Source organism: Euphorbia lathyris, chromosome 1 (genome assembly GCF_963576675.1).
Source record: "Euphorbia lathyris chromosome 1, ddEupLath1.1, whole genome shotgun sequence".
NCBI classification, from domain to species: domain Eukaryota; kingdom Viridiplantae; phylum Streptophyta; class Magnoliopsida; order Malpighiales; family Euphorbiaceae; genus Euphorbia; species Euphorbia lathyris.
Window position 1 is genome coordinate 46,738,480 of NC_088910.1, and position 72,089 is coordinate 46,810,568.

The window sequence follows — 72,089 nt, forward strand, 5'->3', positions numbered from 1 at the left end:
ATGCGGTTCCCCCAGAGGCCGTGTTTTCTCTGGAAATCTACGACAAACAGGCGCAGGCGAAGGCCATGGAGTTCTATGGTCGCTTTAAGAAGAAGACTGTAGGCTAGAATAGGCTCTCTTTTTTGTGCTGAAAAATGTAATCATATGTTCGTACTTTTGGATCTATTTTGTGATCTTATGGATGGTTTGCCTCTGTTTTATAATTATGACCTGCTTTTGATGTGATTGTTACTTTTTGTGAGCCGTCTTTCACATCGCATCATTTTGAACTAAAAATAGGAGCCATTTTGCTCACATTCGGATTGTGACGTGTTGTGGTTTGCTCGATCTTCCCTGTTTTATTCTGCTTGTGATGCCTCTTCGAGATGTTGTCGATTCCGCCAAAGTGCTCGAAGTGCAGAAGGCCATCTCGACAATGCCGCATCCTTATGTGTATCATACACTGAAGTTAGATCATGCCGGAGATAGGAAAGCTCGATATGCTTCACCCGTGTGGATGAATCGAGGTCTATCTTCCAAAAACCGAAATGTGGAGAGTGAGAACTTCGCGCCTTATACTGGGTCGGCGACCGATTCTTATGATGTAGTTGTTAGTGCATTGTCCACTACTAAGAAAAAGGTATAGTCGCAGGAGGGGATCGGTTATCTTAATTCGGATGAGATGGTCGCACCTGTTTTGAACCCGCACCCTTCATGGATTAGGAGGCTGCTTGCCGATGAGCTGGATCGAGTCATGAACCTACCTGCCGAGGCTGAGTATCACCGTGTGGGCCGCCATACCTCACCGACGCGTCCTTACGGGCCAACGTTTGTTGATCCGCTGAAACCTTGTAGCATGGTCTTCCTTGAATTTTCTAGCCAGGGCTACCTGGGACCTATTCCGGCAAATCCGAATCACAGGGTGACTCACGTGGGTAAAGCTTGTTTGTACCATAGGCAAAATGGGCATAATACTGATGAGTGCTCCGACTGGCGAACAGTGCAACAAGCTCTGATGGATGATGAAGCCATCCCTAATCCTGATCGTGCCATTGTTTGGCCTGAGTAGATGTTTGTTATTGTCTGTTTGAGTTAGCTTGCCTTGTTTATGATCAACTCCTTTTATGTTTGAAATCCTGCTCGATTGTACTGCCTTAGTGTAATATGTGTTTGCTTGTGTTCCCCTGAGGGTGTTTATACTCCAACTGGTATGTTAGTTTGATCATGCGAATATCTCGTCGGGTAACTCATATTATGATAATCGAGCTTACAATTACTAGGGGTTCTCGAGATGCTCGAGGGGCCCTCTGAGTTGAAGTGGCGATGACGTGGGGTCACTGACTCTATCTGTTAGTCGATCTTAAGCGAGTATCTCAGTGTGTACCCTATCTTGCAACAATTGGTAACAATATGAGGTTGTGAGTTTGTGATTCGTCGGAGGCGTTCCAGATGCTCGAGAGGCCTTTGAATGAAAATAAATAATATGGAGTTTTATTTTAGATGAGCCGAGGACCTCATTGGGTGGCTCGCAAGGTGACAACCGGTAACAACATGGGGTTGTTAGTTTATGATTGTCAGAGGCGTTCGAGATGCTCGAGGGGCCTTTGGAATGAAAATAAATAACATGGCGTTATTTTATATCAGACGAGGACCTCATCGGGTAGCTCGCAATGTGACAACCGGTAACAACATGGGGTTGTTAGTTTGCGATTGTTAGAGGCGTTCGAGATGCTCAAGGGGCCTTTGGAATGAAAATAAATAACATGGTGTTATTTTATATCAGGCGAGGACCTCATCGGGTAGCTCGCAATGTGACAACCGGTAACAACATGGGGTTGTTAGTTTGTGATTGTTAGAGGTGTTCGAGATGCTCGAGGGGCCTTTGGAATGAAAATAAATAACATGGTGTTATTTTATATCAGGCGATGACCTCATCAGGTAGCTCGCAATGTGATAACCGGTAACAACATGGGGTTATTAGTTTGCGATTGTTAGAGGCGTTCGAGATGCTCGAGGGGCCTTTGGAATGAAAATAAATAACATGGTGTGATTGAATTTATTTTTCTCTGATTAACTGCGGGTAGGTTACACAAGCTACTGGTAATATTTCCTTAATGTTTGAATATTTCAGCTATTGTCGAACACAAGGCTTTCTAAGGAGGCGATTTTGTAAGCCCCGTTATGCAGGACCGTGTGAACTCTGTAAGGTCCTTCCCATGACTGCCCCAGCTTTCCTTTAGCGAGTGGGGATTGCGCGACGGCGGCGTCTTGGAGTACTAGGTCTCCGACCTGGAAAGTGCGAGGTCGCATCCGCCTGTTGTGATACCGCGCCAAGTTTTGTTTATGAGCTGTGATGTGAAGCAAAGCATTGAGGCGTTCTTCCTCTAGTCTCTCGCTGGCCTCAGCGAGTTCCTCGCTATTGCTTGCTTCCTCGAAACTAATGTGGCATGGCGAGCGGAGGGTTACCTCGGAGGGTGCCATAGCTTCTGCCCCATAGGTTAGGAAAAAAGGAGTTCATCCTGTTCCGGAATGCGGGGTAGTTCGGTATGACCATAACACAGATGGGATATGGTCTGGCCAAGACTGTCCTTTGTCAAATAGGCGGACTTTTATTCCTCGTAGGATTGTCCGGTTATTGACTTTAGTCAAGCCGTTTCTTTGAGGGTGAGCAACGGACATATAGCGCCCTTTAATGCCCCAGGCGGAGCAGAAATCACGGAACTGAGCACAGTCAAATTGTCGCCTGTTATCCGTAATAAAAGAATGAGGGACTCCTAAACGGTGTATTATTGTCTGTTTGAGGAAACATATGATGTTATCGGCAGTTATTTTGGCGATGGCTTCGGCCTTTATCCACTTTGTGAAGTGATCGACCGCGACTACTATGAAACGTTTCTGCGCCATTGCTATCGGAAAAGGGCCAAGTACATCGATTCCCCACACGGCGAAAGGCCATGGTGTGATGATGCCTTTGAAGGGTGCCTCTGGGGCATGATAGGTGTTCGCATGCACCTGGCAGGCCTGGTAGTTGCGTACTATTCTGACCACGTCGGAATCCATATTCTGCTAGTAGAGTCCTTGAAGCCGGGCCTTTTTAGCAATGGATCGAGCTCCTTGATGCGAGCTGCAGATCCCCTGATGTGTTTCTTTCAAACAGTAACCATGGCTGGCAGGACGCTTTTCGGTACAGGATGCCGTCATGCATTGCGTACCGCCAGGATCGTCGTAACACAAGGGACGCTCGAGTCTTATCCTCCGGGAGGGCTCCATCCTGCAAGAAGTTGATGATGTCGCTTCGCCAGCCTGCCGCTGTTGCATCAGCCAGGTCAATCTGTAGGGAGCAATTCGCATTAATTGCTGGGGAGGCCGATACTTCTACGAGGGTATTGAGGTCGCTAGATTTCTCTCATGCGGCAAGGGCGGAGATGCCATCTGCCTCCTCATTTTCTTCTCGCGGGATCAGGATCAGAGCGAAAGTAACCCCTTTGCTCGTAAGGTCTCGGAGGAGGGTCTTTGCCAGCTCTAGGTATAGGCACATAGTTGGATCCTTGGCCCTGTAGGGGCCATTGACATAGCACACGACTAGCTTAGAGTCCGAGTAAACCGTTAGGTGTCCTGTTACTAAAGTTTTGGCCAAACGAAGAGCCGCAATCAATGCTTTGTATTCTGCCTGATTGTTCGTTGTCGGGAAGTCGAGGCGGATGGCGTATCGCATGTGGAGGTTGTGGGATCCTTAGATTGCTATGTCGACTCCTGTCCGTCCTGGCCCACATGAACCGTCCACACTCATGGACCATTGGTCAACGACATCGCCCTTGTCGCTCTCAGGGAGGCTGGTGGTCATTGTACCCGTAAATTCGATGAGGAAATCTGAGAGTGCTTGCGCCTTGATTGCAGTGCGAGCCTCAAAGCGTATGTCGAATTGGGAGAGACAGATGGACCAGTTAGTTATACGTCCGAAAACTTTAGGCTTTTGGACTGCCTTCTTTAGCGGGTAATTTGTTTTAACGATCACCGTGTGAGCTTGGAAGTATTGCCGCAGGCACTCTGATGCCAGGGTGATTACGAACAAAGCTTTTTCGATCTCCGAATACCGGATTTCCGCTCCCTTGAGTACCCGGCTTAGAAAATAGATGGGGTAAATCTCGCTACCTTCCGTCTGAGTGAGAGCCATCGCCACTGCCTCCTCGGCGATGGTGAAGTAGAGGTGAATGTCTCTGCCCGCTTTTCGAGCTAATAACAAGGGTGGGGTGACAAGGAAGGTTTTTATTGCGTCAAAAGCCGCCTGGCAATCTGTCGACCATTTGAAGGAGTGTTCCTTCTTGATTGCTTTGTAGAAACGGAGGCAACGCTGCGCTGAGTAGGAGATGAAGCGTCCTAGGGCGATGATTCGTCCGTTAAGCCTTTGCACACCCCGCAGGTTACGGGGTGCCTCCATCGCCAAAATTTCCTCAACCTTTGCTAGATTAGGCTCAATGCCTTTTTCTGAGACGACACAACCAAGGAATTTGCCCGATCGGATGCCAAAGAAGCACTTTTCAGGGTTGATCTTGAGATTGTAATTGCGAAAGATCCCAAACACATCTGCTAGGTCGTGCGGGTGATCACGCTCTTCGACGCTAAGGACGACCATGTCGTCGATGTAGACCTGTACCGTCTTGCCAATGAGGTGGGAGAACATTTTGTCGACCAGTCTACGGTAGGTTGCGCCCGCGTTCTTTAGGCCGAAGGGCATCACATTGTAGCAAGCAATATCTACCCTCGTGGGTGATAAAAGATGTTTTCTCCGCATCCGCAGGGTCTAGTGGTATCTGTTGAAAGCCTGCGATGGCATCGAACTGAGACAGGATCTTGCGACCTGCCGTCTGATCGATGAGTTGATCTATATTAGGCAGCGGATAACAATCTTTCGGGCATGCTTTATTGACATCGGTAAAGTCTACACACATGTGATACTTTCCATTGGCTTTCTTTACAAGTACAACATTAGAAAGCCGGTCCGGATAGTGAACCTCGCGAATGAACTTTACATTTTAAAGTTTTTGAATTTCGGCCTTTACGGCGACCTGCTTGTCCTGCGCCTGAACGCGCTTCCTTTGCTTTACCGGTTCAATTGAGGGGTCAAGATCCAGCTTGTGAGTTGCCTGCTCGGGTGAGTCGCCTGCCACTGTAGTTTCTTGGCCAGCATCCGGTCTCCGAGAATTGTAATCTCCTCGTCCTGGTGGGGCAGGGTGAGGCAGAGATCGGAAACGTTGATCGTAGCCTTCAGGGCTGCTAGCAAAGGCCTCCCAATGATCGCATTGTAAGCGAGCGGGATATCCACCACTACCCACTCGGCCAGGCATTCCACCTCGCCCCCACCACAGGCCAACATTATTGGAAGAGTAATGACCCCTTTAACAGGGACTTCAATTTCGGACAACCCTACCAGTGGGAAAGTCCTCGCGCGGAGCGAGGTGCTGACATTCTTCATCACTCGCAGTGCCGTCCAGGTGATGAGGTTCACCGAGCTTCCCGTGTCGACCAGCACTCGGTGCACATTGAAGTTGGCGATGCTTATAGTGACGACGAGAGCCTCGGAATAACTGGTTCGAAGTGGGGGTTACAGCGTCAAAATCTGATCTGATGCTTTCCTCTTGTGGGACACCTCTGGGGGATCGCAGTGCATAGGTGCCCCCTCCCGAATGACGTGGATCTCCCCCTGAAACATTGCCCTCTTGGGGTCCTCTGCTCGCCCGGCATCTCGCTGCTTAGGGCTCTGCTCTCTCTGCCTGGGGAGCGTTGGTGGTGCCCCCAGCTTGGTGATCCTGTCAATCTCTTTCTGTAGCTGATGGCAGTTCTCCGTCGAGTGACCCGAGGACTTGTGATACTTGCAGTACTCCTTCTCTACTCGGGTCTTGCCTTTGTCGGCCGGCGATGTCTGGTGTGTGTACTTCCTTGCTGTATGCTGCGAGGCGTAATGAACCTCTTTTCCTCGGGACCGGTCGCCTCGCCTCTCCGGGTTGCCGCTTCAACCCTCGGGGAGAAAGGGAAAGGTGCCTCCTCCTTGCGGCTCCGGCCCACCTCGCGGGCATCTCCTGGTACCTTGCACTTGTCCTCCTTCTGAGAGTCTCCTCTGGCCTTATCCTTCTCCGACTCCTCGTAACCGGCCGGGCGATCACAGTCGTTGTAACGCACGAAAGTCTGCGCCATGGTCATCAGCTCTTCGAATGACCGCGACATTTTCCTGAAACATTTCTGTTTAAGAGGCTCGCAAGAGGTGCCCTTCGCGAGAGCGTCATGAGCCACTTCTAGGTTTAGCCCTTTGACTTGAGAGGCCATGTGGTGGAACCTAGAGAGAAAAATTCGTAATGGCTCAGTGGTTCGCTGCTTGAGGCTGTTGAGGTCCGAACTGATTTTTCTCACCTTTGCGGCTACTGCGAACCTTGAGAGAAAGAGATCCTTTAGCAAGTCGAATGAGTCGATAGATTCGGGGGCCAGCCCCTGATACCACTCTTGCACGCTTGCCGATAGTGTGGTGGGAAAGACTTTGCACATGATGTCTTCATCTTTAGAATAGAGGTTGATGGTGCTCATGAAAGAGGCTACGTGGTCGTTGGGGTCTTCGGTCCCCGAGTATTGTGACAGGCGAGGAGCCTTCCAGTTTTGTGGGAACCTCGTTTCGATGACTCGCTGCACCAATGGAGTCTTGCTAGACATGATGCTTCCCCCCATTACTCCTCCGAGCGCCCTCTTGTCCAGAAAGCACTGGATCTTCAGCTCCAATAGGTCCTCACTGCTTACAGCTGCCTGCATCTCGGACGATGCGCCCCTCCCCGCTGGTGTCGCGCTCGTGTCCTCGGGTCGTCTCCCGATAGGTGCTCTTGGGACCGCGGATCTCCCCGCGGTCATGTCTTCTCGTTGCAGCTCTGCGGCCTCCTTGAGGTACTGCCAGATTTTGGCGTTCTCCTCCTGCAAGCTTCTCTGTTGCTCCATGATTTTTACCTGAGCCGCCGTATGAACGGCCTGAGTGGTCTGGAAACCACGTATCGCGCTGAGGAGCTGTGAGGTATTGTAAGCCTCCTCTTCCTCCGGATCCACCTCCTCCATCAACAGGGCCAGGTTCCTTGGGGAGATCGGGATGACCGACGCAGAACGTACTTCATTAGTCATGGAGCTAGTCGTTCCAGCGTGCGGTATTCCGGCCAGGGTGGATTCAGTTGGTGTTTGCATCCTACTGAAATGTTAAGGTCACCCGTAGTCCACGTTCACCGCACCAAATAATTAGGGAATGAACTACAGTGAACCGGGCAGCTTCTGAGATCCTCGTAGCCTTCGGATATTGTCCCTGCGCGTGGAGTGGTCTCTGTGGACACTCCGACGATCAAGAAAGTTAGATGTTCGATATGCTTTACTAAAGGAAATAATCGAAGAGTTTAGAGGGTACCCGATCGAGTAGTGAGAGTGAGAATGTGTACATACCTTCCCTATGTTGGGGGTATTTATAGTGAGTTGTGGTGGTCTTATGGGCCTAATGGGCCTTGTGATAATATCCCGAATCACATAATATAATGTATCCCAAGCAATCCACATATTTTCACGCACTCAAGTTAAAGTAAAAAGAAATTGATAAATAAGAAAGAAATACATAATATTCAACCATCTTCGACTAGTTAGCCTAATTTGCGATTGTAATGGTAACGTTAGGTAGAACTGACAATTATCGTATTTGATTTGTGTTCGTGTCGTGTCATTTTTGGGTTCGTGTTAAAAAGAATAAACCCAAATCCAACCCAAAAACTTCTGTGACATTATCGTGTTAACCTGTTTGGGGTAGTATCTATTTTGTGTCGAGTTTTCAAGTTACATTTAATTTTGTTATATATATATATATATATATATATTATGTTAACACTAATCACCGAAAAGTATGCTAATATAATGCTAGAGGGTCATGTAATATGTTTATACAATTTAGGGGGTTCGAATCATATTTGCAAGTAATAATTATAATTTTATTATCTTTATTAATAAAGTGACATATAAAACCACGAAAGAATATAATAGTAATTTTAAATATTCGTGTCGTTTTCGAGTTAGCATATCAACTATAACCCAATCCAGAAAATTGCGAGTCTGTTTTATATCAACCTAAAAATGATAGGTTACCTACTAACTTAAACTCAAACACTAAAATTACTAGTCAATTTCGTATCGTGTATACATTATTGGTCGATACCCAACGGAAACATTCTAGTCTTCAATTATTGTAACGGTAACTCATCAATCACTAGTACAAGGCTGCATTATCCATTCACTCACTAATAAATCATTTCTAGAGCAACCACATAAGCAGAAGTCAGGCTTTTGTGGTAGTTAGTTCCAAATAGCAGTTGTCTGAAATATTCGAAGGAGAATGATTCACAAATACAGATATGGTACAGGTACAGGTACCTGGTCTGCAAGCAAGTAGATTTCGCCAAGGTTTTCATTCTAATCTATGTTGCATATATACTTCTCTTTTAGTAGTGTTTCTACATTTTACATTTCCGTTTAAATGCTACCCTTTAGAAATAATATTGGGTGTCTGATTCTGTTTTGGTATTCGTATCCCTTTCCACAAAGAGACTGACTGAAGTTAGATACATAAGCACATGCAAACCAATGATGGTAAACAGTATTTTTCAGCCTTTGTCTATCTGCACTCTTCTCTTTTTTAAGCATATGATTCTTATGGGCTTTCTCATAACCCCCCAATGCTTGTGGGTTCCTAAACTTCCTCAGGCAAAGCTGACTTTACTACCTTTTTTTAGCTCCAATGAGTGACTTCAACTTTTTCTCTTTTTCAGCAGACACCATTACAGATGAAGCTTTCTCCAGTCACTTTTCTATTCATTTTTCTGCCTCAGATTACTTTCAAGTTTGATTAACTTCTGAAGATCCCTTCAGCCTTTTCATACCCTCACTATAAGGGATCAAGGGTTCACCTTAAAGCTAAATAATCTCAGAAATCTTCCCTCCATGTGGACTGCCTGAAATAGAGGTTCATACCCTCACCCTTAAATTGGCCTTCAAAGCAGGACCACCAGAAAAGGGAACAGGGTAGCTTTAGAAAAACTAGTCAGTCAGGTTCCCTCAAATACAACAGAACAACTTTTAAACCTTACCAACGTAAAATTGTTAGTAATTAGATGAGTCACTACAAGGTGGAAAATGGGTCATCTGTACCCAGGTCCAATAATTTAGAATCTAGAGTTTATAATTTAAAATTAAGAGTTTGTAATAATTCAGCTTATCAATAACAACAGTAATAATGATGATGATAACAATCCAATCTATGAACAGGACATACAGTCAGAGACGGGACGGGACGGGAGGCATGGGGTGCTGCAACACCCTTGGCCACCAGGAACCACTGCTCTCAAAGGTGGTTTATAACCCCTGCCTCTGGTGAGGGCACTGGTGGGGTTGCAAATTGCACCACCATCACGAAAGGAGAAATGCCCAGTCCTAATGGGCTGGGCATTTCATTTTTATTTGACCCTCCCAATGCCAAAACGACCTGGTCAGGTTAAAAAATTTAAAGCAGCTCAGCCCAACAAAATGTGCAGTCTCATCCTTGTTAGGCTGGCTCTGCCACTGCATACAGTGATTGTATGGAAGATAATCTTCTGTCCCCTATTCCCTGTCTCCATTCCTGTTCTTCTCACAAAAAAAAAAAAGTCCTCATGTTCGTGTGTGGATTCTCATAACCCGCACAATATTATTTTGAATAAATGAGAACTTTTTCTGTGAGAGAAATATGGATGGAGTCAGGGAATTGGCAACAAAATATTATCTTCCTGATGGTATCACTTTGAGCAATTTTGAAGCATAACTTAAAGGATAACAATCATAAAGGTATCAGGTAAACCAAAAAGTCAAAAAGAAGTAGAGATGCTAGTTAAGCAACACTAGGTGGATAGTGGTGTTGAGAATATCCATTGCATGCAATAGGGAAAGCGAAAGGTTCAGGCATAATCTATTATATAATCTAAAATACACTATTTTATTCCCCACAGATATATATTTAGAGCTAATTATAGTCTTAAGCTACTAGTGTTAATATATTCATTGACAATAGCTTTTGTGCTTGATAATTGCACAAGAAGCTTTAATGCTTTTAAAATGACTGAGAGTTGAAGCTATTGGACTCTTTTGTTATCTCCTAACTACTTCCACCAATAACAGCTTCTAAAAAGACTATTACTTTTCTCTTTACTAATTCAGTACACGTAACTTTTTTCCTTTAAGGGGAAAATTTTAAGGGCAAAAAGGAGAAACTAATGGCTGAATACTAACCGTTCCAACAAATTGTATCCACATTGTGTGCCGAGCAAAGGCTCCAAAATCTTCTAGATAAAGAAATATAATGCTTTCTACTTTTCAGGAGTGGAATAGGACCACAAAAGGCTGGTATAAAGAATATGTCAATTTATATCATCAGTTGTCTTCACACAGAAGTTATTGCAGTAATTTAGTATAGGACAGGAATCATCATTGCTTTCTTTTCTATGCTGGTTGAGCCCTTTCTTGGTGCAATTACGACAAAGCTTACCATGTGTATATAGAAGACAATTAAGATCAAATTTAAGATCATTTGGAATTCGTTGGTTGAGATGAAGGTAAGTCTTATTCCTGTCGGCTACTTCAGGTACCCAGCCTATGGCCTTTGCAATCTCAAACACCTGAACCATATGTTTCATTACATGTGAATAGATTTGAATTCATCTGAAAAATATTGTGGCATACAAAATTGCATATATATGAGAAATAGAATGCTCACATGTGTGTCCACTGGGAAATCATCTTTCTGAAGATTGAACATCAGAACACAAGATACCTGCCAATTATTTTAGACTGTAAGACAACACTAAAGATGCCAGTTTCAATATTTTGAATAGAACCTTGAGCATCATACTTTTTTGTATCCTATGAGAAAAGAGGTTGTAAAATTCTGCAGGACGAACTTAGCCAATATAGCATTGAAATGAAAGCAAGATGAAATATTCCTGTGGCAAGTAATCAAGTGCTCTATTTCAACAGCTACTTCGTATCGGTATTATATGGCAGACCTCTAATTATAAGTATACAATAAGCAATCACAGAGGCACTTGAACAAAAGATTCTAAAACCATCATATCTTCAAGCAACTCTAACGTTTTGTTTGGATGGGGTGCCTAGAGGGTTATTAAAGGAAGAGAAGGGAAAGTATTCAACCCTCCTTATCCCTTTGGAGTGGTAAGATTTAGAACAAAATTAACCTTTCATCAAACGTTATTAACCCTATCCATACAAAACCATCTTCCCAAACATAGGTTTACCATTAACTCTTACTTTATTAACACTTTCAAACCTCTCTTCCAAACCAAGTGTAAAGCACCTCTTGTTATACTTGATTTACAATTTAGGACATAGCTAAGATCATATATTTATAGGATCAAGAGCAATTGGATCCACCTAGGCAAAAAGCATGAACAATAGTTGCTTATATTAACATCTGTGCTCTGTTCATTAGTAATCATCCATGTTGATGTGTCACTTTTTCAGCAGCTCAAATCTCTGACCATGTCATGCAAATTAAAGTTCAGGAATTACTAGTTCTTTTTTTGATTGACTACTCTCATTGTTTTCTGTTTCAAAGTCCGCTAACTTTCAATTATCAAGTCAGATGGCTGACATTCATATCTCTAACTTCCTGTATAAATATCCACCGCTGCTTAACATTTCGACACAATTTCTAATACATCAATGCACCCGTTAGCACTTCCTTCATTGTCTTCAATATATCAAAATATTTTTGGCCCTTTTCTTCCATATGCTTAAGTTCAAAAAGGGTTAAGAAAGACTTGTATACTAAAAGTATGTGTATCTTCAAAAAAAAAAAAATTAATATGCTTGCAACTAAGGGTGATCAATTAGTAATTACACTCAGGTATGGTTATACAAAGGGCCAAAATATTTGTTATTCAATATCAACAAAATAAGCTCAACTCAGAAAATATCAGCAAAAGTGAGGATTGAAGTTCAGTTCTGTTTGGCAGTTTTAAGACACAACATTCCTAGGAAAAATTGCATTTGATCACAAAGTTCAGCTGATTAATTCCACTTTGCATGTCCAAGCAACAAATCGTCAGCTCAGATTTGATAAATGGGACCATAAAATGTCGGGCTAGGAACATGAACCTTAGAGGTGGTAAGTAATCAATAAGAGCAGAAATGCATTAAAAAAAGAAAAAAAAAACTAAATCACTTAAATTATGTGTGAACAATACTCTCCTTCGAATGACTATTCAACCACACAGATTATGAACTCCAAAGATCGCAGATTGGATCTTGAAGAAACAATCACAAAAACACACCACAGAATTTACCCTGGTTCGGCTTAAATGCCTACTCCAGCTACTTCACTAATCAATGGAAATTACAACAAAATTCTCACGAAGAGTAATCGACACACGAGTTCTTCTCTCTGTTCTCTCAAACGTTTGATCCAAAGATTCAAATCGTTTCCTCACCAAGAATCTCTCGTGTTTCCCAATCCCTCGTTCTAGTAGCTTGTTTCCCCAAATCAGTATATCTCTCTTGTGTACATAAACACAATGATTTCGTTGGCCCTAACTAATCCCAACCCAGAGCCTTTATAATACAGGCTTACAAGATCGTGAAATACCCAACTAACCCTTACTCAAGTGTATTGACTCACAGAGACCATGTTGACTTGTTGACCCACTGTCCACGTCAGCTCGTGATAGAAAACAACTACTAACATTATGGAAGTAATAAATCTGGAAATTGATGTTAGTAAACTAAAGAGGAATTAACTAGTTGCGATATTTTCACAAGACATGCATTTGACTTGCATAAAAGACACAAAAAGGAGAATATCTACTGAAGGGGAAAAAAATGGTGAGTTTGATGATTGATAAGGACTTCATATATTCCTATTAGACATAGTCTGTCTCAAGTACAGTTATCCTTCTCATTCTTTAAAAGATCAGCAACAAAAACACAAGCTGAAATTAGCGGGTTGACGAATAAAGAAGTTACCGTTTTGGGTCCAATTCCCTTGAAATGAGAGAGCTCAGCTTTAATTTCATCAACAGATAGATCTCGAAGGTATTCCAAGCATAGTTTGCCTCTCTTCTCAAGCAAGCTTCCCAACATGTTCTTAATACAGCGAGCCTTTGTGGGAGCCAAACCTCCACACCTTATAGCATTCTCTAAGCATTTCGATTCAGCTGCTAGTACCTTACAGAATTAACACAGCAAAACATCATCTCAACAATGACACCCGTCAAGTTAAAAGGCGAAGAGCATACCATGAAGAAAGGCAGGCAAATTGTTCAAATATTAATTTTCATTTAGGACAGAACCGAAATCGATCAATACAAGAAGTTGTGCAGGAAGTGAAACCGCAACCTTCACTTGTTTAATCTCAAAATCAATAATGCCCTGTAAATTGAATAATAATCAAAAGAAAAAAAGAACTCACATCTTCCCATTTGGGGAAAGCAGATTTGAGATTATCAAAAGCCTTATCGGAATTAAGTTGAGTAGTATTCTGCGAAAGCACTGTTTTTACCAGACCATCCAAAACGCTCTCCTCTTTAACATCTGATATGTCTGGTTTGAGGTCATTGTCATCGTCCGTCTTTCGATACTTGGCAAACTCTTGAGGGAAGCCGTGAAAGGACAAAAGAGAGTCTCGAATGGCCCGGCATTCCTCGGGGTTGGGTCGAGAGTGAGTTGGGTATGGCTCTTCCTTTTTGCCACTGCTGAATTTAGCTGATTTTGCTTCAATTCGTTCAGGTTTAAGCTGGATCTGCTGCTTTCTTTTGCGGGTTTTCTGCATTTTGTATCGTTTGGACGCTTGGTTGTTAACCGGTTTTCACTCAGCGGTTTACTTTTGTAATCTGATTGTTGAGTTTTTGTGATTTCCCAAAAAATGCAACGCGCGTTTTCTCTTTTTTTTCCTAAAAGACCCAAATTTTGCTCCATTACAATTTTTAGATGCATACTTTTCTCTCAATTGAATTGAAGTGTCTCAAATTATATCAAAGGGTGAGGAAATCTGGAATTTCCAATACCTTACTAGAAAAGATTGTTGTATTATACTTAAGAAAATCATTTCTAGGATCCTCCTTCTCGGGTGGCTGGGATTTTCGGGTTAAACACTCAAAATACCTACAGGAAATAATTTCTTAAATGAGTTGTTTTTAATTATATAATTAAAAATAGTCTCATTACATCCGTAAACCCGTCGTAGCACCATTACGATGGTAGAGCCATTTCACCTTAATGGTACAAACGAGAATCTTATCTTTTATGTCATTACGGATACTGTTTTTAATTACAGAGTAAAAACCATCCTTTCCATAGAAATTATTTTTTCAACCATTAACAGATTGGAAATAATTGTCTTATAAATTATTTTATATAGAATTCACGTTATTAAAATTATTTTATATAGAATTCAATGGTCCAATTACAATCGAAATAATCTGAACATTAAAAAAAACCATATCAATTGTCATCCTTGTGAGAGAAATAAAAAAATAATAGACTTTGAGTAAAGACAATGATAAAAACATTTAATAGATGATAAAACTCATAACAAATTGAGATTATTAAATATACATATGGTTGAAAAGGTGCTATCATTAGATGGAGTGAAATTTTTTATAATTGCCATGACATGGAATAAAATAAAATAAAATAATAGTGGAAATTCTTTAATTGGTTAATTCTTAAATAAAATAAAAATTGTCCCTTTGTCTAAAATCTACCAACTCAAGTGATGAAATATGAAGATCTTGAACATTTCCATACACATCCAACTACTGTACTATCTAACCAAAATTACACGCACGTGAAAAAGCAAACACCAATTTATCAAAACTCTAATTTCTCATCAGACCAAACATTAATCTCTAATTACTCCATATGTTCACCTTTTATGTACACAAACCTTAAATAACCTCTTTAGTCTTTACATTCTTCTCCAAATTTTCTTTCTATTTCTCAAAATTAATAAAAATAAAACGAAAAACCACATGAAATTCCTATCTATAATATACACCTTCTTCAACTAAAAACCCCATCACCTCATAAAAATGACTAATTAGTAAATAATTACATTCTTAATCCTTTCTTTACACTCAAAAATTTGACGATTTTGGGCATTGCCGATTTCTTCCCCCGCCACCACCCACTGTGTATCGGCTCCGGTTCATTCCGCCCGATTCCAGAATGCCTTCCCAAGCTTCCTCTTCGTCGCCTCTCCCTCTCATCATCTGCAATATCTTCTTTGCTTTCTCTCTTCCTCTTTGGCTTCCCCTCTCTTCTACCTCCATCAATACCTCCACTGCTTTCGCCTCTTTTGCTAGACCTTTGAATCTCAAGCTTCCATGGCTCAATGTGAACAATGCTGCCACACAATTCTCCCTTGTAGTCTCTGATTTGTCCTCCCTGAGCATTCCTACCAATATCGACACAGCGTTTCCGTCCAGCATTGCGGATCTCCCTTCGTTGCAAGCAGCTAAATTGCATAGTATTAACAACATCCGACTCGCCATTTCACCTGATTTCACCATGCCCAGTAGTGCAGGGACGGCGCCCAATTTTACCAGCTTCACTCGATTGCTTTGAACAAGACTTAAATGGTATAAAGCTAATGATGAGTCGCGCCGAGTTAGCTCACTTTCGGACCTCAGTCCGTGCATTAATGGCTGTAACGCCCCTAAAACCCCAATCGCCATCTTGTTCTCGTCTTCTAAAGCTAAACTGAAGAGTGACCCTGCTGCGTGTTCCTGTGACTCACTTGATCCTGCTTTCAATACATCGATTAACAGAGGAACGAAACCTGATCGGACGATTTTAACTTTGTTATCTTTCTCCAAAGAGAGATTGACCAGTGAAGCAAGGGCATTTGTTTGCACGATGCAGTATCTTGAAGGAATCAAGGTACGGAGAGCAGCGAGTAATCGGGGAGTGCAGAGAGGAATTCTCAATTCCTCTCTGGCTCTTGTGAGTTTCCTCAACAAAATCACACCTCCTTCTTGTTCATATACATCGAGACTTTTGAGCTTGATCACAATCTCTTGTTCTTCGGAAACTGAAGAAATAGGACCGGAATTACTGGAATTACCGGAATTGGAATCCTGCGTTAGGGTTAGGGTTTCGGCTTCCAGAATTTCCAATGACGAGTTTGAGGACGAAGTGTAACACGCTGGCCGAGTCGCGAGAGGAAGAGGAGTGAACGGGCTCCCTGGTTCGTTGCTAACAATCACGGATTCCTCGGATGAGCTCGAGTAGAAATGGTGAGCTCGGTGAGTCAACTCGGTGGCGGCGTGAGAGTATAGAATTGGAGGATTCTCCGCCACACCTTTCAGCAGCTCTCTCTCCGAGACCCTAATATCCGGTTTCAAACTCCCCGAGTCAACCATCTTAGCACGGACAATTTTCTCGACGGAGCTGTAATCCAGCGGAGTAGGGCGTTCAGCGCCAGAAGTATCACACCAGGTGAGAATCGTGGATTTGATAGCTAAATTGGGGATTATATTGGTGAAATCCGGAACAGAATCGTCATCTTCAAGTGGGGGAGTAAAACCCAAGTCGCGGCATACCTGAGCAGAAACGCGGTCAAAAGTCTGGCCGGAGGAGACAACAATAGGGTCGGACATCAAAGATCCAGAAATTGGGCAGAGAAATTCCTTAGGAGGACGAGTTGGTTTAGGATTGGAGTTAGAGCGATTATGGAAGGAAATTTTCCATCTGTGCTTTCCATTTCCACCCATAGTTGGTAGAAAAAGAGAATCCGAAGAGAAGAGTAGGCGTGGTGTATAGAATTGAATTGATGAAGAGATAAAAAGGGAAGAAGAAAGAGGGATTTATGTGGAGAGGAAGAGGTGGAATTGGAGAGGTAGTTGCTTTGCTTCTTCTTTTCTGTTTAGGTTGTAAAGATGGACTGGTTTAAGCAGATTATTTACAGCGAAACCACTGCCCCTCTTTTTTCGTAAAAGTGGAAATGGTCATAGGATTATTTTCTTTTCTTTTTCTTTCCCTTTTATTTATATATATAATTATTTTCTACTGTTTATGTTTTGGGGGAAAAGATTAAAAATGAAAATAATAATAATACATTACAGACCCTGAACTTGATGAGAAACACAGATTGACCTGTAAATTTTAAGAGTGTCTCCTTAACTACCCGAACTTATTTAATATCTTTTATGTCCACACATGAAAAAACAAGGAGCGATATGAAAGTTAAAACATATATCATTTTAACCAGTTAGAGGATCTATATGTCATTTAACCAAATTTAGAGGTTAATAAGTTATTGTAAACAAATTCATGAAATTAACAGGATAATCTTAAAATTCAAGATGCCAGTTTTCTAACAAAATTTAGGGACTTGTGATAATGATTTTAGAAATTAAAAAAATTCAATAACATTATTAAATTCAATTGATGATATAACACATGAATTTTTATTCCAATAAAAAAAACTTTAGCTTAGGCCCGTTTGTTTTACCTACTGTTGCTGTTTGCTGTTTGCTTTTGGAAAAAGCTGCTTTTCCAAAAAGCAGGGATTCTCTGCTTTTGTAAAAGGCTGCTTTTTCAGATGTGAAAGACAAACAGGAGGTCACTAACCAAACACCTAATGCTGCTTTTCAGATTTAAAAGGCAAACAAGAGGTCACTAACCAAACACCTAAAACTCTGCCTTTTGAAATGAAAAGGCAAACATGAGCATGAAAAGGAGCAACCAAACGGACCCTTAGTGGTATTGTATGATGCACTTTCATTTACACCTTCACATTTACAAAATATGTGGGTTTATAAAGAGGGAAATTCAAGAACCGATATTAATTCTCCTTTTAAAAAGAAAAAACAAAAGGAATTTGGTCTAATTAATTTTTTTCTCGTATAATTTTATTAGAAAAAAAAACAAATATTGCATAACAATAAGAACAAATTATAATTAAAATAAAACTTATTATGTGCTCTTAATTTGAAGTGATTCGATTATCTACGGAAGTCACAAAATGAAATATCTAATTAAAGAAATATGATTAGGTAAAAATACTTTTAAACTCTAACAATATTATTAAAAAATTCTTTTTATAATATGAAAATATAAGATTTTATTTTTCTCAAATTTTTCTTGTTCTAGAAAATTTCAATGTCATCGATATTGTGTGAAACTATAAGATTTTTTTTTCTTGACTTTTCCATTGTGTTTTTTTGCAGAATTGACTTGTGAATATTCAACCCTAAATGCTGTTTAATAATTTTAGTATTCCTAAAGCAAAACTACTGTTGGAAAATGAATGATGAAATGGTATAATTAATGAAGAAGCACGCCAAATAGGCATGCGGTAATATTTGGTTAAGTAATTGTTAGAATTCATGTTAGAGGTGGTAAAATGATTTTGGTTGAGGGTGTAGTAAGTAATGGAGTGAATGTGATAATTGGCAGAGGGCCATATGGTATAGGGTAAGAAATAAAAATGAAACCAAATAGAGATTTATGGGGCCATCCCTATCAAAAAGATATTTACACTTTTCAGATATTAGATTCTCTTTTCCTTTATGAACTCCTCCTAACATTTAGATTATATAGTATTAATTTATTAATAAATTTATTTGATAATTATGAGAATTCAGAATAAGCAGCTCAGAGCTCAATTACGTTTCTTCATACTTTGCAAAATAAAAACACTCCATGTTAATATTACGATTCATCACCGCGTTTTCTACCTAAAACAAAATGAATTATAAATTACAAATTATAAAAACTGTTAGAAAATTACACATTTTATCTCAATTTAATTATAATAAATCGACATTTTTTTAAGCGAACGCATTCTTTTTATTGGTAAATAAGGGCACGGGAAAAAGATTCACTGGAAGTCTTGCGAGAAACTATGTGAACCAAAGCCACAAGGAGGTATGGGATTTAAACAATTTCATAGATCCAATATTGCTCTATTAACGAAACAGGCTTGGCGTATGCTGGTTCAACCATCCTCCTTGGTGGCTAAAGTCTTTAAAGCACGCTACTTTCCACAAACGTCCATCCTAGAAGCTGAAGCGAAAGCAAATCTGAGCTACATATGGCACAGCGTCCTAGCAAACCTTCCTTTACTGAAATCACAAATCCGTTTTCTAATTGGGTCTGTAGAGGAGGTGAACATTTGGACTGCTCCCTGGCTGCTCGATGAATTTAACCCCTATGTAGACAGTATAGCGCCCCCGGGTTGTGAAGAAGACAGTGGGGCAACGTTGAGGACGGGACCGCAAGGGAACTGGGATCGAGAGGTTAGGGATAGATGGTGGTGCAGGCTAGAACGGAAAGGTTCTTACTCGGTAAAAAGTGGATATAGCTTCCTTCGGAATAGTAATTTAAATGAACAAGCTGAGGAGGTATGGGTGATATGGAGTAGCATCTGGAAAATTAAGGTCCCACCAAAGGTATGTCACCTACTATGGAGAGTAAAAGCGCAATGTCTGCCTACAAAAGTCAAACTGTTAAAGAAGCGAATTAATACCACATTAATATGCTTGCGATGTAACCTCCAGGACGAAACAATTTTTCATGCGCTTATTGCTTGCCCAGAAGCACGCCATGTCACACCCGACCCTAGACGACCTCAATCGGCATCGGGCGTGAAATAGAAAGATCACAATCAATACTTAGGAATCTCCAAATTATCCAAATATCATAAATTTCAAACTTTTCAAGTATTCCTCTTAGATATATATTCTAAATAAATCAATATCCTTACTACATTAGTCATTCAAGAACCTCAACATATTTACCAACTCCGTTACATTACAATTGAAATACTAAGGTTCTAATAATAATTCTAACAATAAGTAACAACTTCCAATCATCGCCTAATCGGTCGGTAATCTTCTCTATACTTGTACTTTCTCACCTAAAAACATTAAAACATTTAAAAACGTGAGACAGAAATCTCAGTAAGAAACTATCAGCTATAAAAAAAAACCAATGTTACTTAACATAGCTACATATATACATTTATAAAGAGATGTAATCAAAACTTTATACAGTATATTCAAAACTTAAGTTCATATAACTTTATATATATAATGCATTTTATCAAAACGAATCGTAACAAATAAACGTTTCATCAAACCATTTCATAATCAAATAAATGTTTTATCAAACCAACTTGTAATCAAATAAATGTTTTATCAAACCAACTCATAATCAATCAAACGTAAAACCTTATATCAAAATCAATCATAATCGAAAACATAATCCAAATGAACTTAAAACATTGTATCCATCCTCGAGTTTCTCCCCTTAGGTATCAATCCATAACCACATATATAGTCGAGACGTCTCTTAACATTGCCTATCCCATATGGCCTTACCCAACACTTCGCTGCCATACCCAATAGGTCTTCAGACTGTGTACACAGGCCATGTCCCTCACTGAACATGGTCTTCAAATATAAAACCACCGATCCGGATAACTCTCGATGGATATAAAATCATAAAATCATAACGTACTCAAATTTTCTTTCACAATCAAATTCCAAACTATTTCATAACCATAAGTCATTTGACTTCAGTTAGCTCTTTTCTAAAAATAACCATAATCAATCAAATAAAGCTTTAAATCAACATAATCAAGTAAAATCTGAAATTCACATAGAAGCATAGTCAATAGCTTCATTTGAACCATAATTCTCAATTTTACAAAATTTCTGCATAACCCTAAAATATCAATTTCTGAAAATTCTTTGATTATATATATATATATATATATATATATATATATATAACTCAAAATATAGTTGATAGTTACTTACATTGGTCACTAATTGAAGAAAATACATCCGTTCAATTCTCGTCTAAATTCTGTCTAAGACGTTTCCCCTCCAAACACTTTCGAAATTCAAAAACTCTTTGGTTAGGACTTAGATCTATACATAAGGATGCTATGGTTCCAATTTCGAGTGATTCGGACGGTCGAATCTCCGTAAATCAAAGAAACGGTGGAAAAACGGTTCAGAGAAAACTGATGAATTTAAAAGGAAATAGAAATAGAAAAAAAAAGATAAAGATGATGAAGATGATCCGGAAGAATCTGATAATATATATCCAAATTTGATAAATATCATATTTGATCCTCCATCTTTCTATAATCTTTTAAAAATTATCTTAAACTTTTAATTTACACATAAAACCATCGAATTAACCCTAAACTTCTCCTATAACACCAAGTTAATATCACACGTCTAATAATTATAATATATATTAATATCAAGATATAAATTCTAGAAATTTAGACACGGACGTGAAATGTAGACACGGACGTGACACGCCAGGTATGGTTGTTGTCATCAATTGGGGATATTAGCTTACTGGTTAATTGTTTTCAAGAGTTCTGGTTATTTATAAAGGATAATCATGACAAAAACACAATGGAGATAGCAGCTACACTGTGTTGGGCAATTTGGAATGACATAAATGTTACGGCATGGGAAGGAAAGAAACAGCCACCTACGATGACTTACAACAATGCCACGACATTCTTAAGCAGATGGCAGCAGGCCCAAATTGCTACAACAATGGCTGGAGTAGTAGTAGCAAGAACGAGTTGGACATGCCCGCCATAGGGGACGTCGACACTAAACACAGATGTTGCACTGTTCCTAGAGACGGGGAAAGCGGGATTTGGTTTTGTTTTGAGAAATCATGCGGGAGATTTCACTATAGCTGGTAATGGACTCCTAGAAAATTGTCAAGACCCGCTGATAGCAGAAGGTATGAGCTGTAGAGAAGCCCTTAGTTGGCTAAAGGCGGAAGGTGCTCCAAATGTTCATCTGGAAATGGATTCTCAACTCTTGGTACTAACAATTACAGGTACCACTGAGTTAGTTTCCCCTTTTGGCATTATAGTAGACGATTGTAAAGCTCTGATCAAAGAGCTAGGCATTATATCAATTTCTTTTGTTAGAAGGTCAGTAATTAAGGTTGCTCACATGCTTGCTAGAGCTTCTGATTCTGAGTCTGATATTGGGATACGGAAACATAATCCCCCGCAATTTATTTGTAATGCTTTAAGTTCTGATTATTAATAAAAGTTCCCTTTTGATTCAAAAAAAAAAAACAAAGCAGGTGTTAATAAGGTCCTTAAAATTGAAGAATGCTCATTGAATTTTAACAATAGGATAAGGTGCAAAAAAAAAAATCCATCTAAAATTATGAGTAATTTACCTTAAATATTTAAAATGGTGTAATTTTATTGTTAACATTGACAGTCAATAGTAATTTTACCTTTAATATTGGTAAATTGGATCAATCTCAGATATCATTATCAAATATAGATGTTTTGCTGTTTATTCTGTACTAGTTAAATATCAGTTAGTTCTAAAAAAAAGTTTTCACATTTTTTTTGTGTGATTTAGTAATAGAGTTGGATATTAATATTTTTAAATTGACGAAATATTTGAATTTTTTTGTCTAACTCGTACAAAATACAGTATAATTTTTCAATTTTTCAATTTTTAAATTTTTAAATTTTTTTCACGTCTCGGTTATTAATAAGTAATAAAATGACGCACGTGTAAAACATAGATGACAAAATTTGTGACTAAGAATGCAGTTTGATGAATTATTTCTCAAATTGATCCAATTTATCAACGTTAAGGATAAAATTGCTCTTGACAGCCAACTTTAGAGGTAAAATTATACAATTTTAGACGTTAAGGATACAATTGCTCCTAGCTATCAACTTTATAGAGGTATTTTTACACTTTATCCTTTAACTATTAACTAGTCGAAGACCCATACAATGTATAGGATATGAAATTTTTTATATATTTTAAATGAAATAATTAATAATTACAAAAAAAAAATAAAATAAAATTAATAATGATTTGGTTTCTTTTACAAATTTAATAAAATCGATTATCACTGTTTAATATTTTTATATGGTTTATGAAACCTTTTCAAATTTTATAAATTTTTTTAAATAATAATATCTTGAAGAGATTAATTAATAATAAATTAAAATATGGTGAAAGATCAAAAAAATTTATCTATTTTTATTATTTTTATTCCAATAATCAAATTTATTTGATGGTTACATTAACTTAAATAGACGTTTTTTTTTTCAAGTCAGCATCAAAATTGATTTAGGGTATAACATCGGATTAATTAATTTTAGAAAGAATTAACATTTAAATCTAAATTTATCTAATGTCTAACTCCAAAATATATCATAGATACCATGATAAATTTATTTTTTCTCAAGACACAAACATTTTAAATGGGTTTGTATGAATATTTGGATTATGGACCAAATATTTATCCGCCCGCATTTGAAACGGGCCAAATCCATCCAAAAAGATGGAGGATTAGGATTATGGTTGTATAAGCTAAACCTAGGCTATAAATATATAGCCACCTAACCCTAGTCAAGGCTAATCAAGAATAATAAAGAGAATAATACACACTTCTCCTATATCTCTCCCTCCTCCTAAGCCACCATCTCTCTACGTCTCTAACGTCCGCTTTAGTTTGTGGATCCATATTTTCACCTCGGGACTAATATCTACATAGGTGATTCACGCTCTCCTCCTTCAGCCTTCCCTCTAACCGGGCAATTTCAGCATGACCCTTAATGGACTCTTCTCTCAACTACTGGACCTTGTCCTCCTTCCATCTTATAATATTGATAGAAAAGCCACAACCTTCTCAACATCTTTTAGCCTACTCTCCAAGTCGATCAAGCAGCTAACATGACTCAAAGCCTTAAACTCTCGGGCATGATAATCTTTCTAGGCCAGAGCAGTCGATGCAGCAACTTCCTCTTCTTGAGCCTCAGCCTTCTCTAATTCTTCGGCAAAATTAGCACTCGCCGGGGTGTAGCTCAACTCCCTCTCCAGGTCTTCCACTCAGCTAGCAAAAGCTGCAAAACTTTGTTCCACCACTTCGAGCTCATGCACACGGAGAGTAGAGGCTGCAAGATCTTATTGTGTCCTTTCTAATCTAATTTCCAACCTCATATGATACTGAGCCAAAGAGTTATATTGATGACGAGTTATATTGATGACTTACTTCCTCTGCTGATGCAAAAGCATATTAAAAAATGAAAAGTTATGATCGAACAACATATAAAGATAAACTTATCAAATGGAGACTTACCATGACAACCCGGGTAATGTGTATATTGGTCGTCTTGCTGACGGTCTAATGAAAAAATTGGCCCTCGACCGAAACCAGAGAAAGACGACCGAGATCATGGACAATCTCTAAGTTAATTAGAGTAATATAATCCTCCCCATAACTTTGGGCCTAGAGCTAAGAAGAAGGAACAACAAGTCAAAAAGAAGCCCCAAGAAACATAACTCGGGAAATGTCAAACTATGCAAATAAGGCCTATCATCTGAGGTCACCTCTGCATCCTTCTCCCTCTGGGGCCCCCTAGAAGACCAAAGGTTTTTCCTTAAAAGGCCAAAGGAATATATTCTAAGGCATGCGTCTTTTTTTTACCCTTATGTTTATCCTTAAGTCTCTTAACGTGGAACAAAACCTCAACCTAAACCTCGGTAAGATACAGTCCCTCTGAAGCAGCTTCCATATCCTCCCCAAAGGATCTTAAAACTTGGGCACATTCTCTAGACGAGCCCCTTCCAAAACAGTTCCTGCATCCTCCCTCAAAGGAACTTAAAGATTGGGCATGGTCCCTTGAGGAGCCCCTTCAGTGACATCATCTAGAAAGGAATTTAAATCGGACAATACGGTAATAAAGACTTCTTCAGTGTCCGCCCCACCATCCCGAGCCAGAACTTCCACACTTGGCTCCATAATAAGATGCTCATCATCCACGCCCGCCTCGGACACACACACCCTAACCTCCACTGGGCGAGTATAACCAATAATGATCATAGGTTCAGAATTAACCCCCTATAGGGTCGGGAAGAATAGGCTTAGATGGAAGTGAAGTCGTTTCAAGCACATAGAAAGGTACATTGAGTTTGAAACAGACCCTTCCCCCTTTAACCAAGCACATAGATCCAGTACGGGTGGCGTCTTCATAAGGAATGCTTACACCAGCTGATTCAGTGCGTGTAGTGCTTTCACGAGGACTAACCACACTTGTAGATCCAATGCATATAGCGTCTTCATAGGGACTAACCGCTGTTAGAAAATAGGCAAATGGGGTACATCGGAAATATAAATTTTTTACCTATTTCCTTTAACCAAAGATCTGTTAATCGTTATTTCATATCAAAGAGGGATAAAAGCATGTACCTTCATGAAGAACTATCTACTATTGCCAGAGATGTGCCCACATGGAAATCAACCATCTTTCCAAGAATACACAAAACAAACAAGAATGAAATGATTAGTAATCAACCGTTGAATAGCAACCAAAATAGATTGCCTCTAAAGAAATCAACACGAGATCAAAGAGAGAAGACGAGAATAATAATTTGTCGAGTAGAGTCGAAAGTATTTCTAGCCCTCTTGAATGTGTTGGCCGAATTCTATGTAGTAGGGGTATTTATAGTTTTTAATTTTGATTCCAAACCCTATTAGGAATAGATTAAAACACTTAATTAGAATCTCATTCTAATTAGGTTTATTAATTAGATAAGTAGGATAAGTTATCATATTATCCATATTTATATCTCATATAAATATAAACTTTATCTTTAATCATAATTAGATAACTTAGGATAATATTAATTAGAGATTTAATCTCATTATAATTCTAATTCAACTTTATCCTACAATTGATTTAACTATAATTATAATTTAATTACAATTATCTAAATAAATCAATTATTCTTACTTAATAAATATACATATAAAGTTTGGCCCATATGATACTCGACCCTATAATTACCATTTCGCCCTTCTGGTTCCAAGTCTCATGTATGATCCAATAGGTTCTTATTACTACTAGTCGTATACAGTTATTGATTAATTTCTCCAAATTATATTCAACCGATTGTATAACGGAATGAGTGTGCGGACTATGAATAGCAAAATCGTAAACATTCTCCCAGGGTAATAAGAAGACATGTTGATTCTGTCGTTTACCTTTATGTATTAGTTCCACTATAATTCGATCATTCATCAACTATATCCTTTAAATGAATCTGTAACTATGCATTATGTCAAGTTACATATAACGAGACGTTTGTTTTACTTGTTCATGTAGAATTAACTCTGAATATATAGGTTAAGTGAAATCTCTATTTCAACTATTAACCCTATCACCTTGCAAGGATTTCAAGTTAATTCTCCACAAGAGGCCCATGGATATATCTCTCATTTATCAGGAGTGACGAATGCTCAATATAATATTAACTATTCCGTAATTACTTTATGTGATACCCAACGTCTGACGCACACACCCGAGGACCATTCCTGGTATGATCGTGATTGCACAGAGTCAAAGCATCACACTCCAGAATCCAGAATCACTAATTAATATTTATTTGAGTCTGAGGATTACTTATATCTATTAATACCATTTGAGACAAACAGGTGACATAGGATAAATCCATCCATCCTGTTATCTCAAGTCGGACCCTCAATCCTAATGAACTCCTTCACCTGATCCATGTAACTATCCAGATATCTGCATATTTGAAGCTTGTGAGATCAGTTTTCTGTTCACAACAGAAGACATTATTACATGCAAGTCTCAACAACATTATGTTAACCCCTTAAACATATTGCTTGACTTGGAGTGGTTTTAAGTTTATTAGTTTATCATAAAGTTTAGTCTCGCTTCATGTTTGTATGAACACTTTATAATCACTTTAAATAAACTTTGAGATTTCCTTTTATTTAATTTAGTTAGTTCTTAATAAAAGATTAGTGTTTTTATATATAGTAAACATATTATATCTTATTAAAACAAATGATTAAAGGAACAATTCATTTACAAGTATTTATATCCTAAAACAATTGTCTATAGGACATAAAATCCCAACTTTCTCCCACTTGGACTAAAGCCAATTATTTGTGAAACTAATCCCAGAAGAACTCAAATGACGATCATGAACGTTGTCCTCGGTGGGCACTCTTTCTATTCTCACATCTCCTCTAGCTACAATCTCCCTAACTAGGTGGTATCTCTTAAGGTAATGCTTGGATGCATTATGTGACCGTGGTTCCCTTGCTTGTGCAATGGCTCCATTAACCTGTGGATAAACTTTCTTCCCAAACCCCTTATCCATCGTCTTCTTCCTAGAAGATTTATCGACCTCTAAGTAGGGTTTTGTTTTTTTGGGAGCCATAACTGAAATGAAAGAACATGAAAATCAAAAGTAAGATCAAAGAAATACTTACATTCAAATGTAAATCGCCAGAAAATGAAGAGCAAGAAGCAACAAGAAGAAAATGAGCGAAATAAAAAGAAACTCACCAAACCCTTTCTCCCTTTTATTCTGCGGAAATGGAAAATGAAACGACGACCATCATCATTACTAACAAGTAATGATCACATAGAGTTAACTGCTCCTGGCATGTCCCCTTAAAGAACGTGAAATGCGACATGTGGCAAGTAAAGACAAATCGTCATCAACATGAAAGAGACTCAAACACAAATAAACACGCTCTGACACAACTACAGTTAAGAGCAAACCAAACGACAGACAAATCAATCGACAGGAGCCTGCACATTCTCTTCATTAGTCCCCCAGTTCTCAAAAATCCCCAAAATATCAAGACCGAGCTCCCTCATTATTAAGGCACATGCCTCCCTTTGATCTAGTAAGAATAAACAAGTATAATGCCCTTGAGGCTAGCGCGTTCTCGTCCTAAAGAACGATAAAATTGCCTCGGGGAGAGATATGATATTCGACGAATATAAACACGCCCATGTGACACTTATGAAGTCTGAACCACCACCCGGGGAAGAGATCACGTGGAGTCATCATAGAGAACCTACTCTCGGTACGACCCAGTCTTATGGTCTTGGCTCGAAAAATCTCCATGGACCCCGTCAAGGATCAACCCGTTACATCAATCATGCCCTTGAATCACGGACCAAGTGGGCTTGAGGGATAATGAACCCCAATCGATGGGCACACGTCCACCTATCAACATGTGACACGTAGCACGACCAACTTTAAAGCTTATAACTATCTCTCATAGCTTGATCACAATATAAATAGAGTTAGACACTTCCCAAGGCATACTGCTCCATTTATTCATTAAACTTACATTCTAACTTTGATTAACTGTTGTGTTCATCCTCAAGTCATCCCATAAAACTGAATTAAGCATCAAACAGATTAGCCAAACTCCAACCTATACTTTAACCCTGTCTTATTTTATTGCAACTTACAAGAGAACCTACAAAATTCTGCCACATCATCTTAAATTTGATTTGGATAAAAGTGATTACACTTGTTAACTTTAACAGTTATTTTGACCGTTAATTTAATAAATTAATAAATATGGTGATATTTTCTTAAAAAAATAAAAATGATGATATAGTTAAATGGAATTTTTTATGCATAATAAAATGTTACGTAAGAGTGCTTACGTAACATCTCCGTTCAAAGGGTGAATTATTATAGATAAATGATTATTTTAGGGCCAAAATTAAATTATAAAGTTTTAGTAATTTAAATTAAAATTCTGAAATTTCGGTAAAATGTTAAGAAAGTTTAGAAATTGAAGTGCTTTAAACCTGTAATTCTTTATAGAAAGATGTTGCCATTTGATTGTTAAACCCATTAATTAATTAATTAATATCTTCACTTTGACTGTTTTTTTAACAATATTATATAGAATTCTTCCCGTTTGATAGATTAGGGTGAAAAAACAGGGAAGGGGAAAGTAAGGGTAAAGTTGTCCAAATTCTATAAAATTGCTTAGATTTATAAAAAATTGAAGTATTAGGTTAAAAATGTAAATGGGTTGTAAAATAGGACCAGTTTTGTAATTGTTTCATGTTTTATTGGGCTGAGTAGGTGATATTATATTAGATTTATGGAGAATAAAAGCATGATAGGCCTTCCTCCTCTTCCTTCCTATCGCAGTCGCTGGCGCACTCTTCCCGTTTGATAGATTAGGGCGAAAAAACAGGGAAGGAGAAAGTAAGGGTAAAGTTGTCCAAATTCTATAAAATTGCCTAGATTTGTAAAAAATTAGAGTACTAGGTTAAAAATGTAAATGGGTTATAAAATAGGACCAATTTTATAATTATCCCATGTTTTATTAGGCTGAGTAGGTGATATTATATTAGATTTGTGGAGAATAAAAGCATGATAGGCCTTCCTCCTCTTCTTTCCTATCGCAGTCGCAGGCGCACTCTTCCCGTTTGATAGATTAGGGCGAAAAAACAGGGAAGGGGAAAGTAAGGGTAAAGTTGTCCAAATTCTATAAAATTGTCTAGATTTGTAAAAAATTGGAATACTAGATTAAAAATGTAAATGAGTTATAAAATAGGGTCAGTTTTGTAATTGTCCCATGTTTTATTGGGCTGAGTAGGTGATATTATATTAGATTTATGGAGAATAATAATGTGAATTTTGTAAATGAAGATAGGACCCACTTTTTTTGTTTGGAGAGAAGATAGGACCCACTTTTCATTGCTTAATTATTATTCTTTGCCCTCTCCACCATATACAAGTAATCCCATCTTTTGACCTTTCAATTTCAAACCCACACTATAACAATTTATATAAACATCAAAATTCAGAAACCTTGTTTTATTGTAATAATAATAATAAAACCTTGTAACGAGGAAGTGGGATCTTCGGAGTTGATCGGGTACATGAGCTGAGGTTGCTGCTATTCGCTGGACCTATGTCGGGGGAGGCCTCCGATGTACACTCTGATACTAAAGTTAGTAGGAACATAGAAGTAGAGAAATAAAGTAGAATGGAAAGAGCCCTATACCTTTCCTTTGTAGGAGTATTTATAGTGAATGTGGTAAACTTATAGACTTAAAAGGTCTTACTTGTCTTGGATTCGATTGGTTTGAGCCTAATGGACCGCCTTTAATCCACATTCCTCATCACTTTGTTTTGTTTATATTGATAAATATTTTTATACACCTCGTTTCTTTATTAATAGGATTAGACAAGTCAAACATTTATTATCAGAAACAAAAAAATACTCATAAACACCAAGTTCTTGATCAATTTTAATACATAAGAGGTGAAATTGGAGTTTCAATGAAACAAGCTTCATACCAGGTGTGAGGTGGTTTTCAGTATTTTAAAGGTCCTAGACAGTACCGGTCTTGACATTTTTATAGAATCTAGACGGAAAAAAAAGATAAGAAGCTCTTAAAAAAATTGTACCTAAAAATTTAAAATAAAAATTTGGGCCTATTGTAAACCTAAAATATCATTTTATTTAATCATTTTCTAGGTATGAATGAGTGTTATAACTACATTTAAAAAAATTACTATATATATAATAAAAAAAACAATTTGGGCACCTTTTGGCTTAGGTCTTAGGCGGTCGCACTCCTGTCCTTTGGAAGCTCTCATACTCCATTTTTTTTACAAATTTAAATCTAATATATATGAAATATAATTAATTTTTGACTTAACAAAAAGAAACAATTGAAGATCAAACTTTTTAGCAATTTGCAACGAATGAAACAATTAATTAATATATTATTGTTAGATGATGTACAAATTTCTTCATATAGTTATTAGGTGAAAATTCATCTAACCTTTATGTACAAAACAATCCAATTTCAAGGATCGTTAATGAAAGATGAGTTTTTGTTTCATGTGCAGTTTTATGTTCTGACTATCTTACAACCTCTAGCATTCTGATTACCTAATAAGGCTTTTCTGTTACCGAAAAAAACTCATCATTTGTTAATGACATTGAAATGGTATTGTTAGGTGAATCTTGGTTTCAAAATAATACTATTTTGTAAGCAGGTGCTGAATTTGTCCATGTTTGTTTTAGGCCATAAAGTGACTTAAACAACTTGTAAATAGTTCCCTAGGGTCCATTTTGTAAAGTATTGAACATCTATGCAATTGTTTCACTTCAAGTAGCCAAGAGTTTCACTTTTATAAATAAGAGCATGCTAATAGGGATTCTGTTACAATTATTGAACATCTATGTAATGTTTGACATGTTATGCTACCCACAAGGAATAGACCAACAACAACTAGCCACAATTCCAATACAACATTATAAAATGTAAATAAATAAATCAACAATGCAATTGTTTCACTTCAAGTATCCAAGGGTTTCACTTCAATAAATAAGAGCATGCAACTATTGAACATATATGCAATGTTTGGCATGTTATGCTACCCACAAGCAATAGACCAACAACAACTAACCACATTTCCATTACAACATACTAAAATGTAAATAAATCAATTAACAAGACAATTGTTTTACTTCAAGTAGCCAAGAGTTTTACTTCAATAAATAAAAGCATGCTAATAGAGATTTTGTTACAACTATTGAACATCTATGCAATGTTTGGCATGTTATGTTATCCACAGGCAATAGACCAACAAAAACTAGCCACATTTCCATTACAACATACTAAAATGTAAGTAAATCAATCAACAAGGCAATTGCTTCACTTCACGTAGCCAATGGTTTCACTTCAATAAATAAGAGCATACTAATAGGGATTCTATTACAATTATTGAACATATATGCAATGTTTGGCATGTTATGCTACCCACATGCAATAGACCAATAACAACTAGCCACAATTCCAATACAACATACTCGTTGAACATCTAAAGTATAAGAGCATATAGAACATGCTTCATAACCATAAACAGAACATGTTTCTCGAATAAAAAAACAACCAATCAATCACATATACTCAATAAGTTAAAGAAAATTTTCCATGTTATACTCTTCAATCAATCTTCACATGTACATAAGCATTCTTAATATTCCTGTAAATATTATTTTCAAATAAAAAGAGACTCGAATCAGTTCATAATCACTAATGTGAATAATATTTGCAAATAAAAAAGCAAGATCTACCTATTTTAGCATCACCCACAATAACATCACAAAGCATATTGTCCACCTGTAACATGAATTGAAATGGCGAAATCAGTGCAGGTAAGATAAAGACTCACTCTTTTCATTAGTGAATCTTACGATTAATACAAAGAAATCAGTGTATCTAAGCGACAGATCTAACATTTTCATTGGTAAGTCTGACAATTAATACATCCTTATTCTATCAGCTGAAATCCACATTCGCAAGAGTAAATCTGATGATTATTACAGGTTTGATGAGAAATATAGATTAAGGAACAATGAAACCCTAATACATCGAGGAACAGAGTAAATATGGCTTACCATTTCCGTGTTTCGATCTCAGAAACAGAGATTTGTATGTAGAAAGCTACCATAGAGATAGCCAAAGAGAGGAATGGGAGAGCTCAAGCCTGAATCATTGAGCTAGAGAAGAAACCTAATTTACTCTCTAGGTTTTGGTTTATATATGAGCTGAAATATTAGTCAAACGTTTTGAGCGCCTTAAATTTGAGATGCGTTTTGGTTGGCCGCGTAACTTAATTTCATTTGTCATTTTTTTTTCCAGACAACTATGAGTCATATATAACAAGTGTCATCTAATGTCTAAGTAACTTTTCAATTAAAAGCGCGTTTTCTTTAGATGACAGACACGTATCATCGTAAGGCTACATGTGCTTTGAGGTTCTTTTCACATAAGCATTCAAATATAGTGTCGTTAAAAACATTCAGACGATACGAAAACAAATGTCTGTCATATATCTTATGTCATGTGAAAGGAAAAATGACGTAGTGTTACTGCTATACTTATTGAAGATTAAGGTAAAAAAAACAAAGTTTAAGGCAGACGGAAAAAGTAAAAATTGAGAGAAACCCGCGGCCTTAGTGACTGAAGGAAGGAGATATTTGACACATGTGGAGACTAGATTTTAAGAGGAGGATGCGACTGCTAGGTCGGCCTAAGAAGATGAAGCGGAAACGATAGCTCTAATACCATATTGAATATATTATGGAGATAGATAGAAAAAATATAGTGTTTAATGAATTTCCTTCAATTAGGATTGATCATAGAGCTTTGTATATATCGTGGAATACATGGGTTAGAGTTTAACTAGGATTGACAATTTATAATATAAACAAATATAAACACTAGTTATTGAATGATTCTTAAATAAGCCTAATAGTTATCCGTTAGTATTTGAGGATAGATAAAGAGATAATTAGCAATAATTATATCCAACATCGAGAAGGTAATCGTGCAACTGATTGGTTAGCGAACTTCGTAGGACTCTTCCTCTAGGTCACCGCGGGAGTGGTGAGCCGTCTTTAGACCTCCAAAATTTCATTGTTGTTGATAAAAGTGGTTTTAGGGCCTGTTTGGCTACTTGATGTTTGTTGTTTTAGTTTGTTGTTTGCCTTTTGAAAATATTGTTTTTCCAAAAAGCAGAGATTCCATGTTTTTATAAAAACTATTTTTCAACTGTAAAAGACAAATAGGAGGTGTCTAACCAAACATCTAAAATTCTACCTTTTAAAGTGAAAAGCCAAATATAAAGTGAAAAGTGTGTAATCAAACACCCATTAACATTGCACATATTGTTTTTTTTGGGGGGGCTTAACCCTTCATTCTTTATCAAAATAGGATGATGAATTTCAAATTGGAAAAATTACAAAAATGGATCAAATGGGAGGCCCATTTACATATTTAACCCATTTACTCAACCCACTATATATTTAGACTGTTTTGTGTAACTTTCCCATAATACCCCTAACCTTCCCACTTCCCCTTACGCGAACGTTTTCTCCCATCTTCTCCTTGGATGCGCAAAACGGCTGTTGGCTCCTCCATTAATGATTCCAAGACTGTTGATCTTCCTATCTTCCTTTAAATTGCACGAAATCTGCACCATTTCTCCAAATCACAATGAATTTCTCTTTTCTCTCTCTTCATCTCTTGATTCTGCAACTTCCTAATCCTAGAAAACGAAGCCATGGTTCTTCATCTTCCTGTTCCTGCTCGTTACTTGGTTTCTTTCTTCTTGTTACCATTAAAGAAATGGTTATTCTACGTTATTTCCATCGTTTTTCCCAGTTTATCATATTGTTATTGTCGCTTTTAAGGGTGAAAGGCGCGAAAAATGTAAGTATCTGCTATTTTTTCTGCGTTTTTTCATGAATACACTTCGCGTAGTCGATGATTTTGCAAAGATCTGCGAAGAGAAAGAGTCTGAAACGCGACGATCTACTTCACGAATCGATTAGTTCGTGAAGTCTGCGAGTAGAAAAGTTCATGATTTCACTCGCAGACTTCGCGAAAGCATCGATATACGACGTAGATCATCACGTTTTAGACCTCGCATACCTCGCGAAAACATCGATTAGCGAAGTAAAATCATCTCTTTCCCTGCATAGTTACATTCCCATGCTTTGCTAATCCTCATTTCGCGAATCCAAAATCGTCTTTTTCCCTGCCTAACACGATTGATTTTTCCTGAAGGTGGTTGATTATATAACATCCCTTTTTGGAAGGCGGCGTATTGGGCTGCAGGGGATATGACTTTCCTTCCTGTATAGAGAGAAATTTCCCTCAAGATTGGCACATTCACTTTGAAATGACTGGTTTGGAGAGATTGTGCCAATCTTGGTGTGCACCATGGGACACGTCCATCCCAAAAGGTCTGGACTTCCTGTAGAGAGAGAAATTTCCGTCCAGATTAGTCAGGTTCACTTTGAAGTGATTTGTTAGGAGTTTATTGTGGCAATCTTGTTGTAAATTTTGATAATATTATGATTTTTAATGTTAGAATCCGTTGTTGTTTGGCATTTTGTGTTATATACCACTTCGTGAATTAGCTTCAAAACACGTCCAGGCTTCGCATATGCTAATTACATTCATCAAGTAAAACCAAACATTAGCTTCGCAGGCTTCGCATAAGATCGAATCTGCGAAGTCAAACGGGAGAGAGACAGACACGCGTAAATATTGGGTGTTACCGTACATAGCCCCCTTTTTACAGCCCCCGCCCCCTACATACCCATTATGCCCTTTTCATTATTTTAAAAAAAAAATTGAAATCACCCTCCTCTCTCTCTCTCTCCCGAACAAAGCACATAACCAAAAATTATGGATCCGAGAACGTCGGAACACGAAAACTCCGAAGATGAGGTAATAATCTAATGTATTTTTAAATTTAATGTACTTTAATTTCTGTTTTTTTTTTTAATTTTGTCAGGGGCGGGTTCGTGACCCGCCCCGCTTCAGACGAGGGCGGGTCCAGGACCCGCCCTCTTACATGTGAAGACGGGTCCAGCGACCCGTCTATACTAAACTAGGGCGGGTCCTGGATCCGCCCTAGTCTTAAGCGGGGCGGGTCCGTGACCCGCCCCTGTCTAAAGGGAGGCGGGTTCTGGACCCGCCTCCCTTTACATGTTGGCGGGTCCTGGACCCGCCTGCCTATGTGCAGGAGGTCCAAGGACCCGTTTTGAGACTAATCTACATGTAGTCCTTTTTTGCATGTATTTTCAGGAGGCAGCTCGAGTTTGGGTTGGAGACGGAATCGATTATAGTCCTTATTTCATAACGAGCACGGTATTTCAAACAAGTATGGAAGTAATGCAATGGGCGAAAAACGTTGCAATCAAAAATGGTTTCGAACTCGTTATTTCTTCGCATAAACACGGAGGTAAACAAACTCTTATGAGATGTTCACGTGGCGAACGGTATAGAGGATTGCCTATTCCTTTAGAAGATGGTTTAAGTAGGAAAACAAAAACTAAAGCGTGCGGCTGTCCATTTCAGCTAAAAGTCAGGCAGTTGCAAGATTATTCGGGTTGGCAAATCGTTCTTAATACTATGGAGCAGAGTACGCATAATCATAAAATGATGGTTTATGCGGAGGGACACCGACAGATAAGCGGGCTTAGTCCCGCAGCGAAGCTAATTGTGCGTGACATGAGTTCGTATCAAGCAAAGCTGTGTGCTATTATAGCTGCACTTCGTAAGAAACATCCAGAAGATAACCCAACAATTAAGCATGTATATAATTATAGAGACCGGTTGAGGAAGGATGGGTTTGAGGGTAGAGATATGGTTAGTCAGTTTTTCCATCTTGCCGTCACGAACAAGTATTATCATGCCTCGCCTGCTGATTCAGAAACTAATGTATTAACACATGTATTTATGGCACATCCAGCTTCTGTTGAATTACTACGGACGTACCACTGGTATATTGGCATGGATTCAACCTACAAGACCAACAAGTATAGAATGCCATTCTTTGAAATTGTTGGGATGACTCCATGCAACAACAATTTCAAGATCGCTTATGCGATTATGCAGGATGAGACCGAAGCAAGCTATCATTGGGTTATGGAGTGTTTGAGGAATTTGATTGGGTTTGACATAAACCCGATAGTTATTTTGACTGATAGAGAGTTAGGATTGATGAGGCCTGTTCGAGAGGTTTTTCCAGATTCTGCACACATGTTATGTACTTGGCATATGGGTGAAGACATGAAATTTGCTTCAAAATTCAAGAATGGCAGATGGAAGAAAATAATAAATTCTCAAACAGTAGATGAATATAAGTTGGAAGTGGCCAAGATGAAGTATACAATAGGAAGGATAGGTAATGTGGTAGCTTACGTTGAGAATACATGGTTAGTCCACAAAGAGAAGTTTGTTGTTGCGTGGACTAAAGATTTCTTACATTTTGGCAACACAACAACCTGTAGAGTGGAGAGTGAGCACTCTTCTTTAAAGAAATGGCTGAATTCCTCTACTGGATCCCTCGATACAGTTTGGGCCAAGGTTCACCATGAAATTAATTTGCAAGTCGTCAAAATCAAGTACAAATTTATTTCATTTCCTTATTGTTATTACTATATTTGAATTTAGTAATATATATTTTGATTGATACTACATGTTTATTCATATCAGGGGCACTCTTGAATCTTCAAGACATAAAAAGCTTGTATCGCATTCCGGACCTCCGTTCGAATTGTTGACGTGCAAAGTGTCCCACCACTGTTTGTTGTTGCTTGGTGCTGAATATTTGCGAATGCAAAAGTTGAGTTATGAAGTGGATGAACGTTGCGATCATAGGTTGAGGACCTCTTACCAGATTCCGTGTGCATGCGAGCTTAGCCGAGCGTGTCGTTCACGTAAATCGGTAAGTATTTCCAAGATACATCCATTTTGGAAAACACTTGTCATTGGTCAACCTGATACCAGTGGCAATTTGGAGTATGTTCATGGGACCGAGGAGCGGGAATACTTTCACTCTCTTGTTGACGAGGTCGATAAAAGTGATCCAACCTTTATACGTAATGTTTCTCAATTTATTCATCGGCAACTTCATCCAAACGAAGCTAGATATGGTGAACCGGAAGTCAAAGCTGATGTTCGAGGACGACCGAAAGGAGCTTTATCAACCAAACGTATGCCCAGTGCGTGGGAGTACCGTGACAGTCATTGTGGACGAGCTCGGTCTTCCAGTTTGGGTCGGAATCATGGACGCTCTTCTAACCAATCAGCATGTATTTTTTACCATTATTTTTAATTTACGTAATAATTTTTGTATAGAATCGATTGTGTTCCTTTTACTATTAAATGTTTATTAAGTCCAAAGTTATATTATTATAGGTACTGCTGCCACTGAATATGATATTACTGATTACCATAATTATGACAAAATCATTGAAATCATAAAGCCTTATATTGAATCCTATCTCGATGTCAAGGGTGATGGTAACTGTGGGTTCCGTGTTGTGGCAGACCAAGTATTCGGTGATGAAGAGAGTTGGTATTTTGTTAGAACGACTATAGTGAATGAAATAATTGCTAAACGTACTTTATACGAGTCAATATACTATGATGGGATTGCAGCGGCAGTTAAGCGGATTTCTTGGGATGGTGGGAATTGTACAAGGGAACATTGGATGCTAACTTATGATGATCTATATCCGATTGCGTCATTATACAATGCTGCTGTATTTTTGTTCGGATATGGGAATGGAGAGAGCTTATTTTCATGTGGTACTGTGCTACCGCTGTATGCACCGGCAACTGCTACACGACCACAACGAGAAATTATTATTGCTCATTTAGGTAGTGGGTACGAACATTATATTCGGCTAGATTTATCCAGAGATTTTCCAGTGCCGCCGATATTAATTAACTAGAACATCTATCGTGATAGTAGCGTTGAAGGATGGGACCTTTTGTATGCAGATCGGCGAGCACAGTGGGATAGATTATCAAGAGCTGCAGGATATGGCATTTAGTGTCATTACTTTTTAGTGAACTTACTGTTTACTATCATTACTGAACTTCAGATTACTGTTTAATTTGAATTACTGTTTACTGTCATTACTGAACTTCAGATTACTGTTTAATTGGAATTACTGTTTCTTGTCATTACTGAACTTCAGATTACTGTTTAATTGGAACAACTAAAATAAAATAAACATACTAGTAATACTGTTTAGTCAAACTGAAACAACTAAAATAAAACATACTATTAATACTGTTTAGTACAACTGAAACAACTAAAATAAAACATACTATTAATACTATTTAGTACAAATGAAACAACTAAAATAAAACATCACTAATCATTTGGCCAAATGCCAATCATGCATAAGCTTATCCACTTCCTCTGCACACACCTCTGCCGTCTCTTCATCTACGCGTCGAAGAGCTGCTAACATGCCAGTGCCCACAGTAGTCCACCGATTAACCCACTGCAAAAAACAAAAAACAAAACAAAATGTTATTAATTAATATTACTGTTAAAAACTCGTATTAACAGATAAAATCAAAAATACTTACAAGCTCACTGTTCGAACGAGTGAGAACTGTCTGTGGGTGTTCATCCATGTCGGGCATGATGTGTGGATGTGAATATCTCGTGTACCATTCCATGTACGTCTCATCACATGCTGATGGAATCTGAGCAAGAGTGTATATAATCAACATGAGCATAGATGCTGCTGGGAAAAATCCCCAACTATCGTCAGCAACCATAACTAGATGCTCTAACCGATACCGACTGCTATGCCAAGGACGTACAACCTTCGTGCCCCTGAAAGCCGGCATGGGTACAATCTGGATATACCCCAACTGACGGAGACATCTATCAGGCATATACGGCTCCATGACATCCCGGTATCATATCCATCCTCTATAAATAGTCCTAGGAGTGTGAGTCACTATGTCAGGACCGTATGGCATCCACATCACCTACAAATGTAACAAGTTAATTATTATAAAAGTAAATTAATATATTTTAAACAATTTATTGCTGTATAAGTAGAAATCGTACCTCCGCCGCTGTCAATCTATCAAGACGGCGACACAAATCTCTCAAACGAGTCTCTGTCCTAGGCTGCTGTGTCAGGACCCATGTACGAGCTCGGGCTGGTCCGGATGGGGTGGGAGTCCCTATCGCTGAGGTCTGAAATATGGGAAATACTCGTATATCCACGCTTGCAAAAGAGTCAGACAACCCGCTATCTGTCCACAATCTCCTCTACTAGCAACACCTAGCTGTCGGTATAGGTATGCTAGTGTAGCTGTGCCCCATGAGTAGCCAGCCACATCCTCTACCCTATCCTGCACCTCTAGTACGCACGCGGGTCGGATTCGATCGCCACTCTTGTCTATAAACAAGGTGGAACCGAACATCAAAAACATCCACCCGATAGCCTTAAATTCAGACATATCCGACCTACAAAGCATAAAGTGACAACTGAACTGCAGAATACCCCGCCACCTTGCCAATGGGTAGCCAGCAGCTCATTTCTAGTCACCCCAAACAACTCCATCACTACCGACTGAAGCTATTCCCCACCAGTGCTATCAGACACCAGTCGCCCCTCCACTGGGATGCGTAGAATCTCCCAGACGTCATGCATCATAATCGTCATCTCCCCAAATGGCATGTGAAATGATGACGTATCTGGATGCCACCGCTCCACAAAAGCACATACAAGGGGCATATCAATGTGTGTGTACATGGTAGATGGGAGGTGTGCTAGTTGTGATCCCCGTATAAGCGCACTGACCTCTGGACGAGCGCTCTTATACCACTCATTCAATCTCCGGCAGAATGTCCCTCTAGTGTGGCCCCTGAGCTCCGGCCTCAGCTGTCCGATCCATATGGTAGAAGCGACATGTTCCAAGAAGCTGGGAATCACAGTACCATCAATTGGTCCACCGAGGACCGGATCCGTCACAATCCAGTCATCGTCTATAACATTCCTCGAGCGCTTACTACTCCCTACAATAGTATTAGACGTATAACATTTAAACAATTTTTCTATAGTAAAGTAAATTAATAAAAAAAAATATGAGAAAAATGTAAATTATTTACCAGATGACTCGGCACGACCACCCTTCCCCTTCGTCGCCCGACGAACAGGGCTAGGGTCGCTCTCGGGAAAATCCCCACCATCATCCATGGTAACATAGTCATCATCGTCACTCATGGGCCGCTGCACTGTCACGTGCGCCCTTTGAGCATCCGCCATGAGCCTCTCTGCTCCTCGTTCCCTCCGTCGAGAGGCTGTGACGCCACGTAAGAAAGGATGGCGATGTCCGGAACCCTCTCCAATGTCACGCTGGAAAATAAACATTCAATAGCAAGCTAATTTTATAAATATAATCCGCTAAATATTTCTAAAAACAACACGCTAAAGTTCTACGAAAAATTACGCTAAATATTTCTACAAACAACATGCTAAAATTCAAAAAACAATATGCTAACTATTAATTTTGTTTTTTTAGTTTTTCCGTTGTCTGTCCCGAAAATTGGGACAGAACACCAAATTTCATAACGGGGCGGGTCCAGGACCCGCCGTCATTCAGACCATGGCGGGTCCAGGACCCGCCGGCCATTACAGCATGGCGGGTCCAGGACCCGCCATGATTAAGAGCATGGCGGGTCCAGATACCCGCCAGTATTAGTAGGACGGCGGGTACTGGACCCGCCATGCTTTTACTCATGGCGGGTCCTGGACCCGCCATTCTATTACTCATGGCGGGTCCAGGGCCCGCCATGAGTAAATTCAACCAAATATCTGTCCCGAATCGGGACAGAAAACTAAAAAAAAAAAATTAAAAACACATTTAAGTTAATTCACATACCGGAATGAGCCCTACTGCTTTTCCTTTACCTCCACGTCCAGCCATAATTAGTTCGGGTTCTTTTTCGGGTTTGAATTAATGTGTTTGGGAGTTAGAATGTGTATTTGAACTTAATTTTTCAAATATAAAGGGGAAGGGTAAAAGTGTAATTTGGGGGCGGTATATGGGAAATAAGGGGCGGTATGAAACAAATCACTAAATATTTAAGGTATTATGGGAAAGTCACACAAAACAGTCTAAATATTTAGTAGATTGAGTAAATGGTTAAATATGTATATGGACCTCCCATTTGACCTAGTTTTGCTAATTTTTCCTTTTAAATTTCCATTGCTAAAAGCGATTCGCATTAAATAACAATTTAAAATTAAAAATTGAATAACTTATTAAAACTTTTCTTTCTTCAGAAATTAATGGATTAGAACGAGCAATTTTTGTTTTTCTTATGATTTATCCATTTAATTAGGTAGACTACCGAGTGGAGGGGATAAGATAGTTTACACTACTTTATATTATATTATATTATAAAAACTGATAGTACAAAAGTAATCCCACATAGCAAACTTAAGTTATGTATGTAGGTACGTAACTAGGATGACTCCAAAAATATGGATTTGCTTTTGTTGCTTTTCTTTTTTAGTGCATAGATATCAAACTCATTTACTCCTTCCATTACCAAAATCAATCAATCTCATGCTACCATTATTATTTATTTTTTCTGTTTTTGCATATTATCATGCCAACTCAGCTTCCACTAGTGGCGAATACATGATTGCTCGGTTGGAGACCGATTTTACGTGATGTGTAATTTTTTTTTCGCTAAATCGGTATTTAACAGAAAAAATTCAGATTTAGAAAGGGTCTAATAGGTGAAAAAAATTAGAAATTTAGATTTAAGAAAAGCCTAACAGATCCAAAAAATTAGAAATTTGGATTTAATGAGAGCCTAACAGGCAAAAAAAATTAGAAATTTGAACTTAGAGAGAGTGTCTAACAGGCTCAAAAAATTGAAATTTTAGATTTAAAGATGATTTAACGGGACCTGAAAATGACATGTTTTTTTAGAATTTTTATTTTTTAAAAATAGTAAATTTTGACATAACTAATTAAAAAAAAATTATAAACCAAAGTATACCAGAATAACTTGAATCTATGGGCCTGTTTGGTTCAGCTGTTAGTTCACAGCTGTTGCAGTTAGCTGTTGCAGTAAGCTGTTTGCAGTTAGCTAGTAGCTGTTTGCTGTTAGCTCATTAGTAAGTAGTGTTTGGTAAATTTATAAAGAGCGGTTGCTGTTAATATATAAAAAGACGAATATGTCCATATTATTTATAAAAAATAATAATATAAATATTGATAAAAATAATCTAAACAATGGATAGTCAAATGAACAATTATATAAATGTCGGTATCATTATTTTTTCAATACTAATATATATATATAAATAGAATTTTAACACATGTTTTATTTCAAAAATTATTTATTCATTAACAGATTATAAGCAATTTGATCTCTCAATTCATTCATCTGAGTTTTTATAGGATCCTTATGATTTTCATTTGTATCGATATCATTTGAATTATTCAACGAGTCATATGGCACAAAATCGGGATCTTGGTCAAAACGCATAAATACCGGATCAACTACTATTGTTCTTCAAATATAATTATGTAGTGCCATTGATGCAATCACAATATCTCTTTGTATATGAAACGAATACGAAGGCATCAGTTGTAAAATTTTCCATCTAGCTTTCCAAACTCCAAAAATCCGTTCAATGCAACTTCTAAGAGACGAGTGCTGGGTTAAAGTCAATGTGGACGGCTCTGCTTTTGGCACTCATGGCGAGGCTGGAGCGGGAGGAATTTTTTGCAACTATCGTGGCTTTCCCAAAGGTTGTTTTGCTTTTTCTACCCCTCATTCTTTTGCTTATATGGCTGAATTGAGAGCCGCTATTTTCGCAATTGAACTTGCTTGGGAGAAAAATTGGCATCAACTTTGGGTTGAGTCAGACTCAATGTACGTAGTTAACCTGCTTAGACTCCGCTCCTTGGATGTTCCTTGGAGTATTCGTCAAGAGTGGTTGCACTGCCTCAGCATTTGCTCTAGAATGAACATTATCTTTTCACACATCTTTAGGGAAGGAAATAGAGTTGCTGATGCATTGGCAAAGTTTGGAGTCTCTTCCTCCGTGATCAATTGGTGGCCTCCAGCTCCTGCTTTTTTGCCACAGGTTTATCAATGATGACATTTGTAGTATTTCGCATTTGCGTTTCTCTTGACTTTTTCTATCTTTTCTCCTTCCCCCTTTTTTTGTTTGTTCTCCTTCATCTTCTCTTGTTCAAACACTCATTTTTTCGTTTATTTATATATTACGGGTTTGACAGTTCTTGGGCCATGGGTTCGCCTCGCTCAAGTTCTGTCTCGTCCCAATTTCTATAAAAAAAAGAGACGAGTGCCAACAGTTGAAAGTCTCTTTATACCCTCTTGGTTGGCCACCACGTTGAAAATCAGGCAAATGGTATCTTGTTCCTTTATATGGTGCAAGATATCCTTTAATTACTAGATATCCAACATCAACTACATAATATTTTCCTACATATATCATTCTGAAAATCGTAAAAGGTTAGTATATTGTACATATAAAATTTCTCTATTAATAAACAAAAGTATTATTTATTATTTTTATATAGTTAAAATACTAGTAGATAAAAAAAAATATTTGATTATACCTAAAGGAGGCTTAGAAAAATTTACGTCTTTTTTGTAGATAACATATTGAAATAGTCGTCCATCATGAGCAGTGCCTTCCCAACCAGCCAATACAAAAGTGAATAACATGTTAAAGCTACAGGCAGCCATAATATTTTGTGTAGGCACACTTTTTCTACCAATAAATCGAATTATGTCTTTCTCTTTCACACAAGCTGGTACATGAGTTCCATCAATTGCTCCAATACAATCCTATTTAAATTTCATTATAGGCAAATTATAATATTAAAAACATGATGATAAGAAAAATATATATAAAAAATATGAAATTACCTTGAAATATGGCATATATCTCTCATCATTGAGAATTTCAGAGGGTGTTGTTGAAAATGTTGGATCTTTAGGCTTTATTAAATCTATTGAGAATTGTATCATTTTTTTAATACTTCATGAAAAGTTCTGCTAACCGTCTCACCAGAGTGTTGAAAGCGTTCTTGAACAGCCCGATTTGAAGCTCCATGAGCAAGAATGTATAAAAACATACAAACTTTTTCCAAATTTGACATTCTACTTGATTGAACTAATCCACACTTTTTTTCAAGATCATGACAGAGATTTATCAATGTCTTTTTGTCCATTCTAAACATATTAATACATCTTTTTTCGTTCCCTCTCATTATTTCATACAGTCATATAATCCCAGTTTGAAGTGAATCCATACATGGTTCTTTTATAATATATCTCAAATAATGTTGAGTTAAAAATTCAACATTATACATCGTTATTCTCCAAATATCATCATCCTCGTCATCATCATCAATAATGATCTTATGCCCAACATCCATATCTATGAAGATAAAATAAAAATATTTTTCAGAAAAATATTTTCAATATAAATCCAAAATAATTCCATCAAATTAAATAATGTTTATATAAATCCAAATTAAATGAAAATACCAAGAAATTATAAAAGTACTTATGCACCTAAAAAATCAAATATAAAAGATAATATAAAATGAGTCTCCTAAACAGTTGGTTTCCACACTCCCTGCACATATAAGTCGCAATATAACTGAATAAATTGAAGCTTTTCATCAGCATCCTCAAGTGCATTGTACATTTTCCTCATTGATTTTTGAGCAAACAAAACTGTGCAAAAAACACGAAGTTTTGTACCCTTAACTGTTTGTGGTATAGTCAATACATCTTTCATAACCTCTCCAATAGAACAACCAGGCCGATCTCCAAGCATCTCACGTAAGGCAACAGTTTTATCCTTAATACAATTGTTCGTACTTTCATTCATTTCTCTAAAAACATCAGTAATTTGTGTAGTACTCGATATTTTTTTCCCCCTATTATCTTTCTTTTTATTTGCAGAAGTATCTGTAACATTTTCTGGTCTTTTTCGTTTTCTCGAATGTTGCTGACTATCGGTATTTGTAGTGGATGAATCTCCTAAAATAGAATTTTGATTTATTATCCTTTCTATACTATCTTCAAAATCTTCTTCATCTAAATCATTCTCATGTACTAAATGAATCACATTATCATAAATCGGATCATCTTCAATATCATCAGGCAAAATTCCAGAAGAAGGTGCATATGCATATTCACCAGTAGCCATAGTATCCATAAATATAATTTGATATTTTTCATAAACGTCTTGTCCAATTCCTTTCTCGCGTAATTTTGCATAATCTTTATTTTCCTATGAATTACAAGAAAAAACAAAATTATTCATAATCTAACTAATTAATTAAAATTTTATTATTAAAAGAATTTAGATTCGACTTACTTGTATCTTTTCATTCCACCACTCCTCAGAAACAATAATTGTACCTTTAATAGGATCCCATCCTAATCCAGTCTCTTTTCCTTTTAAATCACTCCATAATCTCCATTGTTTTTTCATAATATCCCATTTACTTTTTAATTGAGTTCTAGTAAATTGTATACTCACAATTTTCAATTCATTTTCTACCCATGACCATCCCTTATTACCCCATCCCCCACCGCTCCTTTTACCTAGAGTGGTGCCTCGAATACTAATTTCAAGAAATGCATGAAATTGCTCGTGAGTCCATTTAACTCTTTCACCATTAGTCTTATCTACTTGACTCATATTGCTACCTATAATATTATGAAAAAAAATATAAACATTTCAATCTTAATAAACAGTAAAACTATTGATTATTTGTTTCAAGTAATACACAAGTGTATTTTAAATCGTGTCAAGCAGATTATCTTTCTAAATCGTATAAGCAAACTGAGAAAGCAATTTAAAGAGGTCTTTGCATCATATCTATCACCTCACAATTGATAAAAAAAAAATTTAAAATTTTACCCATATTGGAAAATCAATTTTAATTGGGATAAGATGAAAAAAATACCCTTAATGTTTCCAGTTAGGAACAATTTTATACATAACGTCTAAAATGGTATAATTTTACCCCTAAGGTTGGCACCCAAAATCAAATCTACCCCTAATAGAAAGTGTATACGACAAGTTGAAAAAAAATATGAAATATAATTGGGCCAATTTAGATTCAAGAAAAAACATTGAAATATAATTATGTAGAAAAAAAATAAACCTGGGAGAAGCAGTCGAAGAAATCTGTGAGAGAATTGAGAATGAGAACTTTTGATTTGCTATGTATAATGCTGGATGCTGGACTGATTTTATAGTTCAAAATTTCTCCATATCCAATTAGATTAATACTTTGAATTAAAGTGTGAGGAGGAATTGATTATTTTTTCCAATTTTATAACATCGTTTCAAGTAATCCTTTGAAATACACCAGAAATTGATTTTGAAATGCACCCTGATTTTTTTTAAAATCAATTCCTGATTTTTTTTTAAAATTTTATAAAATCGTTTCAATAGTTCAAAATTCAATAGTTTTACATGAGGGTGTATTTTCAAAATTTCTCCATATCCAATTAGGATTTAATATTTTAAATTGTTTCAAGTGATACCCAATATTGGGTGTATTTCAAAATAAAAAGTGGGGTATTTTTGTCAAAAAACTAAACAGCTAAAATCAGCGTTTTGTGAAAAGTTTCAAATTGGAGCTTTTTGTGAACCGCTCCAGTTTGCTCCAAAACCGCTAACCGTTGTGGTTTTATAATCTTAACCAAACACTATACTATTAGCGGTTTGGTGTAAAACCCGCTAACCGCTCCTACGAAGCGCTAAAACAAACACCCCCTATATCTTCAATATCATAGATCGTAATAAAGCAATAGTAGACAGTGTTTGAAATTGTTTTTTGTACAACGACGGAAAACAAACTATCCAGAACCGACTTCAGAATTTTTTTCTCCGGGAATAATTTCATAATCTTTCAATGAATTAAATCTATGTGATAGTAGACAACTCTTCTGTTTTTCGATAAAGGAAAACATTATATAACATTCGTATAAGGAGACAAACCACAACCACCTATATAGGAAAACAAAAAATAAAAAAAAAATTCAAATAAAAGAGAAACTATCAAATATACCATAGTCAAGCACGATCTTGAGGGTTGATTTATGGAGCGTCTACCCAAGGCCATGGTCTTAGGGGACCAATTTTTTTTTTTTGTTACTCAGTATATGTAAATTACAAGGTAAGTTATATACTAGTTATGATCAGACTAATTATTTACAACTATCTGATACTCATAAAGAATTTCTTAATATGTCAAGTATTTGTTTGTGTGGTTTTAGCATTCAATCAAATGGTAAAATTGTTTTTTTTAAACCCAAAAAATAAATATATATTTGACAAAAGTATAATAAATCTCAAAACCGATTTTATATGTAATTTTTTCTAAATTATACCGATCTTATTATTTATCTATATTTACTATTTGTTATGTGTGGTTTCCCTCTTTTATAATTCTTCCTCTCTAAGAGCATCCACAATGGTTGGTAACAACCATTGTGACTTAGGTGGAGTAAGTAATAAGGTGGAGTAACATACCACTAGAAAGGATTTATTTTTTAAAATTTTATGGGGTCAAAAAATATATTAATTAACAATAAGTATCATAACTGTAATTTTCCAGGACCAAAATTGTAATTATATCAAACCAAATCGTAGATTACCATATATATGTAAAGTAAAAAGTTGAGGGAGGATGACACCTAACGTGCCATATCTGGCGCGTGTACTCCATGCACCAGATCTGGCGCTTTAGTGTCATCTGTGGCCCTCAACCTTTTGCTTTTTGGATTTTAGGTAGACGGATATTGGGTGTTACTTCAATCTGTAACATATTAGTTTTTGTAATAAGCACCCTAATGGTTTATAATAACAACTACACCTAGTATTATAACAACTAAAAACTCCCCATTAGGGTTTGTTTGGATGGAGGTATTTTAAAGTAAGTGAGGGTAAGTGAGGGTAGCTAATCTTGTTTGTTTTGAAGTGTAATTGAATGTAATAGTAAGTGAGGGTAGATGAGGTGAAATTTGGTTGATTTTCTTTACACCCCAAATTGGAGGGTAGGGAGGTGACAGATTTTTCTTTTTCAAAATTACCCTCTATATTTTATTTTAAAATAAGACATTAGTTGGATATAAAAGTAATTTTGTATATAATTACCCTTACCTTACTTTACCTTACCATCAAACTGATAACTTGCCGAATTTGATTGGATGATTCTCGTAGTAATAACCTGCAAAACAAAACCGGAGACAGGATCTCCGGGAAAACTCTCCGACGATCAAGTCAGTTTTATATGGAATTTAGTAAATCGATAGTCGTGTATATAGGAAAAGATGTGAAAAACTACCTCTCTCCTAGCTTCCTTATTTCTTTTATAAGCACCTTTAGGTAACCGCCTTCGGCGGTTACTCCTCCTGTGCCACGTCCCCCACGTAGTCATGTACGTGGTCCCTTATAACCGTTTCTCTGAATGGGTGGTTTTAGTGTATTTATTAGGATTCCGGGCTTTCCTTTATTAGGAGCTCATTCAACTTGAACCATGGGCTTAAGTTATCGTGGGTTGGGCCCGTGTTTTGGATTCGGCCCAGTTGGCTTCGCGAATCATCACATGCCTCCCCCCTGGTTTGGTAAGAGCCCTTTTAGGGTCTTTTCATATGTCCAGGCAACTCTTCACATTCGTCTAGGTATTTGAAATTTGGGGGTTTTAACCAGTAGCTCTTTTGTTTTCTGTCATTTCTTCTCCAGCATCAACCCTCTTGTCTTCGTTCTTCCCTGCGCTTTTTCTCACATGTAAGTTTCTCTTCCTGTAACTCCTTCAACCATTTTATTTCTGTTTGTTTCCCTTACCGATATGTCGAACCCTGAACTTGATTTCACACCCTTCGACGAAAATTACAATCGTGAGGTGCCCCATGAGGTTGATGAGATGATCGATGAAGTTTCAACTAGCTCTCCTAGGTCTGATTCTCATCCCGTCGAGTTTCTCCATCTGGCGAATACGACTGATGAGGGCCTAGGTTTCGACCCTAGGAAGTTAATTCCACCACCTATCCCAACTCCCCGCTTATTACCGAAGAAGGATAGATCGGGAAGCTTAGTTTGCCGCGAGACGATTGACGACTTGCGGGAGCAGTACCCCTGGCTTCAAGGCCTGGAAACAAGCATTCCTGGGGAAAATAGAGGTCCCGGCGACTTCCCAAAGGGGTATTTTACCATTTTTGTCGCCCAAATTATCTGCGGTTTCACGTATCCGCTGGCGGATGAGATTGCTTCCATCCTTGATGGTTATGGAATCGCACCTGGACAACTGCATCCCAATGGATGGGCCGACTTGACCCTGGATAAATTTTTGGCGGATTGTCTGGAGGTCTCCTTCTCGCTCAAGATCTTCTCCAAGCTTCACCACTTCAAAAGTTCGGGGGAGTATTTTACCTTCATCCGACAGAGCGGTTACTACGGCTTTAATGAGAAGTCGAACAAAATCCGCGAGTGGGATAAGTCTTATTTCTTCATCAAGTTTAATGAAGAGAATCCAAATTTTCTTCGCCACTGGGGTCGACCTAATGTAAAGAGTTTGAACTTTGGTTATCCGAGCAAGGAATAATCCGCCATTATAAAATTCTTGAAGAACACTCCCCCTTTCGTATGGACGTATGATCAGGCATTCCATATGTTAAGGAGCCGAGTGGCGATTGCCTATCGCGAGGGAGATCATGTTGTCTATATCCCTTATCGCGTTTTCGTACAAGGTATTGTTAGTTTATTTCCCTTTTGATGAATTCTTTTAACCCTTTGCAGGGGTGACCCTTTATCCCAACTCGCTGCAGATCGAGAGGCGAAAACTTTGGCGAGGAGGAAGAAACGGCTAGCGGAAGCGACCTCTTCCGCAAGGGCGAATCCATCTGTAGGGGCGTCTCCTTCTGTCGAGGCGACTTGTACTACCATTGTTTCCGTGCCGCCGGACCCCGTTTCTGAGGACCTTACATTAAATCGGAAACGGAAGAACAATACGGATGTAGAGTCTTCCCGCCCTAAGAAGAAAAACACTTCTGCGGTCTTGCCTGTTGGTGGTACGCACGTATCCTCCCCATCAAAGGAAAAGTACCACGCTTCCTTCCACGAGGTATTATAATTTGCCTTCTTTTCTCGTTTTCTTTATTTTCACGTTTCTCGGTTTCTTTATTTTCCGCCATATCGTATTCTCCTGACTCTTTTCCCTACGCATTCGCAGCCGATCCCCGATATGAGCGGATGGTGGACTAGAACCTTCGGTAAGGCTGTGAGCTTTTCCTGTAAGGACATTGTTTCTACTATAAGCAATGTCCTTGGACGACTCCCATCTGCCTCTCGCATCTGCGAAAAGGTGCCGCTTCCAACTGTTTTGGAGGGAATTGAGAAGCGTGCTATAGAGGTATACTACTTTTGACTCACGTTCTATCTTTCAACTATACGCCTCCTTTTGCTCTTCCATTCATGTGTCGCCCAATGTGCAGATTATCAATTTTGCGGAGGGTGCCCTCTGTAGGGATGCTGAAAGGGCGAGACAGCTGGAAAACCTTGGTACTGAATTGGCGACTCAGAAGTCGCTCCTTGATGATGTCCAAGGCAAGGTAAAGTTTCTCGAGGATGCCTGTTAGAAAGCTGTCAGCGAGAGGGAGGAAGCTCTTAAATTACTCCAGGCTAAGTCCAATGAGCTTCAGAAGGCCGTTGATAATCTGAATTCGACCAACGAAGCTTTGGAGATGCAAAAGAGGAAGGCGAAGGAGATCGTAGCTGAAGATAGCTCCCGCATCTACTGGTATGGAGAGCGGATCCATACGGCCTATGAACATGAGCATCCAGAGCGCGTACTCAATCGCCCCAAAGTTTCCATTCCTGAAAAGGATTTAGCTGAAAAATGGGACAAGTTGGAGGCGGAAGATGCTGACATGGATGAGGTACTTCTCCTTGACTGGCAGAGTTCCAATGTCTTTCCAATCAGCCGCGAGATCCCAAACCAAGATGTAGAAGAAGGTGCACCGCATAATGTTTCTCACATCGAGCCAGAGGTACCTCGCTCTGATGCGATTACTGATCTTATTGTTGGGGATTCGCTTGAAGCAGATCACCCTAAAGAAGATGGGGAAGCCACTGGAGGCGAAGGGGGCAACAGGGGCGAAGAGGAAGAAACTGTAGTATAGTTTTATTCATATCTGAACTTTTGTATGTAACAAACTTTAAGCATATATTAACCGAGTGACTTTACTTTCTTCGCTTGCCGTTTTATTTACATGTGCAATTTCTATGGGGTTTCTATCCCTTGTTGCCTTAATGTCGGTTACTTTCGTATGCGACCCTTGCCTTTTGCCGACTTCATACTTGTAATTTTTCGTAGTTAGTTTTGTGTTAGTTAGGGTGGCCAGACCCTTTTCGCAATTTTTAGAGTACTCGTTTATTCGTTTAATTTTATGTCTGCCTTGTAATTCTTAAACAATCATAAGGTTTGATCATAAGGTTTTGCGAATGATGCGTAATCATGCATCCGCCTTTCTTTTTGTAGGCAACACATTTATGTGTTTCTATTATCAGTTGAGAAGGACATGCATTCAGCTGTTGCATATTAAATAATTGTAACCGTTGAATATCTTTATTTTGCTAAAAATAAAAAACTTCACGTTACATAGATACATAAACTGTGTGGGATCAAAGCCTCATTAAAACCTTTTATCAGAAAATCCAGTGGGAAAAAACTCATAAAAGGAAAAAGAGTACTCGTCATTTCCCTTAACTACTCAGCCTGTTTGTATTGGCGCAAGTTCTCTAGATTCCAGGTGCGCGGGAGCTTTTTCCCGCTCATTTCTTCTATTTCAAAGGTTGCCGGTCCCAATTTCTTGGATACCCTGTAAGGCCCAACCCAATTGACACCCAATTTTCCTTTGCCTTCTCTGGATTGTATTTTGTCCGCCTTTTTCAAGACCAAGTGTTTCTCGTTGATTATCACCTTTCGCACCCTTCTGTCATGATACTTTTTGATTCTATTGCGGTATACTGCCATTCGCATGTAAGCTTTTTCTCTTCGCTCCTCAACAGAATCCAATGCATCCTTAACATTGATAGGATTTTGGGTGGCGCAGTAATAAATCACCCTGTCTGTAGGTGACTTGACTTCAACAGGAAGAACTGCTTCGGCCCCATAAACCAGCGAGAAGGGTGTTTCGCCTGTCGCTGCTTTCACCGAAGTTCTGTATGCCCATAACATATGCGGTATCTCATCCACCCAACCCGTTTTCTTATCACCGAGTCGCTTCTTGATGCCCTGAATCATGGCTCTGTTGGTAACTTCTGTCATACCATTCGATTGGGGATGATTTACGGAGGAAAAATGATTCTTGATCCCCATGCTTTCGCAATATGCTTTGAATTTGACACAGTTGAACTGGGTACCATTATCGGTTATGAGCATTTGCGGGATTCCAAACCGCATGATAATGTTCTCTCGTAAGAACTTGATCATTCGCTCAGGCGTTTGAGCGGTTACTGCCTCTACTTCTACCCATTTGCTGAAGTGGTCCACCGCGACTACCAAGTACTTCCTTTTCCTTGTTGCTTCTGGGAATGGGCCCACTATATCGATCCCCCACGTCGCGAATGGCCACGCCGTCATTATAGTGACTTGTTCGGCTCCAGGGACATGCTTTTCATTCACATGGATTTGACAGCTGCGACATTCCGCTACCATTTTCTGGGAATCCTCCACCACCTTTGGCCAATAATATCCCATCAACTTGACTTTTCTTGCCAATGCTGCGGATGCCTCATGTGCACTACAAATTCCTACATGGAGTTCTCTCAGCACGTAATCTCCTTCGTTGCGGCTAATACATTTCAGCCATGGACATGTATACGATTTCCGGTATAAAGTCCCATCTCGAATTGAGTATCTCGCTGATTGCCCAATTAGCTTTCTGGCCAAACTTTTATCAACCGGCAAATCTCCATTTTCCAGATATTGGCGAATGGGCATCCGCCAATCTTCATCATCTTCTAGCTCTTCGATAACCATAATCTGGTCAGCTTCGAATGCTGGTGACGACCTTATTTCCAAATTACATGCTTTTTGGCTCCATGGGTCCCTACTTGCTGCCACTTTTGCCAACTCATCAGCCTTCTTATTCTGGCCCCTTGGAACATGCACCATCTCCCAGACGATTCCTTTATGTGTTAACTCCTGTGTCAATCTACTAACAACCTGATAATATTTGACCAGATCTTCCTGTTTCACCAGATAATTCTTTGTGATCTGATTTATCATAAGCTTAGAGTCGCTGTAGATTACCACTCTTTCTGGCATAAGCTCGTTAATCAATTTCAATCCGCATATCATTGCCTCATATTCTGCAACATTGTTAGTAGTTTTGAATGTTAACTTTGCTGCATAGTACAGGCGAATAACGTCCGAACCTTTGATAACGACTCCCAGTCCAGCCCCATTTGCGGATAATGCTCCATCTGTGAACATACTCCACTCTTCTTTTTGTACTTTTGGACATTCGTTTTCATCCCACGTGAACTCGTTCATGAAATCGGCAAGTACTTGACTTTTTAAAGCTGGTCTTCCTTCATAACGAATGTCGAATTCTCCCAAGCGAATTGACCATTCCATTAATCTTCCGGATGCGTCAGGTTTCTGCAATACCTTTCGCATTGGAATGCCAGTTCTCACAATAATAGTATGCGCCTGGAAGTATGGCTTTAACCTAGCCGTCGTGGTTATCACCGCGAGAGCCATTTTATCTAACCTCGAATATCGAAGTTCTGCATCCTTTAAGACTTTACTCACATAGTACACCGGATATTGTTGCCCTTCTTCTTCTCGCACCATTACGGTGCATATCGCCGTGCTGGTGACGGATACATAAAGAAATAAATATTCTCCATCCACTGGCCTGCTCATCAAGGGCGGATAACATAGTAATCGCTTTATCCCCTCGAATGCTTCTTGACAATCCGGAGTCCACTCGAAGGACTTAGATTTTTTGATGGCATTGTAGAAAGGTAGACATCTTCTAGCAGAGCATGATATGAATCGCCCTAATGCCACCAACCGCCCATTGAGTCGTTGTACTTCTCTTATGCTCCTTGGAGTCTTCATCTCCATCACCGCCTTAACCTTTTCAGGATTCGCCTCAATTCCCTTGCCACTAACAATAAAACCCAGGAATTTTCCTGCTCTCGCTCCAAACGTGCATTTCTCCGGGTTTAATTTGAGGCCATATTTGATCAGTACTTCCAGAATTTCTTTAATATCCTGCGGATGATCTTGCATTTTTTTGCTTTTAATGATCATGTCATCTACATAAATCGAGAAGTTCTCACCTGATTTGTCTGAAAATATCTTGTTCATCATCCGCTGATATGTTGCTCCCGCATTTTTCAGTCCAAAGGGCATCACCTTGAAGCAATAAGTCGTCTGATGAGTTATGAATGACGTCTTGATCTCATCCGCTTTCTCCATTGGTATCTGGTGGTAACTGGATTTCACATCAGTGAATGACAAAGCTTCAAATCCCGCAGTCCCATCTACCAATATATCAATGTTAGGTAGCGGGTACATATCCTTCGGACAGGCTTTATTCAAATCTTTGAAGTCTACACACATTCTGTATGTTCCATTTGGCTTTTTAACCAATACTACATTGGCTAGCCATTCTGGATAGGTGACCCCTCGGATTGCATCTGATTTTAGCAAATTTGCTACTGCTTTTTCAATCGCCTTCTGTCGTTCTGGCGCATGCCCCCTCTTTTTCTGTCGCACCGGGGTTGCACTTTTATCCACATTCAGTCGATGTGTTGCTATTTCTGGGCTTATCCCCTTCAGCACTTCATCTGGTGCGGCGAATGCCGACTCGCATTGGATCAACACGTCGGTAATGGCCTTCTTCATTTCTTCTGATAGTTCTGCTGCTATCCTTACTTTCTTGTCATCTGAAATGGCGAATAACTCTGTTTCTCCCAACGCCTCGGCTGGCAACTTCTCGTCAACTTTATCTTCTTCATCGGGCTTTTTTTCAAGCGATATTGTATAAGCTTGTTGAGATGTAAGCTGATCACCCTCAACAACCACTCGCCCTTGATGCGTTGGCAGGTGCAATGTCAAATGCTTCATCAAAATGAGCGACTCCGTTTTCGATAGAAACGGACGCCCCAGAATTATATTATAGGCCAACGGAAGATCCACAATTGCAAATTCCAGATCCCCTCTCCACTTTAGGTTCTTATCGCCCATTTCTGTCTCCAGCACAACCTGTCCACTGGTTTGAGATGATTGACCTCCAAAACCAATTACATCCATGAAAGTATGTTCTACTCGCTCATCATGAATCCCCAACTGGTTGAATGCAGTTCGAGTAACAACGTTGCAAGAACTGCCTGTATCTATAAGGACCCGCTTGATGTCCCATCCTTCAATGGCCACCGTGATCACCAACGCATCCGCATGCGGCTCCGTGATTCACGCAAATGGATAATTGAGGGCATCCCCCCTACTTGTGTTGCTTTTTCGCTGTTCACGGCGAGATCTTTTTGTTGGGGGCTCATAGATTCCGCCAGCTATTACGTTAATCACTCCCTTTTTCTGCTTCTTTTCTGGTCTTGCTTCTGTTTCATATGGGACTATTGTTTTGTCATCAGTCGCTTCTTTTCTAACAAATTGACTTAGCTTGCCTCTCTCGATCGGCTTTTCGATCTCCCTTTTCAATTCGTAGCAATCATTCGTATCATGACCATTCAATCTGTGGAACCTGCAGTATTTATTAGGATACCGCCCCAAACTGGTTCGACCTTTCGCCTCGGGAAACTGCACATCTTTATTTAAGGGGTTCTTTTCAATCCAAAGTAACACCTCATGGCGAGTCGTGTTCAATGGTGTTTGATATCCCCCTCCTTGAAAGGAGCGATCACTTTTTCGGACAAAATTACCCTTGGATTGGGTTTGATTTTGATGGCGCCGATTGTCTGAAGTGGATCTAGCCGCATCTCTCTCTCGCCTAGTTTGAGCTCTATGCTCCCTGTTAACATCATCCACCTCCATGAATTCCTTTGCTATTTTCATTAGTTCGGCCACCGTACGTGGCTTATTGCGAATGATTTCCTCCCGCATGCTCCAGTCTGTGGTTCCATCTGCCATTATATTGCGAATGCTCACGATATCTGGATTCTGCAACCGCACCAGGATATCATTAAATGCCACGACAAATTCCCTCAACGACGTGTAATTTCTCTGTTTGATCTCTTTTAGCTGTCTGTCCGTCACGTCCGCTGCTTTACAACCTACAAACTTTGCACAGAAATCACGACTGTACTGAGTCCAGTTGTGAATGGATTCGGTGGGTAGAGATCGGAACCAGTCGGATGCTGCTCCACCCAAAGTGGTCGAGAACAATCGACAAATTGTGCTCTCGCTTGCTCCTGCAACATCCATTAACTCTCTATAGTTCTTGACATGTGCCTCAGGGTCAGAATTTGGATCCCCATAGTATTTAGGTATCGCCGGTGCTTTTATTCTGTGATCTGGAATAAATTTCCGCAATGATGGGGCAAAAGGCAAATCACTCTGCACCACTGCTCTCGCCCTAGGAGTGTACCCCATTCGCTCCATCATGTTTCGCAGTTGATCTTCCAATTCAGTATTGGGTTCCCGTCGAACTTCTTCCATCCGCTGCTGGTGAATTCTGGGTGATATCCACCTGCCATACTGTGTTGACACTTGTTCTCGTTGTGGGTCTAACCGTTGTCCAGTTATTGGATCAAAATTCCAAGTGTGCTCCCGCCTAGTCATATTCGCTCCAGTTATGGGCTCCGTTTGTTGTAGCGGAAAAATTCCTTGCATTCCTGACATCGGTTGGGATGCTTGCCAGGTCGGATGGATCGTCATATTAGGATCTTGGTGCGAGTAGTTGCCTGGATTGCTATGTGGTGTCATGCGACTACTCTGACCCACCCGAATTGTCTCTCGAGACGACTGCGGAAGCGTAGATATGGCAGGAATAGTTGATGGTTGTGTCGAGGTGACAACGGGTTCTGGAGGGGCAGCCGCCACGGCGGTATTGTGATCAGCGATTGCAGTTAATAAACTAATCATTCGATCTCCAGCCGCTTGGCTCATATTCGTAGCCAAGACCTGTCCTGCCATTTGCACGAACTCACTATTCGACATCTCCATCTCAGTTTGCACTTGGACCTCCAATAATGGACTCAACTGTCCTGAAGGATTCGAAGAGCTGGGTATCACAGGCTGTGTACTCGCAGGCTGCGAACTCACGGTCCGTGGACCTCTTGAGTTGATTCGAAGAGCTGGGTATCACAGGCTGTGTACTCGCAGGCTGCGAACTCACGGTCCGTGGACCTCTTGAGTTCATACTAGTTGATCTGGTTGTAACTCCGGTTATTCGTGATGATTCTGACATGTTCCTGGTGTACCTTTAACCAGATGTTGGTAAAAAAGGTCCACCTTCACCGCACCAATTGATAACTTGCCGAATTTGATTGGATGATTCTCGTAGTAATAACCTGCAAAACAAAACCGGAGACAAGATCTCCGGGAAAACTCTCCGACGATCAAGTCAGTTTTATATGGAATTTAGTAAATCGATAGTCGTGTATATAGGAAAAGATGTGAAAAACTACCTCTCTCCTAGCTTCCTTATTTCTTTTATAAGCACCTTTAGGTAACCGCCTTCGGCGGTTACTCCTCCTGTGCCACGTCCCCCACGTAGTCATGTACGTGGTCCCTTATAACCGTTTCTCTGAATGGGTGGTTTTAGTGTATTTATTAGGATTCCGGGCTTTCCTTTATTAGGAGCTCATTCAACTTGAACCATGGGCTTAAGTTATCGTGGGTTGGGCCCGTGTTTTGGATTCGGCCCAGTTGGCTTCGCGAATCATCACATGCCTCCCCCCTGGTTTGGTAAGAGCCCTTTTAGGGTCTTTTCATATGTCCAGGCAACTCTTCACATTCGTCTGGGTATTTGAAATTTGGGGGTTTTAACCAGTAGCTCTTTTGTTTTCTGTCATTTCTTCTCCAGCATCAACCCTCTTGTCTTCGTTCTTCCCTGCGCTTTTTCTCACATGTAAGTTTCTCTTCCTGTAACTCCTTCAACCATTTTATTTCTGTTTGTTTCCCTTACCGATATGTCGAACCCTGAACTTGATTTCACACCCTTCAACAAAAATTACAATCGTGAGGTGCCCCATGAGGTTGATGAGATGATCGATGAAGTTTCAACTAGCTCTCCTAGGTCTGATTCTCATCCCGTCGAGTTTCTCCATCTGGCGAATACGACTGATGAGGGCCTAGGTTTCGACCCTAGGAAGTTAATTCCACCACCTATCCTAACTCCCCGCTTATTACCGAAGAAGGATAGATCGGGAAGCTTAGTTTGCCGCGAGACGATTGACGACTTGCGGGAGCAGTACCCCTGGCTTCAAGGCCTGGAAACAAGCATTCCTGGGGAAAATAGAGGTCCCGGCGACTTCCCAAAGGGGTATTTTACCATTTTTGTCGCCCAAATTATCTGCGGTTTCACGTATCCGCTGGCGGATGAGATTGCTTCCATCCTTGATGGTTATGGAATCGCACCTGGACAACTGCATCCCAATGGATGGGCCGACTTGACCCTGGATAAATTTTTGGCGGATTGTCTGGAGGTCTCCTTCTCGCTCAAGATCTTCTCCAAGCTTCACCACTTCAAAAGTTCGGGGGAGTATTTTACCTTCATCCGACAGAGCGGTTACTACGGCTTTGATGAGAAGTCGAACAAAATCCGCGAGTGGGATAAGTCTTATTTCTTCATCAAGTTTAATGAAGAGAATCCAAATTTTCTTCGCCACTGGGGTCGACCTAATGTAAAGAGTTTTTGGTTATCCGAGCAAGGAAGAATCCGCCATTATAAAATTCTTGAAGAACACTCCCCCTTTCGTATGGACGTATGATCAGGCATTCCATATGTTAAGGAGCCGAGTGGCGATTGCCTATCGCGAGGGAGATCATGTTGTCTATATCCCTTATCGCGTTTTCGTACAAGGTATTGTTAGTTTATTTCCCTTTTGATGAATTCTTTTAACCCTTTGCAGGGGTGACCCTTTATCCCAACTCGCTGCAGATCGAGAGGCGAAAGCTTTGGCGAGGAGGAAGAAACGGCTGGCGGAAGCGACCTCTTCCGCAGGGGCGAATCCATCTGTGGGGGCGTCTCCTTCTGTCGAGGCGACTTGTACTGCCATTGTTTCCGTGCCGCCGGACCCCGACCAAACACAATTACATTATTAAACCATCACTTATCTTACCTTCTATCCAACCACAACAAATTATTTCATTTACTTCACTTACGTTACCCTACCTTACTTTACCCTTATCCAAACAAGGCCTTAGAGTTGGTCTAAGCTAACCTTTGCAAAGTTTTTATCAATTACTTCTCTTCTTTCTTGTTTGACTCTGATGCGATTTGCTTACTTGTTATTGTTATATGATTGATTTCTGGTTAAATATATAATTTTAGTTTGAATTTCAAGTTTTTGGTAAGGGTGGGTCTACCTACCAATGAGGGCTAAATTTTGACAGAGTGGGGAAGCGAACCTCAAACCTGTCAAGCAGAGATTCAACACTTTACCACTCGGACCAACCCTCATTGGCGAATTTCAAGTTAAGATAGACTTTGTTGAAATAATGCATTGAGTAATTGAAACTGATTTGGTTTAGAAAAACATTGAAATTGGATTTTTTTTTTTTTTTTTTTTTTGTAAAAGAACATCTCAATTAAGATTTATGAGTTATAAGCTGGCTTAGTGTCTGGTCATTTTTGTTAGGTTGCAACAATGTAAAATCTTATTTTCTTTCTCAAATTATTACCATGTTCATTTCATTTATACTCAACTAACTATTCTAGAAAAGGACAGGTGTTCCTCTCTGCACCATTGAAGAGCAGCAGCTCTCTCTTCTATGTTGTGTGATCAATTTTGTTTTGATTTTGATTTTATTTGATCAGTTTTTATTTGTGTTTGATCAATTTTGTTTACTGATTTTTGTGTGTGTCTAACTTGTACAATAGACAATGTTTTTTTTATGTCTAATCATATGTTTATGATTTGTTACTAATGTGTGATAAAATGATTCAGATGTGAAGTGTAAATAACAAGATTAATGACCGACAAAACAGTTTGATGAATTATTTCTTAAATTGACACAACTTGATAACGTTAAGGGAAAAATTGCTTTTGCCTACCAACGTTAGAGGTAAAATCGCATCATTTTAGATGTTAGAGGGTAAAATTGCTCCTGACTGTAAACGTCATTTTTGCACATTATCCCTAATAATAATCTCTCAAATATTAGTTAATTGTTTTATTAATTTTCATGTAATTATAGATTTTAATTTATAGTGTAGAACTTATTCATTAGAAAAATGAATGATAAATATTGTAAAAATTATTAAATTGGAGTAGAACAATATAAAATTATAAAAGTGATTTTTTTAAAAGAATAAGAAATATAATTTTATTTTTACAATTAATATACAAAATTATAAGAATGTCGGTGTGTATATACTACAAAAATTTCATTAAAAATATTTCGAATAAATTTAAAAACTAGAAGATAAATTATTTTATTTGTATAATTGGAGGGGGGTGTTGTATTTTCATATATAAAAATAAATAAATAGACTAAATAGTTGATTAAAGTAAAATCTAAAGACCTTAAAATAACACGATGGATCTACTGATGAGTTAACTTAAAACATAAAAACCTTATAATTATTTACTTTACGTTTAGTTACAAACTCTATATATGTTAAAGTAAAACGTTTTATATTCACTTTTTAGAATAGCAAGTTTCCAATTTATTTTCTTCATTGATTTCTTTTGTTCATTTTTTTTGTTAATTCTATCTGATTTCTTTTGTTCCACTTCTTTTAGAGCCTTTTCTTAATATGATTTTAGGAAATAGCATAAGCAAAAACAAAAGCTGAAATTACAACGAAAACGTGGACAGCCCAATTTCAATCATAACAAAGTAACAATTATTTTGTATACATCATTTATCCAATCATCATAAATACAAAATATGAATAAATAAATCATGCTTAGGGGAAAAAAATGCACCATATAAAAAAGCACCTATTATGCTTAATTAACTTTTACAAACGAGAGGAGAAAACAAAAGTTGAACTTGTTTTCGTTTAAAAAGTTACAATTTTTTTTTTTTTTTTTGGTTTTTCTACCTGAAAATCATATAAAAAATCAATTACATCATACTACCAAAATTAGTTCTCAATATGCCACAATTCTTTATATATCACAAATAAATATTTTTATACATTAATTAAAAAATTTTAAAATCTAATTTACAAATTTTAAACCCTAAAAAATATATTATACACTCCTAATTTATAAACCCTAATTCTTAAAATATATTAAAAATAATGATCTAAATTGACATAATTGTAATTTGTAGATAAGTTTTCAAATCTGAATTTTTATGTAACTTTTCCAATTTTTTTGCTTTGGTTTGTGAAGGCCCATTGGGCGTCTTAATATCCAACGTAATAGGCACAGAGGAACGTCTGGGCCCATTGGGCTTCTTAATATCTCACGTTAGATTTCTTTCCTTTTCAACTTGATGTGTTGTTTATGAAAACAAATACTATTACTTAAAAGGGAAAATTAAGCAAAAATTCATCTTTTAAAAACTATTTACAATTATATTAAATCATAATTTTGGATTATGTCAAACTAGTAAAATCAATACTTTTAATATATTTTAAACATTGGAATTTATAAATTAGAAATCTAGAATATATTTTCTAGGGTTTATAAATTATGAATTGGAGTCTAGATTTTTTAAATTACGATGTAAAATTATAATATATAGAGAATAATGACATATTAAGAATTAATTTTGGTGATATGATTTATTTGTAAATTTGTAGTTAATTATGGTATTCATGTATTTGACCCTAGAAATTTACATAAAAATTATTTTTAGGTACGCAGAAAACTTTAATTGGGAGTGAATCCATACAAACATATCTGATGAGTCTCAAATTAAGAATTTGGACAAACTATACATAAAAATTATTTTTAAAACATTATCTATAATTATGCCAAGTAACAATTTATATTATATCAAATTAAGTAAATCATTATTTTTAATACATTTTAAGGACGGAGGCTTATAAATTAGAGGTCTAAAATAAGATTTAGAATTTATGAATTTGATTTAGATTTTTTAAATATGGTATAAAATCACGTTTTACTTGTAATAGGTAGAAAATAATGATATATTAAGATTTATTTTATTATTCTATAATTTTCATATAAAAAGCGAGTGACCTGTTAACTAAATTTCTTGAATTAAATGGGTCCATTGATGACTCTTGTATTGTAGGTGAGTCTATTAGATAAATAGTGTATAAATGGGCTGAATAGGTTATAGATGGATTGAGCTACTCTTTACAATTGGTTGACTAGATTAAATACATGGATTATAATGAATTTAGCTTTTTTCTTTCTTTTTCTTTATATCTTATTTTTATATTTTTGTTCTAAAGAAGCTAAAAACATTATATTATCATTTCAAAAGTTAATTTGACTTTTAATTAATTATGTTAGAATACAACACAAATTATATTTTATTGAAGATATTTTTTATACTTCTGTTTATTTATCGTTTATTTTTCTCCCATGTTTTCTCCATTTTCTTGTTTACTGATTTTTCTTTTTGGGGATTTAATTTTTATTTTGTTATAAATAATGTAATGGATGACCATTATACCCCTGTTATATCTATATATATGTTACACCCTTAAGTAATAAGATACACACATTTACAACACGTTATCAGTACGAAACCCTAGCGGTCTGAGCACGCCTCCCATCAATCGTAGACGATCCGAGCCACTATCGTTTTTATTCAATTTGTTGCACTATCGGTTCAGAACATGGATAGTGAAAAATTATGTCTAGCAGACAGTACAACTACTCATACTATACTGAGAAGTAGGAAATATTTCTCTCATTTGACAATGAAAGAAACTTGTGTTAATACTATATCGGGTAGTTCAAAGATTATTGAAGGCTCCGGAAGAGCAAATATATTATTATCTATGGGAACGAAATTTGACATTATGGATGCATTATACTCTCCCAAGTCTCAAAGAAATTTATTGAGTTTTAAAGATATCCGTCAGAATGGATATCATATTGAGACAATAAGTGAAGGAAACGTAGAATACCTTCAAATCACGAGTATTACCCAAGGCACTAAACATGTTGTTGAGAAATTACATGCATTCTCCACTAGATTGTACTACACTAATATTAGTACAATTGAATCATATGCTATAGTAAACCAGAAGTTTACTGATAATGTTACTGTTTGGCATGACCGATTAGGCCATCCGGGTTCAATAATGATGCGAAAAATAATCAAAAATTCATGTGGACATTCATTGAAGAACCAACAGATTCTTCCTAATGATTTTACATGCGCTGCTTGCTCACAAGGAAAATTAATAATTAGGCCTTCACCAGCCAAAGTTATACATGAATCAATCAATTTTCTGGAACGCTTACAAGGAGATATTTGTGGGCCAATTCACCCACCGTGTGGATCATTTAGATATTTTATGGTTTTAATCGATGCCTCGACTAGATGGTCACACGTCTCCCTATTATCAACTCGCAACCTGGCGTTTGCGAGATTACTTGCTCAATTAATTAGATTAAGAGCACATTTTCCAGATTTTCCTTTGAAGGCAATTCGCCTCGATAATGCTGGTGAATTCACTTCACAAGCTTTTAATGATTATTGTATGTCCATTGGGATAAATGTTGAACATCCCGTAGCTCATGTTCATACACAAAATGGTCTAGCTGAATCGTTAATTAAACGTTTGTAGTTGATTGCTAGACCATTACTTATGAAGTCCAAACTTCCAATATCAGCTTGGGGACATGCTATATTACATGCAGCAGCATTAATTCGCATCAGGCCAACGAGTAATCAACAATTCTCCCCAACACAATTGGTTCTTGGTCATGAACCAAATATTTCTCATTTGAAAGTTTTTGGATGTGCGGTATATGTTCCAATTGCTCCACCACAACGCACTAAGATGGGTCCTCAAAGGAGGATGGGAATATATGTCGGATTTGAATCCCCATCAATCATTAAGTATCTAGAGCTAGCTACTGGAAAACTATTTAAGGCTCGATTTGCTGACTGTCATTTTAATGAGTCAGTTTTTCCAACATTAGGGGGAGAAAAGAAACAGTTAGAAAAAGAAATTAGTTGGAATGAATTATCTCTGTCTCATTTTGATCCTCGTACTAAAGAATGTGAAATAGAAGTTCAAAAGATAATTCATTTACAAAACTTAGCGAATCAATTGCCAGACGCATTTTCTGACCCAAAGAGAGTGACCAAATCACATATTCCAGCGGTAAATGCTCCAAATATAATTGAAGTCCCTGAAGGACAACATCCAACTGCTAATGAGTCTCACACACGCATGAAGCGTGGTAGACCTATCGGTTTCAAAGATAAGAATCCTCGAAAAAGAAAAGGAGCAGAAATTGACAATGGCCTTTCCGAGGAACCAAAGAACAATGAAGGATCTCCTGAAGAGACTATAAACATGACAAAGAAAGAAATTCAGGTACCTGAGAATGAAGAGATCTCTATTAATTATGTCATGTCTGGAATAAAATGGAATCGAAATAAAATCGACGTCGATGAAATTTTTGCATGCAATGTAGCAGTTGATGTTATGGATAAAAACGAGGATCATCAACCAAAATCCATTGAGGAGTGTACACAAAGTAATGATTGGCCAAAATGGAAAGAAGCAATTGAGACAGAATTGAAATGTCTTGCAAAGAGAGAAGTATTTGGACCTGTAGTCCGTACACCTAAAGGTGTAAAACCAGTGGGACATAAATGGGTCTTTGTGAGAAAAAGGAATGAAAATGGTGAAATTGTGAGATATAAAGCACGCTTGGTTGCACAAGGATTCTCACAAAGACCTGGAATTGATTATGAAGAAACATATTCTCCTGTGGTGGATGCAACTACTTTTAGGTTTCTCCTAAGTCTGGCAATGAGAGAAGGACTTGATTTACGTTTAATGGACGTAGTCACAGCCTACTTATATGGTCCACTGGATAATGAAATTTATATGAAAGTCCCGGAAGGATTTAAACTGCCAGAAGCAGCAAGATCTAGTTCTCGAGAACATTACTGCATAAAGTTAAATAGATCTCTTTATGGATTGAAACAATCAGGGCGTATGTGGTATAATCGCCTTAGTGAATATTTGATAAGAGAAGGCTATAAGAATGACCCTATCAGTCCGTGCATTTTTATTAAGAGATTTGGGTCTGGATTTGTCATAATTGCAGTGTATATTGATGATTTAAATATCATCGGAACTCCTGAAGAGATTTCACATATAGTGGAATATTTGAAAAAAGAATTTGAGATGAAAGATCTTGGAAAGACAAAATTTTGCTTGGGATTGCAAATTGAACATCTGAAAGATGGAATACTTCTGCATCAAACAACATACACAGAAAAGGTGCTTAAGAGATTCTATTTTGATCAAGCACACCCGTTGAGTAGCCCAATGGTTGTAAGATCACTTGATGTGGATAAGGACCCATTCCGTCCTCGGGAAAGCAATGAAGAAGTTCTTGGTCCAGAAGTACCATACTTAAGTGCAATTGGGGCATTGATGTACCTTGCTAGTCATACAAGACCCGGCATATCATTTTCTGTGAATTTGTTAGCAAGGTTTAGCTCATGTCCAACCCGAAGGCATTGGAATGGGATTAAACATGTATTCCGTTACCTTCAAGGTACGAAAGATATGGGCTTATTCTTTTCTAACCAGTCCAAAGAGGACTTGATTGGTTTTGCTGATGCAGGATATTTGTCTGATCCTCATACTGCTCGATCACAAACGGGATATGTGTTTACATATGGTGATACTGCAATTTCTTGGCGTTCTATGAAGCAAACCATAACAGCTACTTCTTCTAATCATTCAGAAATTTTAGCTATTCATGAAGCTAGTCGTGAATGTGTATGGTTACGGTCTGTAACTCAACATATTCGAGAAGATTGTGGTCTATCTACCGGAAAAGAAGCTCCAACAGTTTTGTATGAAGATAATGCTGCATGTATTGCACAACTGAAGGAAGGATACATTAAAGGAGATAGAACGAAGCATATCTTACCAAAATTCTTCTTCACCATGATCTACAAAAGAATGGTAATGTGAAAGTTCAACAGATTCGTTCAAGTGACAATTTGGCGGATTTATTCACCAAGGCGCTTCCAACTGCTACTTTCAAGAAGTTAGTTTATCGCATTGGATTGCGTCGTTGTAAAGATTTTTAGCTATGTATTCATGAGGGGGAGTAAATGCGTGCTGCACTCTTTTCCTTGACCATGTTTTTTTTTCCCACTGGGTTTTCCTGGTAAGGTTTTTAATGAGGCAGCATCCCCAAGCGCATTTACTTATTTTTGTATAATGGACATCCAAGGGGGAGTGTTATAAATAATGTAATGGATGACCATTATACCCCTGTTATATCTATATATATGCTACACCCATAAGTAATAAGATACACACATTTACAACATATTTTTATTTTTCAATTTTTATTTTCCTTTTTTTATGTTCTTTAATTCTTCAATTTTTTTTATAGCTTTTCATTTTCTAGTCGTCTTTTTCAACTGTTGAACTAGTCGTTTCTAAATTGGGCTGTAAGTGCAAAACAGTTGCGATGTCAACGTGTTTTCTCTTTGATAAAATCCAAATGAGACATCAATACATACAATCCTTCTTCTTTTCCCATTATCAAATGATTATTGCATTCTAATAGTATTGTTATTTCAGATTCTAAACATTCTTTGTGGTTTCCTTGTTACTTATGTTATGCTTTTTGTCATTACCTTTTCAGGTGACAAACCTCCATTGGTACAACATGATCGACCAATGAGAGGCAATTACGTGTAAAGGTCCTTTGTCTTTTGTGTTCACACGGGACACCCGATTTTTACAACATGGGGCGACCTTTATTTGTATTTATATTGATTAACCATATTTTTCCTAGGGTATAAAACTCAGTTGATACAACTTAATTCTTGCATCGGGGCTGGGAGAGCCGGGATATGGTTCAAGGCCCAATATGGTGTAGATATAAATCTTTGCTTGTTATCAACAACTAATGAAGCAATTATCTGGAGATTTAGGATCTGTTTGATTCAATTGTTAGATTGCACCGGTTGTCGTTAGTTTGTTTTTTTACAACAGTTAGTTGTTATTATTAGCTGTCAGATTTTAGTTGATTGATAAGTAGTGTTTGATAAATCTACGATGAAATGTTGTTGTTAAAATTCAAAAGACTAATAAGTGTATGTTTTAAATCAATATGTATAAATAAAAATAGTATACGAGTGTTTAGTAAAAAATAATCTAGATAATCAAATAATTTTAAAAATTAAAATATATTCATGAATAAAACATTTAGCTATATAAAAATATCCTGTAACTTACTTTTTACTTGAAATTTTGTTGGTGCCTCTCAATAGAGTAAAAGCAATTAGATATTCCGATGCATTCATCTAAGTTGCTTCAGTATTCTTGTGATTTTTTTTATTGTTATTAACGTAATTTGAATTAAAAACAACTATGAAACAAAAATCCTACTAAGAGAGTAATGCGTTTTTGTGAAAAATATAATAGGGTAATTTTATCAAAATTAAATAAATAATGATAAGTGAATATTGGAGATTCGGTCTAGAGTAAAGCCGGAGCATCCTTCCACATTAGTCACAGGGCCGGCCACCCAGGGCCCAAGGCTAAAAGGGGCCCAAAAATTTTAATTTTATTGTATATATGCTATTTTTTTTGTTATAAATTTAGTTATAATACCCATTAGATCTAAAAATTGACCAAATAATATGACATTTTAGGTTTAAAATGGGCCCAAATTTCTATTTTTAGACTTTTAAGTAAGGGCCTATTATTTCTTATTTCGCCTGAGGCCCCTAAAATGTCAGGACCGGCCCTGATTAGTCGGATAACCTATTCGGGCTCCCATACATTTCCTTCCTCATCTAACGAAATGAAGAATTCTCTCATAGTTAGAAGTCTAAAATAGCGTGCCTAAATAGCACTGTCCAATAAAAAATGTCGCGACTTTTTTGGTATCTTTTTCTTATTGAACATATTCAATTTTCTCATATTTAAATTAAGAGTCTTTTGCTCCTAGCTATATATAAAAAGATCCAACTCTTTTCATAAAGGTACATTATGACCATAACTATATCTCTCTAAGTACATTATACTCTTTTCTTACTTTCTCTCTAGATTAGAATTGACTAGAGTGTCGAAGTATCCCTCAAATTAATATATACAAATAGTTAACCAAAAAAATTAATATATACAAATATATAAATGTTGGTGTATAAATACTACACAAATTTCTTTATAAATACAACAACAACAACAAAGTCTTAGTCCCGAAATGATTTGGGGACAAATTTCTTTATAAATACGGTAATTAAATTTGAAAACTAAAAATATAAGTTTTTTTTACTTACATAACTAATCAAGGGCAGTTTTTGTATTTTCATAGAAACTAAGGAGTTAGATAGAATTTAAGATCTTAAAAGTGTGAACTACTAATGTAATAGCTAAAAAGACACTGTTTACCCTATTGTATATTCCACTTCTTTTCTTTTTACAATCAACAAACCAAGCACGCTCGCCAGATACTTTAGGAATCCATTCACCAAGAATATACACTTAAATCAAGCATTTTGTTGAAAATTAGTGCTACAAATCACATAATTTATAAAATAAAATAAAACTAATACTATTATTAGTACGACAATTGATAGAGTTTACATCAATCTTTTGAATTTTTTGATTCAATTAGGGAGGAGACTTGGAATTCTGAGGCTTTGTTTTGAAATTAATTTCCTACAATCCTATCCTTTTTCTTTTTGAAATCTGTAAGATGATGGACTGTTGATGCATGTGTTCATACAGTTGAATTAATTAAAGAAGGTCCTGTTTAGATGTAAAATAATAAATATAAAAAGCTAGGACTTTGATTAATCGATGGCAACAAAAGGATCTAAATATTCAGGAGGATCTATATTTAGGAAAGTGGAAAGATGGAATGATAAAGCCAACTTTTATTTTTTACACCAAAATGTAAATACTAGAAGTTGGAAGATCCATGCATCAGGCTTCATCATACATAAATAGATACATGGAATAACACACATACATCATCTATTGAAAATGAAAACCCTAGCTACCTGCTTATGAAATACAAAGAATCATATGCTCTAATTAAGGAGAAAGATATGTTTCTGATATATGATCTAGAGAGATAGAGAGAGAGAAAGTAAAGATTAATAGCATAAAATACCCAAATCTGAATGATAAGTAATAATAGAGATATATGTAGAAGAGATTAAGATTAAAAAGATAAACCCTAGACTTGAAGCTTTGAACAAATAATAATCGGACCGAGATGCTTGATTCCCCGGGAGTGTAGTAGAATTTCTGGAAGAGAAGCACTTGGTGGATCTTTCAAAAAGAGAGATCCTAGAGTGACTTCAACTCAAAGAATAGGCTTGTTATGCTCATCCATATTCATGACCAAACCCTCTTTTTTCTGCTGCTTCTTGTAGTGGTAGTGAGTTGTTGAGTTGGATGAAAAAGGAAGAAGAGGTGAGGGGGTAATGATGAAGCATTAGAAAAGAGGAAGAGGACATGATGATTGCTGTTGCCTCAAAGTGTTGAATGTTTTTAACAAAATTCCAACCTCTGAGTTAAAGCAAACTAACCAAGATAAGAGAGAGAGAGAGATATAGAATCTCTCTCTCTCTTTCTATGAAGTGAAGAGAAAGAATGATCAAGAAACCCTTGGTTAAGTTAAGCTTTTTCAGCTGCTGCTGCTGTGTCTTCTCTTCTCTCTATGAAAAAGAAACCCTTAAAAGGGACCCCATTCAAATACATTTATTATTTATCAGATACACTAGACACTACTGCCTATTCTAACCATCCGGTTCATGGTGTGAATGTGGTAGCCCCGAACAAGAAGCGGCTCTAAAAAATCATGATAGCAGTGTGAATAAACTGAATTAAAATCATGATAGCAGTGTGAATAAACTGAATTCCATATTGACAATAGAAAAAAGTTGATTGAGCTATATTATTAAGCCGAATTTCTAATATATACATGAGGTTTATGGACTGGGATAAAATATATATTTAGCTTTATGGTTATTTGAGAATTGGGTATTTAACCTTCATATATATAACACTGTCATTTTAACCTAACTTTTAACGGAGTATAAATTCAAGTCTAATTAATGGAATATAAGTTTTTTGGTTAAAAGAAAATGTACATTTCAAATCTTGTTGGGTGGTTAGTGTTAGAGATTATATAAAATTTAATTTAAGTTTTCAGTTCAAATAGTTCTTTGATATAGCATCAAAACCTCCTAAATCAATTGGTCTCTTGGTGCTGACTTTTAATTGAAATGGTTTCTTGAGAGGTAAAGCACTAGAGGTAAAATTTAATTAATTTTACAATTTTGGTTATTCAACATAAGCACCAATGACATCACGTTTTAGTAAGATGTTTGGATTAGAACATTAAATAAGCAGAACCTAGGAATATGAAATAGTAAATAAATAGAGAAAAAGGGTGTTTATGACTGTATATAAATGGAGTAGAGGGAAATGTTAATTTATAGAATGGAAAGCTTTATCGGGCTTAGTTAAAGATAAGAATTTCTGCAGCAGCATATAACACAAGAATAAAAGGGGAATCAAAATCATAAAACTCAGGATCTGACTGACATCAAACCATTTATTTTTTAATTAACATTTACATAAAGGAATTGTGACCGACTGACTCTGCAAAAGTAAATTTTTCAAAAACAAGACAAAAATGGTTGTTTCTGTGTTTCTCATTTTATTAATAATGATGCAATAATTGTATATATATTTCTTTTTCATTTTCTACTGTCCAAGATTTATGTTCTTTTTTTCTTGAACAAATTGTTGTTTTTCTTTTGCTTTTTGAAGTTCCAAGTAAGGATACCAGCTAGGCATGAGATTCCCATGTATATTTGTCTTTTTATTTTTGAAAAAACTGGGTCATTTCAATCTTAGTCTACTGATTTTGAAGATCAGGTAAGGTATATGATATGATATTCTTTTCCCATTGATCAAATGGTCATAATTTTCATTTTTAGATTCTCTAGCTAGCTGTATACAATGTTTCTAAATATGATCATTATATATATGACTAGAAATAACATCAACCTTCACCCTAATGTCTTCTTTGGAAAATCCTAAATATACTATAACTATCTGGTCCGAAATGGTTGGTTCGTTGGAGTATGAATAAAAGGCTCCAGCAGAAAGAAACCGCAAAAATACTCTTAATGTTTACGGTCAGTAACCTTATTTGAGATTAAAAGTGCTCTAAGTTGAAAATGTTAATACTTTTGTAACAAATATTAGGGACAAATTTACTTTAATTAAGTGGTAATGAGTTAATCAGGGTAGAAAAGTAAATAGCAGCAGTAATATTCCCATCTCATGTATTTGTTTATCTGTCATATCTAGCCTAGGTTATAAACTGTACCCAAATTATACTATTTAAGAGCCTGTAGGCTCCTCAAATCTCAACCACAAAAGGGCCATTTTTAAGTTAAATAA

General features: G+C 37.6%; 2 protein-coding genes across 2 annotated transcripts; both read right to left on the reverse strand.

The window, feature by feature from the left end:
• Positions 1 to 9,951: 9,951 nt before the first annotated feature.
• On the reverse strand, positions 9,952 to 14,060 carry LOC136231101 (putative DNA glycosylase At3g47830). Its single transcript, XM_066020370.1, has 4 exons — positions 13,493 to 14,060; positions 13,048 to 13,248; positions 10,784 to 10,840; positions 9,952 to 10,685 (listed from the first exon to the last, which is right to left on the reverse strand). Exons 1-4 carry the CDS (start codon positions 13,850 to 13,852, stop codon positions 10,428 to 10,430), a joined length of 876 nt encoding a protein of 291 aa, XP_065876442.1. The 5' UTR covers positions 13,853 to 14,060; the 3' UTR covers positions 9,952 to 10,427.
• Positions 14,061 to 14,872: 812 nt separating this feature from the next.
• On the reverse strand, positions 14,873 to 17,010 carry LOC136231106 (U-box domain-containing protein 38-like). The gene has a single exon (XM_066020383.1). It carries the CDS (start codon positions 16,794 to 16,796, stop codon positions 15,159 to 15,161), a length of 1,638 nt encoding a protein of 545 aa, XP_065876455.1. The 5' UTR covers positions 16,797 to 17,010; the 3' UTR covers positions 14,873 to 15,158.
• Positions 17,011 to 72,089: the final 55,079 nt, after the last annotated feature.

What these genes read in the sequence shown, in the direction of transcription:
- LOC136231101 (XM_066020370.1), bottom strand. Translation starts at nt 13,852, where the DNA reads ATGCAGAAAACCCGCAAAAGAAAGCAGCAGATCCAGCTTAAACCTGAA. An exon ending in AGGGAATTGGACCCAAAACG is followed by an intron (nt 10,841 to 13,047) that starts GTAACTTCTTTA and finishes AATAATTGGCAG; the next exon opens with GTATCTTGTGTTCTGATGTT. An exon ending in ATTTCCCAGTGGACACACAT is followed by an intron (nt 10,686 to 10,783) that starts GTGAGCATTCTA and finishes CATATGGTTCAG; the next exon opens with GTGTTTGAGATTGCAAAGGC.
- LOC136231106 (XM_066020383.1), bottom strand. Translation starts at nt 16,796, where the DNA reads ATGGGTGGAAATGGAAAGCACAGATGGAAAATTTCCTTCCATAATCGC.